This window comes from Ceratotherium simum, chromosome 3 (genome assembly GCF_057802395.1).
Source record: "Ceratotherium simum simum isolate JZ-2026a chromosome 3, ASM5780239v1, whole genome shotgun sequence".
Classification (NCBI taxonomy): Eukaryota; Metazoa; Chordata; class Mammalia; order Perissodactyla; family Rhinocerotidae; genus Ceratotherium; species Ceratotherium simum.
Window position 1 is genome coordinate 11,020,327 of NC_141902.1, and position 52,836 is coordinate 11,073,162.

At 38.8% G+C, this 52,836-nt stretch overlaps 2 protein-coding genes and 1 pseudogene across 2 annotated transcripts; 2 read left to right on the plus strand and 1 right to left on the minus strand.

The window, feature by feature from the left end:
• The first annotated feature begins 9,524 nt into the window (after positions 1 to 9,524).
• Positions 9,525 to 10,073, plus strand: LOC101397783 (transcription factor BTF3 pseudogene; annotated as a pseudogene).
• A 15,792-nt stretch (positions 10,074 to 25,865) lies between these two features.
• On the minus strand, positions 25,866 to 33,007 carry PNN (pinin, desmosome associated protein). The gene is made up of 9 exons (XM_004436375.3): positions 32,844 to 33,007; positions 32,132 to 32,203; positions 31,669 to 31,737; positions 31,094 to 31,166; positions 30,884 to 30,978; positions 30,648 to 30,723; positions 29,379 to 29,534; positions 29,163 to 29,301; positions 25,866 to 28,405 (listed from the first exon to the last, which is right to left on the minus strand). The coding sequence occupies exons 1-9, from the start codon at positions 32,954 to 32,956 to the stop codon at positions 26,955 to 26,957; spliced, it is 2,244 nt and encodes a 747-aa protein (XP_004436432.1). The 5' UTR covers positions 32,957 to 33,007; the 3' UTR covers positions 25,866 to 26,954.
• Positions 33,008 to 35,833: 2,826 nt separating this feature from the next.
• On the plus strand, positions 35,834 to 50,326 carry TRAPPC6B (trafficking protein particle complex subunit 6B). The gene is made up of 6 exons (XM_004436378.3): positions 35,834 to 36,292; positions 43,438 to 43,505; positions 44,264 to 44,381; positions 45,937 to 46,020; positions 48,324 to 48,417; positions 49,150 to 50,326. The coding sequence occupies exons 1-6, from the start codon at positions 35,966 to 35,968 to the stop codon at positions 49,179 to 49,181; spliced, it is 723 nt and encodes a 240-aa protein (XP_004436435.2). The 5' UTR covers positions 35,834 to 35,965; the 3' UTR covers positions 49,182 to 50,326.
• Positions 50,327 to 52,836: the final 2,510 nt, after the last annotated feature.

The window sequence follows — 52,836 nt, forward strand, 5'->3', positions numbered from 1 at the left end:
AGGGCTGGCTCTAGTTATAAATTTGTGTGTGTGTGTGTGAGAAAGATTAGCCCTGAGCTGACATCTGTCACCAATCCTCCTCTTTTTGCTGAGGAAGACTGGCCCTGGGCTAACATCCATGCCCATCTTCCTCTACTTTATATGGGACGCCGCCACAGCATAGCTTGACAAGCGGTGCATCAGTCTGCTCCCGGGATCTGAACCGGGGAACCCTGGGCCACCGAAGCGGAGTGCGCGAACTTAACCACTACACCACCAGGCCGGCCCCTAGTCATAAATTGTTTTTAAGCGTGTTAATTATGTCCTTGTTCACTTCAACATTGCAGATCTTGATACCTCTGAAGGAGATTCCAAAGTATCAACTTGACTCAGTAATTTTTTCATTCTACACAAGTCACCTCTCTGAACTAAGCAGTCTTTTCTAATTGAAGAAACATCTAATATCAACTCTCAGTTAGCTTCATTAATTATGAGAATAATTGAGTAATTGATATTTGGATTTGGAACATATTATGAGATCCTGAGAATAACTGCTGTTACTTTTCTAGTAACATTATTCTTAAACTTACATAAAAATGATTTTATATTTCTCTGCACAAATGTGAATTGATGGCAAAAAGAACCATCTGCAAGGGAATCTTGGCGGCAAGAAAAACTTGGTTGGGATTTTAAGTCTCCTGCAAATAACCAAAAGGGTAAAAATTCACATTACAACCATTAAGCACTATGACTAAGCTTCCTCTATTATAACTTCTAATATGCCTTTAAGATCTCACACCTGTGCCATCTTAAATGTCTCATCCCCAAAGTCCTCAGTGCAGAAATTTTGCACCTTTCAGCATTAAAGGCTCTTATGATTAGTTCTCTTGAACTTTTTAAGCATGTGCATTTTTAGAAACAACACTACAGGAGACCATGACATTGTCACTAGTATAGCAATGAAGTGTATGATTCTGTGACTCAGCTAGACAAGACGAAGTACAGAGATATCCCTCTTGGAAGAGTAATGAATCACTCTACCGATGTCTTCTGTTTGATTATCATTCTTTATGGCCTTTATTCCTCCTCTTTCCCTCAGCCCACTTCCCCCTTCAAAAAAGTACAACTTTGGCTTTGTGAAGTGCTGGTAGCCTTGACGTGAATCTAGGATTCTGGACCAAATGTCATTTCCCACTATAGTTGGGTGATAAAAATATAGAAAAGAGTTTTTATTTCTGTGTTTACAAAGGATTTTTAAAAGAATAACCTCATCAACTTGTTATAAGTACAAACACTATATAGACTTTAAAGTAATAAAGTTAGCTTTGATCTATAATTAAAATTTCTGTGGGTTACAAAATAAATGTGAAACTATGACAACATTAAATAAACGAAAAGTGCAGAGAAGCTTTGCCTTTATTCTTCAAGCTTTCAAAATATCTAGAAATCTACTTTAACTTAACAATGTGGCTACCCAGAAGAATCTGGGAGCACAGTTTGAGATAATAAAAATTTAGTTGAAGAAGTACTTTCTATTTGGGGAAATACTAAGATCCTGAAATGATGAATAGAAACAAGAGAAGTGCCTCCTGTCCTATTTTTGTTTGTTTGGAATTTTTAAGTATGCAGCTTTCAGTAGATCACTAAACTATGACTTCACAGAAGTATAATAAAATTGATCATGCCCCTCTGATACGAATTTATGAATCGTCGCATCAGCCTGCAAGGAACATGGAGTATTTCCATATTTTTGCATTAGATACGTTTCGAGAGGTGTTTACCTGCTGCATGATGGCATATGTACTTTACAAATTATGTGTAACTGGAAATAAACTTACCCATGTGGTTTCCAGAATTAAACAACTCCCAGAAAGTCATTATTAAATAGAACTATATTAGTCAGGGTAAGCTAAGATATGCCATGGTAACAAATAAACCACAAAGTCTCTGTGACTTAGAAGAGCAATGGCTTCTTTCTCACTCTCAAAGTCAGTCATGAGACTTTCCTTGGTGGCTTTCTTCCAGGTAGTGACTCAGGAATCCAGAATCCTTCCATTTTGTGATTTTGCCATCCTAAACGTGTCCTCCGAGGTTATCATAGCAGGGAAAGAGAACGTATGGATGATAATGCATGGGCTTTAATGGCCAGGCCAGGAAGTACATCCCCTCTGCCCACGACCACTGGACAGAACCCAATCACACAGCTACAAGCTAACTGCAAGGAAGACTAAGAAATGTGTGCCCAGGAAGAAGAAATATTTGGTGTTGGTCTACCTAGTTTCTACCACAAAAACCTCTATAGTATAGTTTGTGCAAATATCTATTGTTAGTCCTAAACTAGGCCTACAGAAAGATTTGTAACATTTATCTTTGCCTCTGGAATTTCAGCAATAATCGTGACTTCTTTAAATGAACATTAAATCGTGACTTTTTTCAAATTGGTAAGTACTGATCAACTGTGAGTTACAATATGTAGAATGTAACTGTTCTCTATTGCCTGTTAATGTTGAATCATATGCTTTAACTCAGCAGAGTAGAGGTGAGACTGATTGCCTTATGAAAGCTGAGGAGTTCAAGAGGTCAAATGACTAACTAGAAAGTCCCAGCCCCACCCTAGGGATAAGGGACAGTCCAGGAGTCTTCTAAAAAAAGTAATTTTGCATCTGCTCCAACACACAGAATGATCAAGCCATAAGATTTTAAATCAGCATTATCCAATAGGAATAGTGAGCCACATATGTAATATTCTAGTAGTCGCATTATAAAAGATTTTAAAAAAAGGTGAAATTAACTTCAAGTATAGTCTATTTAAGCTAATATATCCAAAGTATCATTATTTAATTATATAATTGTATTAATTTCCTATTTACTGCTATAACGAATTACCACAAACAATGGCTTAAAATGAACAAATTTATTCATTTATTTAGTAATTCATTAACTCACTCATTTTTCTGTAGGTCAGAAGTCCAACACAGGTCTCGCTGGGCGAAAACCAAGGTGTCAGCAGGACTCCATTCTGTTCCGGAGGCTCTAGGAGAGAATCTGTTTCCTTGTCTTTTCTGGCTTCTTAGAGTCCCCTTCTTCTGTCTTCAAAGCCAATAATGTTGCGTCCCTCTGTGTCTTTTATTTTTTTTGCAGTCACATCTTACTTTCCACTTTCAAGGACTCTTGTTCTCTTGGATTCTCAATTTAACTGTTAATTTAGGGGTTTCTTTTGTCATACTATGCATAAGCAAAATAAGCATAATCTTACTATTCCATGCTGTCTACATAATTGTAAAATATCAAAGAGCAGAAAAATTGTATCTGCAGTGATGACTGGGAAAAGTTGATACTTCTGTATTACCAGGGAACCCACTGGTGTTAGTGCTTCATTGTAATAAAAGTGAGGAGACTGCAGTGCAGTGGAGGGCACAGATGATGCTCATTGCTAATGCTGATCTGCTGTATAGATGAGCTGGAAGGCTCCACAGTTGTCCACACAGCGAGATTTCTGAAAAGGGAGTTTGCCACCTTATGAACCAGGATTTCTTTACTTTTGATCACAAGAGAAATCATTGTTTTCTACAAATCTGATAAACTATCAATAGTAAGCATGCTGTATCATATATTTTATTTACTAAATAGCTGATACTGAGAGAGAGTGATGTGAGCTATGGAAATCTACCAATAGTTACAGGATATAAAACTCTTTTAATGACAAAAAATATGGATACTTAGGGAGGTTACACAAAGCAGGAATTAATACAGCATTGTCCCCATAGTGTGTATTTATCAGGGTAATTCATTAGCTAGGGTTGCAAACAACCCACAAATCTCACTGGCTTAACACAATAAAAGTTTATTTCTTGTTCAAACAACTGTCTGATGTGAACTGTCCTTGATGCAGCTAACCCGTAGCTACATCATGTGGAATATGAGGCATGCAAGGTCACTGCAAAAGGAGAAGGGAGCTGGAGAAATGCATTCAATGTTAAAGACAGGCCTGGGAGGGGATTATGTTACTCCTGTTGACATTCTATTGGCCAGAACCAAGTACCTGGCTCCTCCTAACTGCAAGTGAGAGGAGAGGGGGAAGTTTCATCTTCCTGTCTGCCAGGAGTAATGATTACACAGCATGGCCTCTGATGCACAGCTAGAGCTTCTCACACACCAGAGTTCCCCAACAGGGAAGTGGACCTCTGGGTGACGTCCCTAAGAGTGTGAACTCTGCCAGGTGATGAAGCTTTCTTTACCATTCTCAGGGGAGCACTTTTTACCGTCCTGGCCTCCGCTCTCACTTGACTATTTTTCTAATGTGTACAACTTTTCATTTTTATTTTCAATTGAAAATATGAGTCAGAGGTTAGAAAATATTCAAACCTGTGGAAAGAAGGAAAATACTGAGGGAAACAACCTGAAATTATAAAGATTTGTAATGGATATGGTGGTGTTCCCTTAAGCTTCTCTGCCCAGCCAGTGAACCAATAGGAGGGATGGAGATATATATATACATATACAAAGAGATTATAAGGAATTGGACAAAAATTCCCAAGATCTGCCGTCAGCAAGCTGGAGATCCAAGAAAGCCGATGGTATAGTTCCAGTCTGAGTTTGTATGCCTGAGAACCAGGAGACCCAATAGTCTAAGTTTCAGTTCAAAAACCAGCAGACTTGGAACCCAACAGCCAATGATTCAGTTCAAGTCCAGAGGCCAGAAAAAAACCCTATGTCCCAGCTCATAGCAGTCAGGCAGGAGGGGTTCCCTCTTACTCGCAGGAGGGGCAGCCTTTTTGTTTTATTCAGGTATCAACTGATTAGATGAGGGCCACCCATGTTAGGGAGGGCAATCTGCTCTACTCAGTCTACCAATTCAAATGTTACTTTGGTCCAAAAACACTCTCACACATACACCCAGAATAATATTTGACCAAATATCTGGGCACTCGTGGCCCCGTCAAGTTGATACACAAAATTAACCATCATATAATCCAAAAAGCAGAGGATGACTTTGAGCGCTTATTTAATATCCAAATTTTTATTATCGTGCAAATGAAAATAAAAACATCTTAGGGTCTCTTGTGGTCCCAAAAAACTCACAAAAAACAAAAACCTTGAGAAATCTTAAGTAAAAAAAACATATAAAACCATCATTCTTACAGTGACATTTAAAAACAAATTTTTTTCAGAGAAAAAAAGGCATAAGTGAACTATTGAAAAGCCCTCTTCTTTCTTTATACACATCCAAATGAGTAAAGAGAGGAAAATGTCTCTATTTTGACGTTAAAAAAATAAATAAAGCCCCAATCTCATATTACAAATAATATTAAACCCATAAAAGATGGCTTACATCAAATTTTTAAAAGGATGTCAGGAGCTAACAATAAACTCTCTTTTATTAACACAGTTAAATATTTCAGATAACAGGTGAAAGAAACTCAGAAGGACCCTATTACTATCCCTCCAGCTGGAAGGGATGGGTGCCGAAGGCATAAGCAGACTATAGGAAGGGAAAGAAGTTCTCAGAACATGTTTGACGATGGCAGCTCCAGAAATTTTATATAGGAAATAGCACTCCGGTTGGAAGGAGGAGATAGGGGATTTGTCTTGAAATTATGTTTGTATAGGAAGCCACTGTTTTTATTTGGATCACATTTATTAGGGTGGCTAGAGAGTCTATGAGGAGGGTAAACTCTCCTGAGACACCTCATGGCACCCCTGCTGGCATCTATCCACCTTAAATGCACAGAAGAGGCAGCCCAGAAAGATGAAACATTTGTCTGAGCAAGGACTTCTTCTCTTTAAAATTTTTACCATAAAAATTTTCAGATATACACAAAAGTATATGAACGTCATGTATAGAATAGTATAATGAACCTCATGTATCTATCATTTAGCTTCAACAATGACTAGCTTTTTGCCATTCTTATTTCACCTATTTCCCCCATGCACACTGCTTTTTTGGGAGGGCCAGATCTTTTTTTTTTTTTTTTTTTTTTTTAAAGATTTTATTTATTTATTTTTCCCCCAAAGCCCCAGTACATAGTTGTCTGTCATAGCTGCACATCCTTCCAGTTGCTGTATGTGGGACGCGGCCTCAGCATGGCTGAAGGAGTGGTGCCTCGGTGCGCACCCGGGATCCGAACCCGGGCCGCCGGCAGCGGAGCGCACGCACCCAACCGCTAAGCCACGGGGCCGGCCCAAGGGAGGGCCAGATCTTAAAGTAAATTCCAAATGTCACGTAATCTCACCCGTAAATATTTAGACTGTAATTCTAACAGATAAGATGTTTTAAAAACATAAGTACAACAGCATTATCACATGTAACAAATTTAATAATTTCTTAACACTTTCTAATACCTGGACTCTATATAATTTTTCCCAGTTGTCTCAAAAAATCCTTTTACAGTAAGTTGGTTTGTTTGAACAAGATTCAAAAAAGATCCACATTTGACTGATATTTGTATATCTCTTAAGTCTCTTTGAGTCTATAATAGTTCCTTCTCCCCTCTCACCTCTTTTTTCAACGTCATTTATTTGTTGAAGAAACCAGCACGTTTGTCCTGTAGAATTTTCCACATTTGGGATTCGACTGACTGCATCCTGTGTCGTCATTTAACATGTTCCTCTATCTTCCACCCTTATTTCCTATAAACTGAGAGTTAGATCTAGTAGCTCAATTAGATTCAGATTCAATTTTGGGAAATACCTGATGCTGGCTACTTCATATTGCATCACATTAGAAAGCACATGTCTGGTTGTAAACTTTAATAGTGTTAAGAATGATCGGTGGGTTTAAGTGTTGTGAACCTAATCTATCCATTATAAAGTTCTCTACCAACCTATCTCCTGATGGTTTTGACAGCCACTGGATGATTGCTGCCTAAATTTATTAATGAGGAGTTCCAAAACAGTGTCTTCCTAATGCTATCATTCCTTCTGCATTTACTAGTTGCATTTCTTCCATCGTTAACAGTTTTTCCTCATCTACAATTTCATTACTCTGAAATAGAGTTTACACAGGAAAGGCAGGGTAAATAATTCTTTTACTTCATTCAATTTTCAGAATGAATTATTGTCCCAGAAACCTCTAAAAGTGCCTCTTTTTTTGAGAACACATGGATTTTTATTTATGCTTTAATACATTGTGTTATTATCCAAGGCTCAAATTGTCCCAAATCTAGCTAGTGTGAACTCCTTGAAGTTGGGCCCTGTGTCCACGCAATCCCAGCAGTGCTGATAGCATCCCTGCTATCATGACAAGAGGTCTCAAGTTCATCTTGTGCATTTCCCGCTCCAGATCTAGAATGAGCCACTTCTTCAAGGAGCCCGGCTTCCTCTTGTTGGAAGACGGCATTTAGAGACTGCTGTTGGCCCTGGGGATGCTCATGCTATTGGACCATCATTATTTCTACGCCATCTCAGCAGGCAAAGCTAGGAAATATGTGAATTTTAGAAAGAAAAATGAACCATGAATTCGTGTGGTTATTTCTAATTCAAATGAAATATTGTAGTGTTTTTTCTTAAATTCTTTGATTTTTATGTTTTGTATCTCTTTTACACTGAAAATTTTGGTTCTAATGGCATTAACATAATTACTTATTTGCTTATGCATATGTGTAATATATACACATATAGTGTATATTGTGTGTAAAATAGCGTCAAAGCAACAATCCTAATATTATTACTAACAATAGGACTACCAATTGCAACTGAATATTTCAGTGTGGTTCTTTTTGCTCCTTAGGCTGTAACCCACCAGGGAGGTACATCAAACGATTGAGTTTTAAAGTCATTTGAAGTAATGTTTTTCTGTATGGTTATACCATCAATTAGATATAGTCCAAGGTTCATTTGTATCCCTTTGTTTCAGATTTTTAGGGATAGTCTTTCCTTTTTTTTTTTTTTTAAAGTGTTTTTTTTTTTTTCTTCATGAGGAAGATCAGCCCTGAGCTAACATCCATGCCAATCCTCCTCTTTTTGCTGAGGAAGACCAGCCCTGAGCTAACATCTATTGCCAATCCTTGTTCATTTTTTCCCCTTTTTCTCCCCAAAGCCCCAGTAGATAGTTGTATGTCATAGATGCACATCCTTCTAGTTGCTGTATGTGGGACGCGGCCTCAGCATGGCCGGACAAGCGGTGCGTCAGTGCGTGCCTGGGATCCGAACCCAGGCTGCCAGTAGCGGAGCGCACACACTTAACCACTAAGCCACGGGGCCAGCCACTTTCTTTCCTTTTTGATTCAAGTTTTTCAATTATATGAAATGTTCATCTGGTTCCAAAGTCAAAATTTTAAAACAAGGTGCAGAGAAGTCTTTCCAACCCTCTCTGTCCCTCCATTTCACAATAAATGCTTTTTTTAAGGTTATAGAATTGAACTGAATTGTTAAGAGAGCCTGACAGCAGAGGAAGACTCAACAGAGCATTGTGGTAACAGTTATGGGAGAAAATTACATATTAATAAGTTAAGATTTATTATTCAAATCAGTTAAACACGTTATAAGTCCAACCACAAAAGAAATCTTCTTATCCTCCTGGTGAAGTGCCTTACTTGGTCTCTTTAACTATGATTCAATCCACCATTAGATGGGGAAAAACAAACAGAAGTCTCCACTGTAAACAAGAGGAAAACAAAGGAGCTTCCTGCAAACTGGAAAAACATCTCCAAATCTCCTCTATACAAAGAACAACTAAGTGGAAATACAATGAAAGGAGAAAAGATCCTATTCAAAATAGCAAATGATACATGCACATAAACCCTAGGGCTAAACGTAATAAAAATGTGCAGGGCCTGTATGAAGAAAACTATAAAATTTTACTAAGATAGATGATAGAATAAATGGAGAGACACATAGTTTCTGTTTGGACAGATTTAATATTCTAAAGATGCTGATAGGGCCGGCCCCATGGCTTAGCGGTTAAGTGCTGGCACTCCACTGCTGGCGGCCCGGGGTTCGATCCCGGGCGCGCACCAACACACCAATTCTCCGGCCATGTTGAGGCCGTGTCCCACATACAGCAACTAGAAGGATGTGCAGCTATGACATACAACTATCTACTGGGGCTTTGGGGGAAAAATAAATAAATAAAATTAAAAAAAAAAAAATAAAGATGCTGATAATTCCTAAACTATAAAGTTAATGCAATCATGATCAAAATTACAACATTTTGGGGAACTTAAAAAGTGATTCTAAAGTTTTCATTAAAAATAAATATGTGGGCTGGCCCAGTGGCGTAGTGCTTAAGTTTGCACACTCTGCTTCAGCAGCCCAGGGTTTGCAGGTTAGAATCCAAGGCACAGACCTACACATTGCTCATCAAGCCATGATGTGGTGGCATCCCACATACAAAATGGAGGAAGATGGGCACAGATGTTAGCTCAGGGCTAATCTTCCTCACCAAAAAAATATATATATATATTTTTTAAAAATTAAAAATAAATATATATGTAAGTATATTTTGGGAAATTTGGAAAAGAAGCATTATTGGGGTCATCCTCACATGTGTGACCCTAATCCCAACTGGTCTGCCTAAAACTCTCTGAGCGTCCCCCCTAGTCGCCAGCACGGCCCCATTTCTGCTCCAAGATGAAAGAAACTATCATGAACCAGGAGAAACTTGTTAAACTGCAGACAGAAGTGCACATTGGTGGGAAAGGAACTGCCCGCAGAAAGAAGGTGGTTCATAGAAGCTACAGCAAACGATAAAAAAAAACTTCAGTTCTCCTTAAAGAACTTAGAGAAAGTTCAGGGTAAACAATATCTGGTTCTGAAGAGGTGAACCCGTTTACAAACCAAGGGACGGTGTGCACTTTGACAACACTGAAGTTCAGGCGTCTCTGGCGGCCAACATTTCCAGTATTATAGGCCGTGCTGACCAAGCTGCTGACAGAAACCTACTCAGCATCTAAAACCAGCTGGGCGCAGACAGTCTGGCTAGTTTGAGGAGACAGGCTGCAGCTCTGCCCACATAATCTGTGGACGGAAAAGGCCCATTTGCCACTGGAGAGGAGGAGGAGGAGGAAGCTCCAGACCCCGTGGAGAATTTTGATGAGGCTTCCGAGAATGAAGCAAACGGAATTGAGTCAACTTCTGAAGAAGATAAAACTTGAAGAAGTTACTGAGAGCTATTTTACGTTATGGCTGCTTTTTAAAACTTTGTTCATGGATCTGATAAAATCTAGATCTTTAATATTTTTAAGTCCAAGCCCCTTGGACACCGCGGTTCCTTTCAGTTTTGCTTATAGGGAATTCATTCTGTGCAACTAATTAAGCCAAAGCAGCCTGGGAATCAAGTTTGAAACAAAGGTTAATAAAGTTCTTTGCCTAGTAAAAAAAAAAAAAACAACAAAACATAACTGGGAGAGGATTTAGCACACTAGATATTAAAACCTACTATAAAACAACTTTAAGTAACACAATACAGCACTCAGTTGAAGAGACTACAGTCCATAAATAGACCCAAGAACATACGGTAATTTGCCATATGATTGCATTTCAATATAGGGAGGAAGACAAAGGTTATTCAATAAACTATATTCCGAAAACTAATAGCAACTTGAAAAAAAAGAAGTTGATTTCTACCTCTTTTTTTTAACAACTAAATACATTTCAGGTAAATTCAAAATTAAATGTAAAACAAAATCCAAATTATAAACATACTCGAAAATGTTTGATTCTTTGTTAAAGAAATCGAAATCAAAACAAGATTTTTGTTTAAGCGATTGCAAAAATGAGAATATAGTTGACAAAACTCAGCACCAGTAAGGATGTGGGGAGAAGGCAATCTCATCTATGGTTGGTAGGAGTGTAAATTTGTATAATTTTCCAATATGCTTCAAATGTCTCATGGACCCATCAGTGTTGTGTATATAACTTACTCAAAGCCAGTTTCAAAACTGCCTGAGAATAAGGGGAAGCTCGCACAATAGTGGAGAAAATTTGGTTAAGCATTAAGATGAATTAATTTTGGGTCACAAAATAACAGGCAAGTTGAGAAAACTGCCCTTACTAAAAGACATTACAAAGAGATAGATCTTAATATGCTCAAAAGACTTGAGAGAACTTAACTAAAAACTTAAAACTTGACTCTGGGTGATCGGGCAAGAGGAAAGCAGAACACGTAGGGGGCTTTCACAATATTTGTCACATTTTATTTCCTAAGCTGGATGATAAATTCACAGGCATTTCCTATGATTTTGGCTGTTTTTTTAATGTCACCAAAGTCATTACATAGCAAAAAATATTTTAACTGCATGAGAGACAGGGATTAAGTGAATTCTTCTGTTTGGATACATTGACACACTGTACTCAATTCTTTATTCCTTGTTTGCCATATTTAAATTGATGATATCTGAGAAAACATGTTTATTTTCAAAGTGAAAAAATTTTTAACAAGATACATGAAATGTTTTGTGAACTTGGAGTCAACCAGAAGAAACGCATAGTTGTAGCCAAACCTACGACACGCACAAGCAAAACCTCAGGAGTAGCGGCTGCCAATGAGCCTACTGTGCGCGCGGTACACAAGCACGTCCAGCTTGGGTAACGTTCTCCAGGAACAGCTCTTATCATGAGCAAGAATACATATTCATACATCATTTAAGTATTTTTAATTGGATTTTTAAATGACATTGTATGTGTGTGTGCACATGTGTGCTCATATATATGTATATACAAACACAATAAAATAACAGTGGCTTGAATACTTGTCTTTATAAATTAAGTTGTTTCATCAAGGGGGGAAAACATGTGTGATTCCATGACAAGAATTAATGAACTAGAAGATTTATCTGAAGAAATTATCCAGAATTTAGGATGGAAAGACATAGAGATGTGAAAGATACGTGCAAAGATACTGAGGAAAGACTGAGGCCTAACATATGTTTAAGGTGAAAACAAGGAGAACAGAGAGAATGGGACAGAAGAAATATTTGAAGAGATATTTGTTAAGAACGTTAAGTCCCATGTGGCAGAGATTTTGTCTGTTTTTTCAGTGCTATATCCCTAAACCTAGAAGACAGCCTGATATATAGTAAGTGCTTAATAAATAGGTGTTGAATTATATCGAATTATATTTCCAGTAATATGAGAAGCTAGATATCTAGGCCAACTATCCCACTGAAAACATCCAAAATACCTGGGTAAAACGTAAAAAGAAAATCTTCTTAAAGGTATTTATGAGAAAACAAGGAACCTTTTCGTTAAATTAGAGGCAGGAGATGAGATGAAAGAGTTTTTGCAAGGAAAAATACCAAACAACTCACATATTAACCTGAGACAAGAACCAAAGGAAAAGAAATGAGATCCAGAAAAATATCGCTTAGGAGAAATAAGCATTTTATGCATGATAAAGTTGATGGTGTGAATTCTTGGACCAGAAGAGGAAGAAGTCAGGCACAGCGCTTTCCATTTTAGCTTAAAAATCAGGCGGTCTATAAACACCACAAGAAATGGGTACATACGTTCATCAAAAGACATGAACAAGTATGTTGATAGCAGTACTGTTTGTATTGGCCTCAAACTATGTGGAAACCACACAAATGCCCATCAACAAAGAGTGGATAGATAAATTGTGGGATATTCACACAATGGAGTAATACACAGCAATAAAAAAAAAAAACCTAGTTACAAGCGGCAAAATTAATGAATCTCACAAACTTAATGTTGAACAAATATAAAAGAATCCACTTATATAAAACATAAAATAGGCAATAACCTTTATCCTGATTTCTAACAATATGCCACATTCATGGATTAGAAGACTCAATATTTTATAGGGGTCAATTCTCAAATTGATCCATAGATTTAAAGAAATTCAAATAAAAATCTTAATTTTTTCATGGATATTCAAAGGCTGACTCTAAAATTTATATGAAAATGCAGATGGGCAAGATTAGCCAGGAGAGTCAAGTAAAGCAAGGTGGGAGAATCTGCTTTACTTGATATTAAGACTTAATATGAAGCTACAGTATTAAGACAGTGGCATTGGCTCAAGGATAGAATAATAGGCCAATGGAATAGACTAGAGAGGCTAGAAAGAGAACCATGCATATATGGATACTTGATATAGGAGAAAGTTGGTAGCGGAGCAGTGTGGAAGGCACAGTCTTTTCAATAATCGACATTGGGCAATTTGACATTCAGATGGGAAAAAGAAACAAGACAACCCCTGACTCACACCATACACAAAAAACAATTCCAGGAAATGATAGAGTTACATGTGAAAAGTAAGATAATAAAGCTTTCAGAAGATAAAATAGGAGACTATCTTCTTGACCTTGAAATAAGGAGAGACATTTTAAACAGGACACATAAGTATTAACCATAAAAAAATTGATAAACTGAACTACATTATAATCAAGAAATCCTCCTAATCAAAAAATACCACTTAAAAAGAGAAAAGCCAAGTGACAAAGTGGGAGAAGATATTTGCAATGCATATATTCAACAAAGGACTCATTTCCATAATATATACAGAACTCTCAAAATCAAAAAGACAGAGGGTCCCCAAAGAGGATAACTAAAGGGTTAAAAAAAAAATAGGAAAACATAGCTAACCATATTAATCATCTAGAAAATGCAAATTAAAACCACAATGAGGGGCTGGCCCCATGGCATAGCAGTTAAATGCGCGCACTCCGCTTCGACGGCCTGGGGTTTGTGGGTTCCAATCCTGGGCGTGGACCGAGGCACAGCTTCAAGTCAAGCTTCAGTCAAGGCATGGCTTCAGGCAAGCCATGCTGTGGTGGCATCCCGTATAAAACAGAAGAAGATGGGCATGGATGTTAGCCCAGGGCCAATGTTCCTTAGCAAAAAGAGGAGGATTGGCAACAGATGTTAGCTCAGGGCTAATCTTCCTCACACACACACACACACACACACACACAAAACAACACAAAGAGATATAATTATATCGCAACCACAATGGCTAAAATTAGAAAAACTGACAATACCAAGTGTTAGCAGGTATACGGAGCAATGGGGAATTTTACATACTGCTAGTGAAACGTAAAATGGTACAATGATCTTGAAGAACTGTTAGGTGTTATCTGCTAAAGTGCTCTCTCTCTCTCTCTCTCTCTCTATATATATATATATAAAACTTATATATACATATAAAACTTTTGATCTAGCAATTTCACTCTTAAGTATACTGTATATCTATGCACATTTACCTAAAGAATGTTCTATAGCAGAATTATCTGTAAAACCCCCAAATTTAAAACAATCTCAATATCCATATACTGCTGAGAGATATCTACAGTGACATACAAAAATATGAACGAGTCACAGAAACATAATGTTGGGCAAAAGAAGTCAAATACCAAAAAATACACACATTATGATTGCACTTGTGTAAAGATTAAAAAACAGGAGAAAAAATAAACCATAGTGTTTAAGATGCATGCATCATTTTTAAAACTATGAAGGAAATCAAGAAAGCGATTACCATAAAGTCAGGATAGTGGTGTTAAAAGATAAATTCAGGTACATTAAAGTTTGGAGAGTTTATTTGAGAAACTGATTCGAGTAGGGCAGTGCCAAACTGAAAATGGTTAGGAATGCTCCACTAGGAACTAGGAGAAAGGCTTTTATAGAGCAGCCAGGAAGCAAAGCAAGGAAATTACTTGATTGGCTATAGCTTAAGCAATTGCCTTATTTGGGAAAGCCTGGTTGGCTGTTTGTGATTGATTGTTTTAGGTTTCAATTTCTTAACCTTAAGGCATTTATAGGAATTTACTCTGGCTTAGGTTTTCATTTGTTTAGTAGGCTGCCAAGCATTAGAGCCACTCAGTCTAAGACTTCCTTGTTTGATTACTTTAACAGTGGTTACCTCTGAGGGAGGGAGGAGAAAGAAATCATTGGAAGGGGATATCAGAGGGGCTTCTTGGGTCCTGGCAATGTTCTAGTTCTTGACCTGGGTGATTACACAGGTGTTAGCATTGTGATAATTCACTGAGTTGTATATAGTCTGTTTTATATACTTGTCTGTGTGTTCTTCACAATAAAAGTGTCATCTAACTGTTTATCCACGTATGAGTCAGGTATCTAGGAATAAATCTAACAAAAGATGTATAAGATCTTTATGGGAAAGGCTTTAAAGGAAACCTGGATAAATGGAGATAAGCCATGTTCATAGTTTGGAATACTCCATATTGTAAAGGTGTTGATGCTTCCCAAACTGACCTATAGCAGTGCTGTCCTATAGAAATATAATGTGAACCACAGATGTGATTTAATTTTGTTAACTAGCCACATTAACAAAAAGAAACAGGTAAAATTAGTTTTAATAATGCATTTTATTTATCCGATATAGCCAAAATATTATCATTTCAAGATACAATCAATATAAAAAGATATTATTAAAGTATTTTATTCTTTTTGTCATACAATGTCTTTGGAATCTGGTGTGTATCATACATACAGCACATCTCAATTCAGACTAGCCACCATTTCTTTTTTTTTTTTTTTTAAAGATTTTTTATTTATTTATTTTTCCCCCAAAGCCCCAGCAGATAGTTGTCTGTCATAGCTGCACATCCTTCTAGTTGCCGTATGTGGGACGCGGCCCCAGCATGGCCAGAGGAGCGGTGCGTCAGTGCGCACCCGGGATCCGAACCCGGGCCGCCAGCAGCACAGTGCGTGCACTCAACTGCCAAGCCACGGGGCCGGCCCCTAGCCACCATTTCAAGTGCTCAACAGTCACATGGACAGCACAGATCTATCTAGGCAATGCAGTCTGAATCAGAGTCCCAAGTTATTTTTAACAAGCCGAGTTTAAAATTTACATAGTAGTGCAAAGGCCAAGAGTAGCCAAGAACCTACTTTAAAGGAATAAGAAGGAGAGGATTTCCCTACCAGATATCACTTATTGTGAAGATTAAGTAGTGAAATCAGGGTAGTACTGGTTTCAGGAATAGACAAATAGACCCTGGGAACTGAGTGGAGAACCCAGAAACATACTCAATTAGAAAGGCTTTTTCAATAATTGGTAATGGAAAAACTGGTAATCCATCTGTTTAAAAAAAGAAAAAAGGAAAGAAATTGGATTCCTTATACCATATGTAAAATTCAACCCTAAGTATTTAAAGACTTAAATATGAAATGCAAATATATAAAGCTCTGAGAATGAAATATAGGAGAATATGTACACAAATTCAGGGTAGGAAAAGATTTCTTAAGATGTAAATTATTTATAGCTTTGACTATGTGAAAATTAAGAAATTCCGGGAGAAAATATTTGTGATAAATATAACCAACAAAGGACTAGTATCTGGAATACATGTGGAACTCCTACTAATAAATAAAAAATACACAACCCAATAGAAAAATGGGCAAGAAACAGGCACTTCACAAAAAAATAAGTCCTAATTGCCAATAATAAGCATATGAAAATATGCTTGAACGCATTAGTAATCTTGGAAATTCAAATTCGAACTACAAGATACTAACAAAAACGTAAAAAGTAGAGTAACAGGAACATCCATGCACTGACGGTTGAAGTGTAAATGAACACTATCACTTTGGAAACCGTTTGGCAATACCTGGTAAAGTTGAACATTGCCAGTAACCTAACAATGTCACTCCTGGGATATTTATCCTAGAGAAACTCTTGCACATATGCAGCAGGAGATGTACAAGAATATTTATAAACAATATTTTTTGTAACAGCCACAAACTGGAAAGAACTCAAAGGATCATCAGCAAAAAGGAAGAGAATAAATTATTTTCATATATATGTGTATATACATATAATGGAACACTATACAGCAATGCAAAGGATTGATTACAACAGACGATTCTTACAAACACAGTTAAGCAACAGAAGCAAGTCACAAACACATGTAGTATATACGGTTTCATTTATATAAAATAAAAAATCAGACAAATTTAAGTGATATTTTTAAGATATATTTTTAGGGATGCATGCATAAATATTAAAATTATAAAGAAAAGCAATGATTACCACAAGTCCTTGGGAGAAGGATCTGACGGAGAAGGGACATACAAAATGCTGCTAAATTACCATCAATGTTCTATATCTTAACTCACGTGGTGGTGACACAGATGTTGACCATTTCACCTTTTTGTAGTTACATTTCACAATGCATTAATGTAAAAGAAATAAATATCATATTAAATTGTAAAAACTTGGATAAAGTAAAGATAGACTTTTTCCAAAATTGCCCAGCATACGATATTTCTCATTCTAAGTACTTATTTGTTTATTAAATGAACAGTTATCACCTCATAGGATATTGATCCATGATGCAACCATTAGAATCTTAGTTTTGGTAAATATTCTTGTTGTGGGAAAATTGTGAAAAATCTTTGGAAGCTAAAACCATGATGTATTATAAATGTCTGAATCTTGACTATATTCTCTAGGAAGCAGTGAGGTCTATGTGATCTATCTGAAGGTATGAAATTCAGGGGGGAAAAATCAGATCCTTTTTAGCTTAACATATTATAGGAAATAATTTTATCTTGGCTTTTTCCTTTGAAAATGTTGAAATTAATGGCTTCCTTTTTGTCACCACTCAATTCCCAACTCCTATTTGCACAACTGGCACATAGCAGATGCTCAATAAATATTTGTAGAATGAAAGACTATGATCAGAGTAAAAGAAATCAGCTTAAAGTTTATTCTCTCAGTAATAGAAGACAAGGACTACTATTCAATATCTAATGCCCAAAATGACTTTCTTTTCTTAGCAAATAGGCTTTCAATAAATGTTTTCTGAATAACTCAAAATATAAACTTGGATTGTTAACACTGATATATTGAGAGACTAACTTGTTTGGGCTGATTTAGAAGTAATAATAATCTATAAGCATGATTGAGATGGCCCTAAGTATAGCAAAGGTACAGAAATGTACACAAGTCCTAAGTATATAACTCAGTGGATTCCCACAAAGTGTAACCATTACCCAGGTGAAGAAACAGAACTTTGCCAGCAATATAGAAGTTTCCTTCATGCCCCCTTTCAATCATTAACCTCTCCATTTTCCCCAAAGACAACCACTGTCCCAATTTCTCACACCATAGATTAATTTCTAAAACCATAAATTAGTTTTTGAGATTTGTGTCAATGGAATCATATATGTATTCTTTTGTTCCTGGCTTCTTTTGCTGAATATTGTGGTTGTGGGAGGTATCCATGTTGATGCATGTAGATGTAGTTCATTTATTTTCCTTGGTGAACAGCATTCCATGGCATGAATATGCCACAATTTATCCATTCTACTGTTGAGGAATGTTTGGGTTATTTGAAGATTGAAGTGTCTATAAATAATGCTGCTAGAGACATTATGTACATCATTATGTACATATTGGTGAACAGTGCATACTTTTCTTTGGATAAATACCCAGGAATAAATTGCTTGGATATAGGATATGCAGAAATGCATTTCAGCAGATATTGCCAGTTTTCTAAAGTGGTTATACAAATTTACTCTCTCACCAGCAGTATAATGAGCAGAAGGAATTCTTCACAAAAGAGATTGAAACTCTAAAAAGAAAAAACAAACAGAAACTCTGGAGATGAAGAACACAATGTATGAGATAAATAACAATCTAGAATCCTTAAAAAAATAGAGCTGACATTATGGAGGACAGAAATGGTCATTTAGAGGACAGAAATATAGAAATTCTTCAGGTGGAGGAGGAGAGAGAACCAAGGCTTAAAAAAAAAAGAATAAATTCTTTGAGAAATATTCGACTCAATTAGGAAATGCAACCTAAGGATTATAGGTATTCCAGAGGGAGAAAGAAGCAGAGAGCTTATTTCAAAGAAATAATAGCTGAGAACTTTCCAAACCTGGGGAAGGAACTGGACTTACAAGTATATAAAGCCAATAGAACTCATAATTACATCAAAGCAAAAAGACCTTCTCCAAGGCATATAATAGTAAAACTGGCAAAAGTCCAGGACAAAGAAAAAATAGTAAAGGCAGCAAGGCACAAGAGAATAATCTACAAAGGAACTCCTATCAGGCTTTCAGAGGATTTCTCAGCAGAAACCGTACAGGCCAGGAGAAAATGGAATGATATATTAAAAATACTGAAAGATAAAAACTTCTAGCCAAGAATACTCTATCCAGCAAAACTATCCTTTAGATATGGTGGAGAAATAAAAGCTTTCCCAGATAAACAAAAGCTGAGGGAGTTCATTGCCACTAGACCTTCCTCACAAGAAATGATGAAGGATGCCCTCATACCTGAAACAAAAAGGCGAAGGTTTACAAAGACTTGAGCAAGGAGATAAATAGACAGATAAAACCAGAAAATCACAGCTCTCTATTAGAACAGGTTAGCAAACACTTAATTATAACATAAAAGATAAAGGGAAGGAAAGCATCCAAAATAACTATAAACACTTTATTTTAACCACATACTCACAAAACAGAATAATTTGTGATGACAATAATTTAGACAGGGAAGAGGAAAAGGATGGAACTGGCTTAGGCTAATGGAGATAAGAGGCTATCAGAAAATGGACTATCTCATCTACGAGATCTTTTATTCAAACCTCATGGTAACCACTAAACAAAAAACCAGAGCAGAGACACAAATCATAAACAAAGAGAAAACCATCACAGAATACAACCAAATTGAACTGGCAGTCAGAAATACAAGGGAAGAGAAACAAGGGAAATATAGAACAACCAGAAAACAAAAGATAAAATGGCAAAACTAAGCCCTCATATATCAATAATCACTCTAAATGTAAATGGATTGAACTCTCCAGTCAAAAGACAGAGTGGGGGATGGATTAAAAAACAAGACCCAACAATATGCTGCCTCCAGGAAACACATCTTAGCTCTAAAGACAAACACAGGCTCAGAGTGAAGGCATGGAAGACGATACTCCAAGCAAATGTCAAGCAAAAGAAAGCAGGTGTTGCCATACTTATATCAGAGATAGCAGACTTCAAGATGAAAAAGGCAGGGCCGGCCTGGTGGTGTAGCGGTTAACTTCGTATGTTTCGCTTCAGCGGCCCGGGGTTCACAGGTTCGGATCCTGGGCACGGACCTACTCACTGCTCATCAAGCCATGCTGAAGCGACATCCCATATAGAAGAGCTACAACTCTACAACTATGACATACAACTATGTACTGGGCTTTGGGGAGGGAAAAAGAAAAAGAGGAAGATTGGCAACAGATGTTAGTGCAGGGCCAATCTTCCTCAAAAAAAAAAAATAGATACAAAAGGCAGTGGAAGACAATGAGGGGCAGTATATAATGATAAAAGGGACATTCCACCAAGAGGACATAACACTTATGAATATATATGCAAATAAGGCAGGAGCACCAAACTATATAAAGCAACTATTAACAGACCCAAAGGGAGAAATTAACAGCAACACAATAATAGTAGGGGACCTCAATACCCCACTTACACCAATGGATAGATCATCCAGACAGACAGTCAAAAAGAAAATAGTGGACTTAAATGAAAAACTAGACCAGATGGACTTACTAGATATATACAGAAGATTCCATCCAAAACCAGCAGAATACACATTCTTCTCAAGTGCACATGGAACATTCTCAAAGACAGACCATATGCTGGGAAACAAGGCAAGCCTCAATAAATTTAAGAAGACTGAAATCATATCAAGCATCTTTTCTGACCACAATGCTATGAAACTAGAAATCAACTACAAGAAAAAAACTGGGAAAGTCACAAATATGTGGAGACTAAACATGCTACTGAACAACCATTGGATCAATGAAGCAATCAAAGGGGAAATCAAAAAATACCTGGAGACAAATGAAAATGAAAATACCACCACTTATCTGGATGTGGCAAAAGTGGTTCTAAGAGGGAAATTCATAGCAATACAGGCCCATCACAACAAACTAGAAAAATCTCAATAAGTGATCTGAAACTACACCCAACAGAACTAGAAAAAGAAGAACAAACAAAGCCCAAAATCAGCAGAAGGTGGGAAATAATAGAAATTAGAGCAGAAATAAATGAAACTGAAACAACAAAAAAAAAACAGTAGAAAGGATCAATGAAACTAAGAGCTGGTTTTTCGAGAAGATAAACAAAATTGGCAAACCCTTAGCCAGACTCACTAAGAAAAGAGAGAAGGCTCAAATAAATAAAATTAGAAATGAAAGAGGAGAAATTACACAGGATACCACAGAAATAAAAAGGATTATGAGAATACTATGAAAAACTATAAGCCAACAAATTGGATAACCCAGAAGAAATGGATAAATTCTTAGACTCATACAACCTCCTAAAACTGGATCAAGAAGAAATAGAAAATCTGAATACACCAATCACAAGTAAACAAATTGAAACAGTAATCAAAAACCTGCCAAAAAATAAAAGTCCAGGACCAGATGGCTTCTCTGGAGAATTCTACCAAACATTCAAAGAAGATTTAATACCTATCCTTCTCAAACTATTACAAAAAATTGAAGAAGATGGAATGCTTCCTAACTCATTCTATGAGGCCAACATCACCCTAATACCAAAACCAGACAAGGACAACACAAAGAAGGAAAATTACAGGCCAATATCACTGATGAACATGATGCAAAAATCCTCAACAAAGTACTGGCAAACTGAATACAGCAATACATTAAAAAGATCACACACCGTGATCAGGTGGGATTTATACCAGGGATGCAGGAATGGTTCAACATCTGCAAATCAATCAATGTGATACACCACATTAACAAAATATGGAATAAAAATCAAATGATCATCTCAATAGATGCAGAGAAAGCATATGACAAGATCCAACATCCATTTATGATAAAAACTCTCAACAAAATGGGTATAGAAGGAAAGTACTTCAACATAACAAAGGCCGTATATGACAAACTCATATATGGTGACAGATAAAAATTAGAATATTGGTGGTGAGCACGATGCAGTCTGTACAGAAACTGACAAATAATAATGTACACCTGAAATTACACAATATTATAAACCATTATGACCTCAATAAAATAAACTGAAAAAAGAAAAGAAAAGCAAGTCCAGGGCCGATAACATCATTATCAGGATCCCATGTGGCTCTGTTGTCTATTGTGTCTCTTGTCTTTTGATCACATGGTCTTATCTCCTTGTATTAGTTATGTTTGATTGATCATATATGAAAAATAGCATAGATAACTTGAGACTCTGGTGATGTCATCTTCTTACAAGATTTAACTTTGCCCCTGCGCAGGCAGTTAGGCCAGAAGCACCGGCAATCCCACACCATCATAATCCAATAGGGTTCAGTCCCTTTGAAGACTGGTCTATTCCTGGTTCATCCTCATTCCTAGAGCACTTTGGGGTTCCAACCCAAAGTCTGGGGTGTGGGAGGGTTAAAGGGCCTCCCTTTACAGTGAAAGTTAAACTCAAAATTTTGTCTTCTTGCCCCTTGATTCTGTAGAAAGATCTGTTTTCAGCTTCTTGACAGCCTCTTCCACGATAGGCTCTAGGGGAAAAACAGCTCCAAGTGCCAGGCACCTCTTTGAGGCTCCTCCTTTGTCAGACCTTGGCCCTACAATTCTTTAGTACCTTAACCGTTCTCTGAAGGCTTCAGATTTATATATATATACAGCTTTTCTAGTTCTTCTCAGTGGGAGGGTTGGTCCAATTTAACTACCATAACTGGAAGTGATGCTCACCTCCATCTCTCCAGTCCTCTCCTTCCAGGCTCTTGCCTCCACCACTCTCTTCAAACTGCTCTATTGAAAGGCGTTTATGACCTATTTATGACCTATGTTGCTAAATCCAATGGTTAATTCTTTTTTTTATTTTTATTTTATTTTTTTTGTGAGGAAGATCAGCCCTGAGCTAACATCCATGCCAATCCTCCTCTTTTTGCTGAGGAAGACTGGCCCTGAGCTAACATCCGTGCCCATCTTCCTTCACTTTATGTGGGACGGCGCCACAGCATGGCCTGACAAGTGGTGTGTCGGTGCGCACCTGGGATCCGAACCCGGGCCCCCAGCAGTGGAGCTCGTGGACTTAACCGCTATGCCACGGGGCCGGCCCCTCAATGGTTAATTCTTACTCTTCATTTTCATTAACCTATCAGCATCGCTTTGCACGATTACTACTTCCTCCTTGAAACACTTTCTTCTCTTACTGTCAGACACTACACTCCTGTTTTTCTGTTTCTCTGGCTGCTCCTTCTCTTTTGTTGTACGAGTATCTTCTGCTGGTTCCTCTTCACCTCCCCATCCTCTTACAGGCTGACATGCGCAGGGCTGTCATTAGACCTCTTCTCCATCTACCCTCACTCCTTGGTTATCTTACCATTGATATGCTCAAAACTCTCAAATTTATATTTCCAGTACAGAACTGTCTCCTGAACCCAAATGATATCTAACTTCCTTTACTTCACATCTTCACTTGGATGTCTATTAGGAATCTCAAACTAAGCTCCTGACCCACTCACCTCCACTATTCCCAAACCTGTTGACTCTAGTCTTTCCCATCTCAGCTAATGGCAATTCTAGTGCTCAGGTGAAATCTCAGTCATCCTTGACTTCTCATACCACATACAGTCCACCAGCAACTTCCTGGGGGACTATCTTCAAAATATATCCAGAATCTGATCACTTCCACTGGTACCACCTTGGCCTAAGTCACTCTATTTTGCCTAATTATCGCAATAGCCTTTTCCCTGTTTCTGTCTCAGCCCTTAGTCTCATTTAGTCTTAGCACAGCAGCCAGAGTAACTCTGTTAAAACAAATTGTATCACTTCACCTCTACTCAAACCCTCTAATTGCTTCCCATAGAGAAAAGCTAAAGGACTTAAAATGGCCTGTAAGGCCCTAGACAAGCTGGGTCCCCTATTACCTCTCTGAACTATACTACATTTCTTCCTGCTTACTCTGCTCCAGCCGCAACAGCTCCTTGCTGTCTTGGTTCAGTTTCAAATAAGCACATTTGGATGTGCTGGAAGAGAGGCAACTAAAGTTGGAAAGATAAGCCAGAGATCAAATCACACATGCCACATTAAGGACCTGTCATAATTTACTCATGATAGTATTGTTTACAATGCACAAGGACCTATCCTAGGGATTTGAAATGGAGCAATGGGATAAAAAAGAAAAAAGAAAGTCTTGCTCTCATGGAGCTTGCATTCTAGTGGGAAGTAGACAATAAACCAAAGCACAATACACCTATATGACATAATGCTAAATGTTATGGAAGAAAATAAAGCAAGGAAAGGGGACAGTGAAGGCAAGTAGTGTTGTTACAAATTTAAGTGGGGTACTACAACGGCAACTGGAAGCAGAATTGCAGGCATTTGACGTCATATTTTTTTGGGAAGAGATATGCTAGGTGAGACAAGTCTAAGAAATTTTCAGATGCCTCAGGTTTATTTTTACCAAGTTGCAATCTTCCCCATTGACTTATTAGAGTAGAAAAATCCAACCATGTAAATAGACATGTTTTCTGGGCTAAGCATTCTAATAGGATTATCTCAAGAAGTTAAACTGGTAAGACTTTCTTTCATTCAAGGACTTCAAAAAATATTTTTTAAAAAATTAATTGAACCCCAAAACATTTTAGTAACTTATTGAGACAGCATTGGCCCATATTACCATACCATATAATCCTTAATAGCTTTCTTTTAAAATTTATGTCAACTTATTAATTTATAAACTCAATTTATTGCTTTGGTGGGTTTTGCTTAGCCCAAATTACCAGAGTATACACGTTTAGTTACCAAAGAGTTCTAAAGGTAGTGCACAGATAAGCCCTGCATTGGAGACAGATATTGAAGATCAATTTATCTTCTAACTTCTGTGGCCGTATAAACCTTGGAATCTTAGAATAAACAAGGTGTTTCCTAAACAGCCCCTTAGATATCTTTGATAATTATTACCAGAGTTTCAAACTAATTTCAGTCCTTAGACACTATCCCTATCCCTCTTCACCTTCTAAATTTTCCATAGACACTAATCTGTAACCTCCACTACAAGGACCCCTATAGGTCTTTTCCCTAGGAAACTGTCATTGCTTTTACATTCTAACATTCCTGTCTTTGCAAGGAAACAATTATGTAGTTCTCTGAACATAAATTCCATAAAACTTCATTTCTAAGGATAAAGCATTAATTGGAAACATTTAAAAAAAACCCGAAAAACTCAATTTTAAAATTGAAACTTTCCAAATTCTAAATGCATACCACTAAAAAATAGTAAAATTAGAATTCTTTCTATACATCAGCAGAGCTTAAGATAATTGAAAATTGCTCATGTTCCAAAGATCTTTTTTTTTTTCTCCCCATGTGTTACAGCCCCATCACCACCACTCCCAACAACTCAGCTTTAAGCCAAAACTAACATCTTTTCTACCACCACAACTGTTCAAATTTTCCTCAGTAAAAATGAGTGAACAAAACTTAAATTTGTACAAAGGGTCTTAACGCATACAACTTAGATTCAGTGAATAAGATTTTTTTTAAGAACCAGGCTAAGTTTCTGGTCACCCCTTTTAAGTGTTTATGAACCTTTTCCTCATCATGACACACAGGAAAATAAAATTTGTACTACATGCTGAAAAGTATTAAAATCCTTGGATGAAGTGACTCTTGGTGGAAACAACTGGCCCAGGGATGCAGGCGTAGCTAGCTCTGCAGTTTGAGAAGTTCTGCTCATTTCCTGTTTAATAATTACTTCAAGAAAGGATTTTTTAAAGTTTTCCCTTTTAATATGTTCACTTCTTAACATGAGTGAACAGTAGAAATGCTGTTGACATTTTCACTGTCACCATTTACTTGTCAAGGGAAGGCATTATGAATACTCACAGCCAAGCCTAAAGCTATAGTCAATGTTAAATAATGAACTCAAAAAAGGAAATTTAAGTGCTCTCTTGTATAAAGCATTGAAAAGTTAATACAAGTACTAGTCTTAAGCAGTCACACAAGTCTAAGCCACATTTATTTGCACATGTATAGTAATGGGCAACAGATACTCCAAATTCATACAAATTTATAAAACAACAAAGTTAATCACTTGGTACACTTGCGTGTTATCTTGCTTACAGATTCAAGTGTAGATGAACTTCCTCCATTTTGTAAACTTTCATACAATACTTAAACAAAAATTCTTGAAAACACATATTGGTATGTTTCAGTTAGAGCCAACACAAAAGTTAAGACAAGACCACAAACTCAAAAACCAAATTTAGAATATACTTTTCTACTTCGCTCCCCTACAAAGAAGTGATTATTTTAACAGATGTATATGCTTTATCACACAAGTAACCATGGAGACAACAGAACGATGCTCCCATAATCATGAAGAAAATGCCAACCAAATCATACTGTTTTAAGTTGTCTACCAAATATGTGGTTTAAAGATGAGAAACAAGGGGAAATGCTTAGATTAAAATAACAAGGGAGATTAGAAAAAGTAGTAAATGACTTTAAGGAGAACTATTATGTTCCCCCTCAAAGCTGCAAAGATCTGACTTTGACAACTCAAAGTAATTGTCTAAGGCAAATAAAAGTGAGGAAACTTTCAGACATTCTAATACGTTCAGTATCTAGTGATAAAAGCTGAAAACGATATCAAGAGGATATTTATTATACAAGTGTCAACGAGGACATCTCAAAACTAATGAAAAAAACGCACATTTATTTCTACAAAAGCAACATATGATACAGAATCAGAAGGGAACAGACTTAAAGATTTACCTATTAAAATATACAGATTCTTACTGAAGAGTATAGGATATTTAAAAAAGATGACAAGGGATGTTAATCTTTTTTTATTATTATTATTTTACATATTTTGGAACCTCACATAATTTTGATAAATAACTCTTACAAAATTATGCAAAAAGTACAAGAATGTCTGGTAAACAAACAGTCTGTATTTTCCAAAAAAGATTTTTTACAACATGCAATTCTTAAGGCAGCATCCTCCTTACAAGGAAAGGTAATCCTTTTACTCATCAAGAAATCTTCTGCTGCAAAGAATAGGCTAAGAAAGCCTGGCTTCTTCCATTAACGCCTTTTGTCTTTCCTGTCTGATTTTCGGTCTCTTTCACTTCTTGAAGATCTTTTGCCTGATCGACTACTCTCTGATATAGACCTTTTTCTGTCGGACCGGGAATTCTTATCCTTTGATCCTTTTGTATCTCTACTACTACCACCTTTTGAAGATTTGTGACTTCTTTCTAGTCCTGAAGTATCCCTTCGCTTCCGATCCACACTCCTTCTGTGCTTTCTATCTCTATTATGTCCCCGGCCCCTACTCCGACTTCTACTCTCACTACTACTAGTAGTGCTGCTGCTGCTGTCTCTGCTGCTGCTGCCACTTGTACTGGAACTGCTACTGGAACTACTCCGACTACTACTGCTGCCACTGCTGGAGCTGCTGCCACTGCTGCTACTGGTTGAACTGCTACTAGAACTGCTACTGCTACTGCTTCGACTTCTGCTCTTGCTTGTTTTATTTCTAGCTCTACCTCTACTTCTGCTCCTGGTTTTGGTTTTGCTTTTGCTCTCTGGATGCACTGTCAAGACTGGCTCTACTGTCACCTCAGTGAGCTTTACAGATTCTACAGGAAACTCCTTCCTCTCGGGCAGTAAATGCCCTTGCTCCTGAATAACCTGAGGCGGCGGCTGTAAAACAGCTAATGGCAAAGCCTCAAGCTGAGAGAGAGGCTGGGGCTGGAGTACCAGTTGGAGCTGGGGCTGGGGCTGAGACTGAGCCTGGGGCTGGGGCTGGGGCTGGGACTGGGGTTGGGGCTGGGGCTGGGACTGGCACTGGGGTTGGGGCTGAGACTGGGGCTGAGGCAGGGAGAGGGGCAGGAGCTGGGGCTGAGCCACAGGCTCAGGTTGGGGCTCAGATTCTTTCTCTTCTTTTTCCTCAGGCTCATTTTCCATTTCGAGAGCACTAGCATTCTCTTTCACAGGAGAAAGACATTTACGTTCTTTATCTGGCTCAACTTCAAATTCCATCTCTGGCTCCAATTCTTTGCTACTTTCATTTTCTGAAGGTTCTACACTTTCAACTTGATTGGTTTCCATTACCTCCTGCTCAGCAATGACATTTTTGACACTCTCGACCATCTCTAGTACATCCATAACTTCTTCAGGCTGACTATCCTGCTGCTTCTCACTTTCCCTCACTTCAGTTTCCTCCTCCATCTTAACCTCCATTTCCTGTTTTTGTTCCTCCTCCTCCTGTTCTTTCTCTGCATCACTGTGAACTACAGCTATTTCCTTTTCCTCTTCCTCTCCTGCTTCCTCTATTTCTACATCATTGTGCTGATTACCTGTCTCCTCCAACTCTTCCTCTCGCTGAGCCACCTTACCCTCTTCTTGCTCCGCCTTCTGTTCTTCATTACGCACCACCTGATGCTCTTTTTCCTTCATTGATTGTCTTCTAGGCCTAGCCTCCATTTTATTTATTTGTTCTGCAAATTCGATGCGTCTACCTTCAAATAAAGCTAAAGAATAAAAATTTACATGTGTAAAATTTACTATCATTAAGAAAATTCAAAGTCACAATTTGACACCTGGTCACAAAATGTCATTGAGCTTTATCGCTATGTCTTTTTGTAAAGAGAGGATGACAAAAGACTGATTATGGCAAATAAGTAATTCCAAGTTGACATAAAATGACAAAAGCAAAGATCCACTGGAAAGCTATATACGAAGAAATTAGTAGCAGGCAAAACTAGATCCCATTATCTAACTGGTAGAAAAACAGTACGATCTTTTGCTATTTTACTTCATGCTAGATAAAAATAAAATTTATTTTAAACAGAATCAGTTTTATGGTATATCATGCATCAATTTTTCTGATCTCAAGGAGAGATAAATCATCTAACCACCATCTTAGCAATGTCCACCCTTCCACGTATGCGCCCTCTATGGACTACATCAGTGTTCACTCTTTTTCTTTACTTCATTAGCATTTATATCCTGCTACTCAGAGTATCAAGCGAAAAGAAGCCACCTCATTCAAATGCTTAAGAAATTCACATACATTAAGCACTGCCTACAGTCTAAGTTTCAGGTTAAAATCCATCATGAAACACATGCTCCTGCACTCCAAACACATTAGCACCTAAGAATAACTTTTTTTTTTAAAAATCAACTATTGAATCACAACTAATTACAGGAAGCAAACAAATGTGTACGTGTGAGTGCGTTATCTTACCCATTAAGAAAATTTCAATGAACTGCTTCATGTACACTTACCATTCATTTTTCTCTGTGACTCTTCTATTAATTTTTGGGTAGCTGGACACATTCTTCCAGGAATATAGAACAAATGGGGCTTTGTCTTAGTTCTTATATATTTAATTATCTTTGCATTATGCTCATTCCATTCTTCTTGCTAAAGAAAAGGTAAAAGGTCAGGGCTTTTGTAAACATGAAAGATTACTCATCTTAGAATTCCAAAATACTACTCACCAGCTGCGCAAGCTCAACCTTCTGTTCTAAAAGCCGCAGTTCTGTCTGTTTAGCACGCCTCTCTTCAAAGAGTTCTCTCCTCTCATTTTCAACCTGCTTTCTTTCTTCTTCTGCCTGCACTTCAAGTTTTTGTTCAATTTCCTGGCGCCTCTTTTGCTAAAGATAAATAATATTCTTTAAAAGCTTACTACACATCGGGATTATGTGAAACATTACGATTTTACTAATTTATCTGCACATCTGTTTCAAATTTGCAATTCAGGATACCAGCCAATTCAAACTTAGCACTTAGCATTTGAGGCTGACTGCAATTTCTCTTTCAGGAAATGAGGACCAAAGCTTTTCCATGTCAAAATCTAAATTTTAAGGCCATTAGCAATATCAATAACTGTTCCATTTCAACATAACTTTTAGTGAAGGTTCTTTCATAAATTAACCGAAAAAAAAAAAGAAGAGCACTGTCTTTATAGATCAAATCTTGAGTTATTTCTCATACCAAATCAAAGAATTTGACAGTAGTGACGTCCTAATGAAGTAATTAACAAACTAGTCAACTCTCTCTTTTTTAAAAAACCTACTAACTTATTCTTCAAACACTAAAATGCTTTTAAGCCTTTTCAATTCTCTAGTAAAGTTAACACACAAAAGCTGAAATAAAATTTTATTAATCCCCTATAACTAAATTGTTATCTTCCTTTCTACTGTAGTTCTCCCCTGAGAAGCAATAATTTGGTGTTCAACTCCGAGGACACAATCTTGTAGCTTCAGTAAAATAAAAACTTCTGGAAAGATGACACGGTTAAATAAACTGTAAAGGTCGGGGAATGTTTATGCTTTTGCTTCTAGAGTGCTAAGTACTGCCTCTGAGTGTGTAAATAAGTCTTAAAAATTAGAATTACTGAACTAGTTACAATGATTGAGGTCAACTCTCCTATTTGAGAGAAAGCACTCTCAGGCCTAAAGAAACAAAGCGACTTGTCCAAGACCAGGAAATGAGATCGTAACAGAGCTGAGAACAGAATCCAGGTTCTCCTGACTCAGAGGCCAGGGCTCTTTGCACTACAAAGAGAAGTTCACTCAGTAACTTCACAGCAACTCAAAAAAAGACCAGTTAACAACACAACAACTCCAGGAAGTTTTATAAGTTTTTCCTTGGCTTCATTTTGGGCAACGAAGTCTTATAAGAGCTCTTCAGCTCTTTTTAAAAACATGTAATCAACTACTTTGGTAACTTAAATAAAAGAAGAAAAGGAAAAGCTGCATAAATACCCTTTCAGTAGCAACAGTGGATTCCTGTTTAAATTTCTGAAGTGTGCCCATCAACAAGCCAAATATTCGTCGGTTCCTAAACAACAGAAAAAAGAAAATTCAATTTCAATGTTCCACTGCATGTAAGCCTGCCATTTCCTAAAAGAAACATACTACAGGCACTTAAACAATTCCTCGAATTTTCTTAAAATTGCACTATTTGACAGTTCTTTCCCCCAGAAGGATACTGAAGATACCTTTGCTTTCCCTTTTCGTCCATATTTTGATCCTGGATAAGGTCTCTACGTGTGCGCTCTTTGGAGGTAGCTACAACTGAAGACTGCAAAGCCGGCTGCAGGAGAAAAGAAATCTCAGTAATTTTACTAGCGCACGGGTGACACTCTTTTAAACGTAGTAAAGTGAAAAACTATATTCATCCTCAAAGAAGTTCTTTTAATCTCAACTACCTTCTTAACATCATCGTCCTCTGGGTCGCTTTCTTGGCGTGATTCTCTCCGAGTCCGACGCTCCCCGCCCAGCCTGATGTAGGAAAAAGAATTTAAACCACCATTGTAGAATTTGACTTAAGTGCATGCCAAGGACAAATGACTACTCTTTCTAGGACTCACTTCTAGAAGCCTCATTCTATCCATCTCCAATCCCATTTTACTCCTTCCTCTGGTAGTGAAAGGATAAAATGTTATCATCAATGCTAAATCCGAACTGATCTCCTATAATATATTTCTCAAGCTGGTTAAATTTTTATAGTACCAGACAGAAAAGTGGCACAGATTGACTATTTTCTCAATCTTTATTCTTCTCATGACCTTTATTTTGGTAAAATTCTGTTACCGTTTAGTGAAAAATTGAGTTCTGAGGAATACTGGCTTTCTCAGTCCAGTCAAATACCAAGGGAACAGACTCAGGAAATGGTATACTACTCAATTCTAACACAGCTCAATTCAACAATATTTATATTTGTATGCTACCTCAGAACACAGAGCACACAAGTATACCTTCAGAATCTTTTCCTCCAACATACCTACTGACTGCCCCTTCAAGGTCTCTCTGTTTGGCTGGGGGTCCTCCTCCACTATCTGAGAATCCACGCCTGCAGTTAAAGAAGTCCAACATAAAGCAGTTGAAATTTAAGATAAATGATATTTCCATTCAGCAGGAGAATTCAGTTAAACTTTTAAAAACGCTTCTAATTAAAACAACTTTAAATGGGCATTCGCTCCAAGATACTTTTATAGCATTTTTTTAAAAGCTACAAAATTAAATTAAGTTTACAGAAAACTAGCACCATTAAGATATTCTTCAATCTCTAGTTTTGCATGTAAATGAAGTTCCAGGATAACTATACAGAAAGCTACACCTGATCACAGCTTTAAACAAAACAAACACAAACGTTTCTAACACGAGTTTTGTTTAAACCAATAGGTTAGCTTAGTATAGTAAGCACCAAGTCTTAGTATACGAATTAAGTCCTAAGGAAACCTTACCTCAGCAATAAACTACCACGTCCTCTACCTCCACCAGGACCAGAAAGGGCCAGCAATCTGGCTTGGATGGGCCTACAAGAGATTCACAAATCAGTACAAAAACCACATGTGCACACATCTAACGGCACCAAACACTTCCACGGGTGCGGTTCATCATAAAGAGAAAATAACCAGAAAAGTTCTAAAAAGACGGTTTCGAATCCACGTGTTTGAAAGAGGGCAGGAAGTACCATCTTATTTAACTTCCTTGTTTTTCCCAGATCACTATCAGAAATTATATTCACCTCGATGCTACCGCATATTAACGAGGTCCTAATGTCGCCAACCCCAAGGAAGGTGCACGTGGGGCAGGAGGCCGCGGCGAGACGGCGGGCCGCGTCCCGGGAGGGCTCGGGGCGGCCCAGGCCAGGGCGGGGGCAGGGGCTTTGTGCTGCAGTTCCGGGCCTGCAGGCCGAGGGCGGGAACCGGCGGTCCGGGCTCCACACAGGCCGGGAAGCCATCCCGGCGCGACCCGGCCCCGCGCTCCTTCCTCACACAGCTGAGCCGGGGGACCCACGGCGGGGGCCTTAGGACGCCCCCTCCCCGAGGCCGGGTTCCACCGCCGCCCCGGCCCAGGCCTCGACGCTCCAGCCGTCTCAGGCCGGCCGCCCTCCCGGTTCACCCCGGCCTGTTGGCTGCCCCTCGGAGCCGGCATTGTCCGTCCGCCCCTTACCTCACATCATTCGGATCCCGCCCGGTGAGCTTGCGAATATTCTCGTCCACGTTCTTTAGGCTCTCTTTGGCCTTTTCCAGCTGCTCCTGCAAAGTTCTCACTGCGACCGCCATCTTCTCCCCGCAGCAGGCTTCGAGACTGCTCCACAGGCCGCGCCTGGCCGGGTCGCGCCGCGAGGCGCGAGCGGATTGACAGCTGGCCTCAGCCAATGACAACAAGCGTTGTTTTTCGGCCTCAACCACTCAGCGACCGGAAGAGGGAGAACCTGCCGGCCTTCGTGACTCTGGGCCAATGAAAAGTCCGCCAGGTGGTCACCTCCCTCCCCAGCGAGCTGCGGGTGGCTGCGCTCCGCGTCCAGCGCAGGGCTGGGGCGGGCCTGAGAGTCCCTGGGTTGTGGGAGACGTGGGCTCCAGGGCTTGCTCTTCTGGCGGGGCGCTCGGAGTTTTCCGGCCCTTGTAGCCTGTGATATGACGTGCCTTAAATCCTTTTTAACCTTCTGATTACATCAGGGTGGGATGGAGCCTGTTTACCACTCTTCCCCGGTAAATGATTTCATTAGGACAGGGTGCGGCCATTCTGTTGGTGCGCATGCCCAGAGAGGGGTTGCGGGGCGCAGGCTTCCCTCGATTAGGTGAAACCAGGATGAGCAGAGGGAAGCAGAGAATGGAGGTACAGGAAAAGTCATTAATCGTAATAGCTGACAGTTATTTTGTTTTTTGTGTGAAACGCTTTACATGCCTTATCCCTCACAAACCAAAAGCTTGAATCACATGCCTGTTATTACCGATAAGGACATTGAGTCTGGAGACACTGTAACTGTAGCGAGGTCGCGCCAGCCGATAATCACCGTCCAATCAGACCCTGTGCAAGGATGTGCTAGAAGAAAAAAGCGGTGGTGAGACAGACGAGACAGGCCTTAGTCCCTACACCTCTACCCTTGGCCTAGAGCTGGTTGGTTTAAGATGGGGCCTGGGGGAGAGGCACTGTTGTTAGATGTGTGTGTGTGAGAGTGTCAGCCAGCTTCTGGTTCCGCTGTAGCTGCGCTGCCAACGTGAGAACCGGTTTTGTTCCAGAAATATATTTGCAAATTATAGCCCAGAAAGCATTTCCGCGCAGAAACGATATTATGTATAATCTTCGGGTTCTCATCCTCCATCTGTCAGCTAAGCATCCTCCTTGCACCAAGCATTAGCGAGCCAACTGTATTTAACTGGAGTTACAGTTACGCTTTTAATTCATCCACCCATCTTTAGAAACTCCTACTGTGTAGAGGCAGTAAGCTAGGCTCTAAGGATAAAAGCCTAGAACAAGATAGCTGTGGTCCTGCTTCCGTGGGGTTTGTAGGCCCCTCAGGGAGCAAAGATCATTCATATACTCATTCATTCATTCAACAAATATTTATTGAGCGTCTGCTATGTGCCAGGCATTGTCCTAGGCACTTGGATACATCAATGTACAATAAAGATCTCTGCCCTCAAGGAGCTTGGTGGCAGAAGAGTGTGGAGACGGACGATAAACTTAAGTAAATTACATTGCATGTTAGAAATCAAGTGCTATAGAAAAAAGAAAAAGTAAAGCTGGGTAAGAGGGATGAGGGTTGACAATTATCTAATTCTGGTTGTGAGCATACATAGTCTCATTGATCCTTATTACAACCCCGTGTAGTAAGCAGTACACAAAGCACGAGAATGTGGTGTTGGTGGATCCTAACCACCGAGTGTATCCATGTTTCCAAGGGAAAATTCTTTTAGAGTTAACCAAAAACATGGGATCTATTCCTACTTCCATAGGATCTGTTAGTAGGATCCTGGGCAATTTAACACAGTCTGCTTTATAGGGGAGAATCAGTGGGATGCTGTATTCAACATTTAGTAGGTGCTGAATAAATATTAGTTTCCCCTCTATTCTCCAAAATATTATAAGAACCCCATGTTACTGTACTTTGAGAAATCAACCTTAGTAACTTGGTCAATTCCTTATTCTTTGACCTTGCTGGTGGGCTTGGACTTCTGTTCCTTGACGGTGGTGATGAACGGAGAATGCAATCAGGACATAAAAGACCTGATTTCGCATATGGGAAATTTTAGTGCTGGAAAAATTAAGATTATGGTTGCAAAATACTTTTCAAAGCTATACTATTCAGCGTTTTCAAAGGCTTAAGTGGAACTTTTATGCTTGATTTATGTGATGATCAAATAAACTGATCCAAACATTAGAACGTTACATCCAAACGTAAGAAAAAAAAAAAAAAGCTGCCATAATTCCAATTATGGAATATGATCTTAAATTCCTGTGAAAGGGTATGAAGAGTTGAGAGGTTACTGTTAACAATTTGAGGAAACTCAATATGTTAATTTGGGGGAAGCAATGAATTAATTGGAAAAAAATCTGCCTTGTGGAATACTAAGAAAAGAACTCATCACAGGCTAAGCAACACATTTAAGCCAGAGATTGCCAAATTGAAGAGGTGCATATGAGCTAACATATGTGTTTGCTCCTCTGTAGGAGTTAGTACCATATCCGGCATAGATTCTTATGAACTCCGTCCCACAGTGACGTCGCTTTTCTGAAGTGTTTAGCACTTTTCTGTTCACCTAATCCTCTGATAATTTCTAATTTCTGGTTCAAATATATCTTGTTCTTTGCTTATTCCATCCTCCTTGTTCCTTACACCCCGCTTCCAGTAAACTTTCTGGCGGCCAACATGGCTCTAAATCTTGTTGCATAGGCAGGCTTAATCCACAGTGGATTGGGCTAATTTCTCAATATATATAAAATGTATAGCCTGAAAAATGATGATTTATTCACTTTTTACAACTTTTCTTATTGAGGAACATATGGCAGAAGTGGAAGTTTTTGGTGAAGCTAATAGAAATTCACGTCAGTTCCAACTCAGAGCTAATTAACAGAGACGGAAGTGGGAGTTCCTTTTGTCTTACTCTACCCACCCGACTTCCGACATCCTACGCGGGAGGACCCTTCCGGCTGTCTGGGCGCCGGCATTCACCCCGGGGAGAAACTCTGTGACCATAGAGCTGGCGGAATGCCGGGGTAGAGGGGACCGGAAGTTGTTCCTTCGTCCCCGCCCCGCGGCCGGGTCGGGTCTCCGCGGGCCGGGTTGGATGCCTGCCGCTGTCAGTCTCTCTTGTTGGGCCCGAGGGCTCAGTGGCCCGGGGGTGGGCCGCCCCGGTACCGGGTTCCCGCCGGTACCAGCCGTCCGGAAGCCGAGTGAGTTCCTGTGTCTCCTAGCAACGAGGGACGGGCTGCGGACTGAGGGAGCGGCCCGGTCCAGCTCGCTCGGGCGCCAGCCGGAACCCCGAGCCGGCCCAACGGGAGCCGGAACCGGAGCTCGGAAGAATAAGCAGGCGATGGCGGACGAGGCGTTGTTTTTGCTCCTGCATAGCGAGATGGTGTCTGGAGTGTACAAGTCTGCGGAGCAGGGGGAGGTGGTGAGTGCTGCCACACGCGCTTGCGGTCCTTCTGAGTGACACTCCTCGTTTCCCCAGTTCTTTCCCTCAACCCCTGTCCCGTCGCCACCCAGCCCCTCCCGAGGTGTAGACAGACCGGTCCGCCTCCGGGTATCCTAAGCCCGAGAGCCCGTCAGCTGTCTTCAGTCTTGCATCCTCTTCCCTTTCGCGTCTTCTCCTGTTTGATGCTTTTTTGTCCATTCCCAGTCTGTGTCCTGCAGGCCACAGATTGTCTTACTTTTAGTGTTTGTTGCCCCTGCCGTGATTTACGGCAGGGTTAACTGCACAGCTGATTTTGGCTGTCACTGATTTTGCTTCTGCTGTCACTTCCCGCACTTCCGGGCCGTGCGCTGGACAGACAGGTCCCAGCCTGAGAATCCTGTCGCTCCCTCCTCATCCATAACCGTGATATCCCTCCACGCAGCTCGAAGACAGAAGGCTAGTGAGATTTGAGGTCATAGCAAAGGAAAGTTTGCAGGCGTTACTGTAATTAAGAAACACAAATTTAATTAATTCAAAAAAAACTTTTATTTAGTGCCCATTATATGTCAGAGCTAGTTCTGGGTGTTGGGGATATATTAAAGAACGAAACAATGGCCCCATCCTCGTGGAGGTTACTTCTAAAATGTGGGAGTCCTCGTTCACTCTTTGATTTATTCAGAAAATATTTATTAAGTGTGTATTGTGGCCCTGACACTGTGCTAGATGAATAAGGTAAAACCTCTGCCTCACAGTTGTTGGGGAATAGGGGTTCAATGAATAATTAACATATTGGGTATAATTAGCTATAGAATCATGGAGTTTTAACAGATTTTATAAATGAGATATTCCAAAGTCACGCTCAAATCAGAAGCCCTTTCTATAATGCTATTGATAAAGAGGAGTGGAAAGTGAGAGTAGGAAAAGCATCGTAGGCAAAGGTAAAGGCACAGAGGTATGAAAGAGTGGTGTATTTAAATACACTTTTGCCTCACTTTCCTGAGGGGATACGTTCTAAGACCCCCAGTGGAGGTCTGAAACCAGGGATAGTACAGAACCCTATATGTATTATGTTTTTTCCTATTCATACATACCTGTGATAAAGTTTAATTTATAAATTAGGCACAGTAAGAGATTAACAACAATAAGTAATAAAATAGAAAAATTATAAAAATATACTGTATTAAAAATTACCATAGATCTTAGCAACCTCAGCATATGATTTTTTTCTTTCCTTATTAAGTCCAGAACTTGTACCTTTTCATTTAAGGAAACACTTTTTGGCTTCTCTTGGGCATAACTGAATTGCCAGCATCACTACTCTTGCACTTTGGGGCCTTTATTAGGTAAAATAGGGGTTACTTGAACAGAAGCACTGACATACTCGCCTGCCGATCTGATAACCTAGATGGCTACTAAGTGGCTTATGGGCAGGTAGCGAATACAGCGTGGATCTGCTGGAGAAAGGGATGATTCACGTCTGGGCTGGACAGAGCTAAACAGCGTGAGATTTCGTCACACTACACGGAACGGCACAATTTAAAACTTGTGAATTGTTTATGTCTGGAATTTTCCATTTAATATTTTCGGACCAAAGTTTACCACAGGTACCTGAAAGCACAGAAAGCAAAACTGTGGATAAAGGGGGACTACTGTATGCTTAGGCATACTTAAGCCTACATAGGACTGTGACTATATTGAGTGGGCAGAGAGTGAGAAGTATTGAGAGCTGAAGCTAGAAAGACCCTTGTATGATTAAAGAATTTCGACCTTCTCAGTGGAGGATTTTTAAGGAGGGCCATTTGCATTTTAGAAAGAAAGATACTCCTCGTTTGGGCTGCAGAAGGAAGATCCTTGTAGTGAGAAGATCCATTATTGCAGGAGTCCAGGCAGGAGATAATGAAGATCTGAATTAAGACAAGGATAGAGAGAAGAGGAGAGAAGGGTTTGAGAGATAGGAGGTAGAATCTCCAGGACTTGTTTAGGTTTAGGAGTGAGAGTTGAAAATTATCCCCAGGTTTTTAGCTTGAGCAGCTGGGTTGGAAGGAGAGGGCATAAGGGAGAAGAAAGAGGTGAAGGTAAAGAGTTATTTTGAACTGGTTGAATTTTTGAGGTGCCTGTAGGACATCCAGGAAAAGGTACTGCCAATTTGTCAAGTATAAGAAAGATGGTGTCATAGTCCATTTGGGCTGAAACAAAATACCATAGACTGGGTGGCTTACAAACAACAAATTATTTCTCACAGTTCTGAAGGCTAGGAAGTCCAAGATCAAGATGCCAGCAAATCTGGTGTCTGAGGAAGGCCTGCTCCTGGTTCATAGATGGATGTCTTTTGGCTGTGTCCTCACATGGTGGAAGGGTGCTAGCTAGCTCTCTGGGGCCTCTTTTACAAGGGCACTAATCCTATTCTTGAGGGCTCCATCCTCATGACAGAATCACCTCCCAAGGGCCCTACCTTCTAATAACCATCACATTAGGGGTTAAGATTGCAACATATGAATTTTGGGGGGCACACATTCGGTCTGTGGCAGATAGGCATAATGCATTTGGAGGTATCGTTAGGAAGACATCAGGAAGAGTTGGAAATGAAGCAAATTCTGTTCTTATTCAGACCCATCTGCAATAGAGATTTTTTCCAAGCTACAAACTTTTGACTTTATCATCATCAACAACCAATAGTTATTAATGTTTAGCATCTGGGCTAAGTGCTGAGTAGCAGACATCTGCTGTTTGTGCAGACTTGGTCTTCCTTTTCCCCTTTTCCCCAAGGAATCACTAGAAACACACCTCTTTTACTCTTTTATCATAAAACCCCTGCCCCCGCCCACTGTACACAAGTGCAATCAGTTCTCTTCATTCTCCTTTCTCTACTTTCTTCCCCTCTTCCAACTCTTGCCCAGGAAAGTCTTTTTTAAAATCTCTCTTTCTTCCAATGGATCAACCAAAATTAAACAAAACAGAGCTGTTAAAAGTTTTGAATCATTTAAACTAAAAATAACTTTCTGTTCCTATTGCAGTTGTTTATGATGGGGAGAAAAATTGAAAGTGCATGTAAGCAAAAAGCATTTTTGAAAAGTTATGTGGCAGTCTTTTTTTTTTTTAACTTTTGTTTATTGGTAACATTGGGTTATAACATGGTATAAATTTCAGGTGTACATCATTATACTTCTATTTCTGCATGGATTACATCATATTCTCATGTTCACCACCCAAATACTAATTACAATCCATCACCACACACCTGTGCCTAATTATCCCTTTTGCCCTCCCCCCTTCCCCTCTGGTAATATGTGGTCTTGATGATTAAAATCCATATTGGAATCTAGTGATGAGGGTTTGCTGTATTACTGTCTCTACTTTGAGTGTGCTTCAAATTTTTCATAATAAAAAAATGTAAAAGAAAGACACATAATCCTGTCATCCCAAAAGGGTTTTTATATATCTTTTTCAGACATAAAGTCATAAGTTTTGAAATGAAATAAAGGAAAGAACCAATGTTTTCAAGAATCAATGTTTTTGCCCTGCAAATCAATGATTTTCAAACTATGCTTGAAGAAGAATTAACTCTCTAAAAAACTGAATAATTGGGCACTTACTAATTTATAGAGAATAGATTTTTTAAAAAAGCTAATGGATAAAATATTCCCATGTTCAATTTTTCTTAAAAATTTGGTATCTACTAGTCGGTACTCCCAGATCCAAAGTAAATGAACAAGTAGCAACATGGGAAGGCACTTAGTAGAGCTTAATTCAGAAGCTCATGTGATCATAGTTAGGATTGAGGATGTCTACATACAAGCATATTTCCTGCTAATCAGTATATTCCTGGGTGATTCTACAAAGAGCAGATTGTTCCACAAAGACCATTATAACTTACAGTACTATAATTGTACTACAAAGTACAATAATAGATGTATGTGGAGAGTGTTAGGAGAGCATAGGGCCCAAAGGAGTATTGGAAGGCTTCTGGGAGGATGTGATACTTGAACTGAATTTAAAAGATGCACAGTCTAGGGAACAGCATGTGCAAACTCATAGAGGCGGAAGAAAGCATGGCACTCTGGAGTTGCTGCAGAAATTTCAGAGTGGTAGAGGGAAGGATTTTGTGGATATGTGGTTGTTAGCGAGTCTGGTTAACTAGCCAGGGATCATTTAAGGAAAGGCACATAATGCCATGCTAAGGAGTTTGGACTTGAGTTTGAGGAACGGGGATGGAGTGCAGAAAGGTCCAGTAGAGAAATAACATGATTTGTTTTTTAGAAAGTCTATATTAGAAATACAGAAGATAAATCAAAGGAAGGAAAAACAAGATCAGTTGGAAGGCTCTAACTGAAAACCAGGAGAGAAATGATAAGGGCTAACTTAAGCAGTAAGGATGGGGAGAGAAGATGGATTTTGAAAAGCATGTAGCCAATAGACTCCACAGGACTGCAGTGTGTGTAAAGAGTGGGGAACAAAGAGGTAGAGAGCATGGAAGTTTTCTGGTTGGGGTAACTAGGTGGATGGTGATGAATGAAGTCCAAGAATTTTGGAGGCAGAGCAGGCTGAGGACATTAAGATAATGAATATCATTTTTTTTTTTTAAGGGAGAGTGGCCCTGTGCTAACATGTGTTGCCAATCTTCCTCTTTTTCTTTTTTTTCTTCCCCAAAGCCCCAGTACATAGTTGTATGTCATAGTTGTAGAATTGTAGCTCTTCTATACGGGACACCACCTCAGCGTGGCTTGATGAGTGACAAGTAGGTCTACACCCAGGATCTGAACTGGGAAACCCTGGGACACCAAAGCGGAACGCACGAACTTAACCGCTACACCACTGGGCCGGCCCTATGAATATCATTTTGAATATGCCTAATTTGAGGGGCCTATGGGACGTGTAGGTGGCTATGTCCAATGAAGTCTGTATTAGAAATACAGATTTAGTAGTCACAGCCCCATTAGTGTTCCTTAGAAGAAAGTTCAGCAAATACTGAGACCTCTGGTGTACTTAGTGGGAGACAAAGAGGCTTCAGAACATATGAAAATCCTTGCCCTCTTGGAGCTGTATTCTAGCGGGGCAGGGGGGGATGGAGGGACATGAGCAATATAAAATTAGTAAAATGTCTGTTAAATGGTGAAAGAAGTTCTTTGGAGACGAATTAAGCAGGGAAATGGAATAGGGCATCAGAATCACCTTTAGAGGGCTTTTTAAAACACAGGTTATGGGCCGGCTCTGTGGCTTAGCGGTTAAGTGCGCGCGCTCTGATGCTGGCGGCCTGGGTTCGGATCCCGGGCGCGCCCCAAGGCACCACTTCTCCGTCCAGCGCGAGGCCGAGTCCCACGTACAGCAACTAGAAGGATGTGAACCTATGACATACAACTATCTGCTGGGGCTTTGGGGGGAAAAAAATGAATAAATAAAATCTTTAAAAAAAAAAAAATAAAAAAAATAAAACACAGGTTACTGACCCCACATCTGCAGTTTCTGATTCAGTAAATTGGGGGTGGGATTACAGAATTTGCAGTTTTTACAAGCTCCCATATGGTGCTGATGTTGCTGGTCTTGGGACACACTTTGAGAATCACTAAAATAGAGAGGTTCCAAAGGGAAATGATGCCACAATTTTAAAGATGGTTATGGGCCGGCCCCATGGCTTAGCGGTTAAGCGCGTGCGCTCCGCTGCTGGCGGCCAGGGTTCGGATCCTGGGCGCGCACTGACGCACCGGTTCTCCGGCCATGCTGAGGCCGTGTCCCACATACAGCAACTAGAAGGATGTGCAGCTATGACAGACAACTATCTACTGGGGCTTTGGGGGAAAAAATAAATAAATAAAATTAAAGATGGTTAAAATGGGCCTTATTGAGATGGTGACCTGTGAGTGAAGACTGGAAGGGAGGGAGTTGGTCATGTGAATATCTGGAGGAACAGCTCCCTGTGTAAGAGCCCTGAGATTGGAGTGTGCCTCCTGCGTTTAAGGGCAACGAGGAGACCAGTGCAGCTGGAGCTGAGTGAGTGAAGAAGAATAGAAGGTTGAGGCCAAGGAGGTACAGGAGTCTGGCTGGTATAGGGCTTTGTAGGGCATCCAGAGGATTTGGGAGTCTTCAGCATAGGGGTAGTATTTAAAGCCTTAAGACTGGATGAGATTGGCGAAGGAAAAGCAAAGCGATTGCATGATTCCAGGCATAGGACGGTGGGGCCATCAACTAAGACACACTGGGAACTGGAAAGCTTGGATGACTCTAAGAGACATTTTGAAGCAAGGAACAATAGAATGTAGTGACAGCACAAGGGGGATGACTGACGGAAAAAAGTCAAAGGTGATAACTTGACTTCACTTTTATAACTGAAGAGAGAAGAGAGATATGGAAAAGAAAGGTCAGAGGGAGAGTATTAGAAAGAGGCTTCGGCATTTCTGAAAAATAATAATAAGTAACAATTCCCTGTTTATCTTATTACCTTATGAAAATGATTAGTACTAAGAAAATTCAAGGGGCCGGCCCAGTGGTGCAAGTGGTTAAGTGAGCGCGCTCCACTGCGGTGGCCCGGGGTTCACCAGGTCAGATCCCGGGCGCGCACCGACACACTGCTTGTTAAGCCATGCTGTGGTGGCATCCCATAGAAAGTAGAGGAAGATGGGCATGGTTGTTAGCCCAGGGCCAGTCTTCCTCAGCAAAAAAAAAAAAGGGGAAGGATTGGCATCGGATGTTAGCTCAGGGCTGGTCTTCCACACAAAAAAAAAAAGAAAAAAGAAAATTCAAGTATGACTTGTAATTCACTTTTTATTACAATGTTTCAGTGAAAAAACTGTAAATATTTACATTAATATTTTTAGATAACATCTTTTTTTTTGTTTTTTGAGGAAGATTAGCCCTGAGCTAACATCCGATGCCAATCCTCCTCTTTTTGCTGAGGAAGATTGGCCCTGGGCTAACATCCGTGCCCATCTTCCTCTGCTTTATGTGGGACGCCACCACAGCATGGCTTGACAAGCGGTGTGTCACTGTGCACCCGGGATCCAAACCTGTGAACCCCGGGCCGCCGCAGCAGAGCTCGTGCACTTAACCACTACACCACCGGGCCAGACCCCTAAACAACATCTTAAAACAATTTTTGGGTACTAACGTTCTGGCATCCTAAAAATATTCAAAACTATTATTTTTTAAAATAGGAAAATGGACGCTGTATTACTAAGCTGGAAAACATGGGGTTTCGAGTGGGACAAGGATTGCTAGAAAGGTGAGCAGTATGGATTTGAAAATTTTCTTCCAGGTAGGTGATGAACAAAGGTGATCCATTTCAAAGATAGCGTAAATCTTGAGATCCCTTAATTTTAATTCCCAAATTTTATTTACTGTCTGTTTTAATTCACAGATTGAAATTTCTTTTTAGGTCTGATGCTATTTTAACTCAGTTATCCAACTTTTATGTTTTAGTATTTGAAGAAAATATATATATTATATGTTTCAGACTTTTTTTCCCTGAAAACTTTGATGTACTGAAACAACTATCTAAAATCTTGTTGCATTTCCTACCTAAGGTCTAGTGGGTTCTTTAACCTAAATGGAATTTTGTTTAAACACATAGGGATGGAAATGCCTTAGAGGCTATGGTCATGCATGTAATAATCTTCCAATTTATAGGTCAATTCTTTTTAGTATTCCTTTCCCACTATCTGAATAGTTGAACTCTGATTATATTCTATGGAACAGGATTGTGAGCTTGCTCAGTTTTTTTTTTTTTTAATGTGCTGGAGTGAATTGTACCTAAAATTGCGGCTTACTGTTGAAATATACTGTTAGACTAATTCTAGCCTCATAATTATATAACAGAATGTGAATCCATTGAGATGGGATCTACTTTGCTTTGTGCTTATCACTTTATGACTGTCAGTAAATGTTCAGTGCTGTTCTGGCATTTGGAAACTAGTGAATGATTTGCCCCTCTTGCTTTCTTTGGAGGAAAAATACTGTATTACTTCTAGTTGATCTTTTTAGGTTTACAAAAGATACTGCAAGGTTCAAAGATGAGTTAGATATCATGAAGTTCATTTGTAAAGATTTTTGGACTACGGTATTCAAGAAACAAATCGACAATCTAAGGACAAATCATCAGGTATTTAGATAAATTAAGGCCTATTTTTTTAAGTCCTTTAACTTAATATAAATGTCCTATTTTAGTGATTTACTTGTTATATAAAACTTTAAATAATTTCTAGTCAACTTTGGAATATTTCTGTTATATGTTATTAATATGTCATTACTTTTTTTCTCTGATAGGGAATCGTGAATAAAGACAGGGACAATTATTAGTAATGACAGCTCTTCCTTTCCTCCAGTTAAATAAGTTATTTTAAGTTATCAGAAGTAGCAAATGTCAGAATGATAAAGGCTTTAGGATTTGGTTCCTTAGTTATTATTACTTAGTGGTGATAATAGATAGAACCACGAATATATCACATTTATGTCTTTAGAATAATTTCTCGAGTCTAATTTATGGAGCATATTTGACTCTAAATAACTATTCCATTCTTTAGTTGCTGTCATATTTTCTATTCTTAAAATATTTTAATGTAAAAATTAATAGATTGCATGGAAAATTATATATTTAAATAGATTTATTTTATTTTATAAAACTCAAGAGGGCTGGCCTGGTGGCTTAGCGGTTAAGTGCATGCGCTCCGCTACTGGCGGCCCAGGTTCGGATCCCGGGCGCGCACCAACGCACCGCTTGTCCAGTCATGCTGAGGCCGTGTCCCACATATAGCAACTAGAAGGATGTGCAACTATGACATAAAACTATCTACTGGGGCTTTGGGGAGGAAAAAAAGGAGGAGGATTGGCACTAGATGTTAGCTCAGAGCCGGTCTTCCTCAGCAGAAAGAGGAGGGTTGGCATGGATGTTAGCTCAGGACTGATCTTCCTCACAAAAAAATAAAAAATAAAAAAAATAAAACTCAAGAAAATATTTAGAGTGGATTTGGCATTTTGATTACATATAGAAAATGAAAATAATGTATCTAGTACCTATCAATAGAATTCATTTTTTTATATAACAGCGTCAACCTTAGCTTGGAAGTACTTGATAATTTTATTTATTTATTTATTTTTTCCCCCAAAGCCCCAGTAGATAGTTGTATGTCATAGCTGCACATCCTTCTAGTTGCTGTATGTGGGACGCGGCCTCAGCATGGCCAGAGAAGCGGTGTGTCGGTGCACACCCAGGATCCGAACCTGGGCTGCCAGCAGCGGAGCGCACGCACTCAACTGCTAAGCCATGGGGCCGGCCAGCTTGGAAGTACTTGAAATGCTATTGGGAAGAAGTGACTCTGATTATTGGCTTTCTAGATATGAGTTAATAATTTATAACTGCTAATTTCACCTGGACATGTATTTCTGATTCCTTTGCACTCGACTGTGAGTTCTTTAAGGATAGGAACTGTGTCATACGCATCTTTGTATCTTCAGTATCTAAAAACATTCAATAAATATTAGTGTTACAAAATGCTGAACAACCCTTCAGCTTGAACATTGCAAAATTCTTTCATTTAAAGAAAATATGACCAATGGAAAGTTTTTAATAACTTTAAAAAGCTCTTAAATTGTTTTGAAGGGAAGACGTCATTTTTAAGGACTATTGACTTTGGATATTTTTTTTCTTTTTGGAACAGGGCATCTATGTACTTCAGGACAACAAATTTCGTTTGCTTACTCAGATGTCTGCAGGAAAACAGTATTTAGAACATGCATCTAAGGTATTTAATGGAATAGAAGATTGAGGTTTTCTATTATGAAACAAGTAGAACTGTAAGGAAAAGGACAATGCCAATCGCAACAGACTTTTGAATTTAAAATGAGTTTAGAGTATTTTTTGTTTGTTTGTTCAAACACTTCTCTGTTAAATAGGAGAAAGATGTTCATCATATTAAAATAACTTATATTAACCTGTAGCTAAATTGGCTTATGATGGTCAATTAAACTATAACTAAATGGCATTGAAATGTAGATTCTTGGTAGATTCTAAATGGTAGATTCTTAGATATAGCCTAGATACATCAGAAAAGATACTCTAGCTTATAAAACTGGTATTCGCTGTGGAAAATTGTTCACCTCAGAGTTTATAATCTCCTTTAGTAAATTAAAAAAAAATTTTTAATATAGTTAACATTTCTTTCTTTCTTTTTTTTTTTTAATGAAGTGTTTTATTTATTTACTTTTTTGTGAGGAGGATCAGCCCTGAGCTAACATCCATGCTAATCCTCCTCTTTTTGCTGTGGAAGTCTGGCTCTGAGCTAACATCTGTTGCCAATCCTCCTCCTTTTTTTTCCCCAAAGCCCCAGTAGATAGTTGTATGTCATAGTTGCACATCCTTCTAGTTGCTGTATGTGGGACGCGGCCTCAGCATGGCCGGAGAAGCGGTGCGTCAGTGCATGCCTGGGATCCGAACCCGGGCCGCCAGTAGCAGAGCGCACGTACTTAACCGCTAAGCCACGGGGCCAGCCCAACGTTTATTTCTTAGAATACATGTTTTGTGTTAAGTGTATCTTTGTTTCTGGGTTCTGCGTAGTTTTTGTTTTTCAATCTCAGGTGGGAATCAATAAGTGGATCAGATGTATGAGAGAAAGCTGACAAGTTTTAATGTAAAGGTTCCTTCAAAGTTACTAATATCTGGGGCAGTATAAGCTGCTATTTATCTGTAAAAATTTGTCCATACCAAAATTATATAACACAAAGGCAGGATAGGTGTAATGGAGAGAGCATGGACTTGAGATCAAATAAATCTAGATTTTAAGCTAACTTCACAACTTATAGGTTGGTGACATAGGGTAAGTTACATAACCCCTCTGGACCTTAGTTTCCTCTTTAATAAAATTGGTTATAATAATACCTATATTATAAATAATCCATAAGATAGCTTCTAGCGCAAAATTTCATGACTCCAGGTCTAATTACTTATCAGTACCCATTTACATATATTAATTATAAAATAATAATATTATATATTATTCATAGATATATAGTATTGTTGAATATCATGCAGTACAAAAATGTAGATAATCACGCGTTCCTTGGATTATTCATTTTTAGTTCCCGCTCTTCTCCTGGCTTTCTCTGCTGTAGCTCAGTTCCATTCCCTCTCCTTGTTTCAATATGACGGGGTGTCTCAGTTCGGGCACTATTGATATTTTGAACTGGATAATTTTTTGTTGTGCGGGCTATAAGTTTGAACAAGTCAAGATTCTTGGTTGTAGCAAGCAGAAACCAATGCTGATTGAATGGAATAATATTAGTTGGCTTACAGAATTGATGGGAAGGCTCAGAAAACAGACAAGCATTGTGGGAGATTAGAGCAGCTCGAAAGACAGCCCAAATCACTCCACAGGGAGGTCGGATTAGAATCCTTTGGGTAGGACCAGCCCCGTGGTTTAGCGGTTAAGTGTGCGCGCTCTGCTACTGGCGGCCTGGGGTTCAGATCCTGGGCACGCACCGATGCACCGCTTCTCCGGCCATGCTGAGGCCACGTCCCACATACAGCAACTAGAAGGATGTGCAACTATAACATACAACTATCTACTGGGGCTTTGGGGAAAAAAAAAAAAGAGGAGGATTGACAATAGATGTTAGCTCAGAGCCGGCCTTCCTCAGCAAAAAAGAGGAGGATTAGCATGGATGTTAGCTCAGGGCTGATCTTCCTCACAAAAAAAAAAAAAAATCCTTTGGGCAGCACTGACATTAGGCACATGCCACCTTTGCTGCTTCTAGAACCAGTTCTAACCTGTTTCCAGCTTGTTTTCGTCACTCACTCTAGAGTCGAGAGTCCTGTACTGGAGAACCCAGTTGGCCAAGCTCAAATCCCTTGTCCATGTTTTATTTGTCAAGGAGCTGGGAAATCTTTTAACAATCGGAATTTTCAGTAATTTGAAAAATTCTTCTGCAACCCTTTTTGTAAACAGCAATTACTTATTAATAGCAAGGCTTAACTAAATGTCATATTTATCAATAGCTTTACTGTCTTAGTAAATCTTTAATATTTTTTACATTTTTTTGTTCCTTTTAGTATTTAGCATTTACATGTGGCTTAATTAGAGGTGGCTTATCAAACTTGGGGATAAAGAGCATTGTAACAGCTGAAGTGTCTTCAATGCCTGCCTGTAAGTTGAATTCACATTTCTTAGAAATGTTTTTAGTGAGTTTTTTTTTCGGGTCTAGTGTTTTTTTGTTTATTTGTTTTTGTTAACTTAGAGGAAACTTAAAATGCTAAAACCATTTTGCTTTTATCAATTTTAACATTTAATGTAGTAATATGTAGTATACTTATATTCAGTGATTTTTGAATTCATAATGGACAGTGATTTAAGAAATGTGCTAAAGAAATTCAGATTTATAAGGATTTAAAGGATGATTCTTAACTTTTAAAGGGAAAATTTCTGCAGTATTCTTTTAAGATAGCAAATTTTCCTATAGCATTGAAAGTGTTTTTTTAACATTTTTCTGGAATATATATATAATATAAAGCTAGATAAAACCAAGTAGACTTTTATCGCTAAACTCCTTTCCAAAGATCTTTTCACCAGAGCTACCAACCAAGAATAAATTTGACTTGAATATCACTGTGATATCACTTTTCACAATGATAATTAGCAACAAAATACCCAAAAGGTAGGAATCACAAAAAGAAACAAAGGCGCCTATTCATAAATCAGATAATCATCTCATAAAAATGGAATTGACTTTGTTGAATATTGTGAAGAGTGTGAGTTGTTGTTTGATATTGCAGATTTCTTGATTGAAACAACTTCCTAAATAGAGCATAAAATTGATGTTTAGGTTTGTTATCCTTGTACCTAAAATCAAAGAATGATTTTTCATGTTTTCTTTTTTAGGTAAATTTCAGGTGATGATACAGAAGCTGTAGAACGTACTGAAGTGCAAGACTTCAACAGTGTAAAGAGATAAATTGTTCATGTATAAAGTATTTCAAGTAGCAATGATTTAATTACATTGTTGGACATTTGTATTGATATAAACTATTTGCTGTCTCATATAATGGAAGATACACTGTTAAGCAGGAGTAAAGTTGTATTTTATCAGTTTAACACAGATCAAGTTAAAGCAGATAATGAGACATTCTATCATAACATACACTTTACTGAAACTCTTCAGAATGAAGCCTGATTTCAAGTAACTAAACACCAAGATGTAGGACTCTTATTTTCAACATTCTGATTTGCTTAGAATGATGTGTATTTAACCACACATGGAGAAGCAAAACTCAGGGTTTGATAAATTAGCATAAAAAAAAGTATGCACAGAATCATTTTTTTAAGAATGAACAAATTTTGGTTTTGTTTTAGTTATTTAAGAAAGCAAACAGTACACTAAATTAAACTTAGTTTTTATTTTATTGCGTATAATTTATTTCTATTAAAAATTTTTATGGCTGTACAAGGATTTCATTATGTACATTGTGTGTGTTTGTGTGTGTGAGATATATATATATATATATATATATCATATCTGACTGCCTAAATTGCTTAAAAACTTGATTTCACTTTAATAGAATTCAGTCCTTGAGAGCTCCATTAATGTAGTAAAAGTGAAATATAGATTAGTTTAAATGTGAATTCAGTGACTCCATGGCCAAAGAATATTAGGTATTTTAAGAAGGAATTTTTATACTTACTCCTGTTACAGTCTTGACTTACAGCTTTTCTCCCCATGTGTGGAAGTGCTGGTGAAGGTTCTAACATCTTTGTCTTTATTCCCTTACTACTTTGCCTCAAGGGCAGAGGGGTGGATAATTGGATTAGTCACACCAATGTTCATTGGACCATATCTTCTCACTGGGTTGGGGTCAGTGCTCATCTAGTATATCTCTCACCTCCTCTTCCATCTGATGACATGAAAGGCCAAGCATGAAGATGAAAGCCATCACACTGAGGAGACCAGGCTGCACAGATAGAAAGCACCTGAATTGTGCTTCTGAATTAACCAATCCTGGAACTGCTTTACCTTTGGACTTTTTGTTATGTAAGATAATAAATTCCTTGTATTGCTCAATCCACTTTTGATTGTGTATTTTGTTACTTGTAGCCAAAAAGAAGTCTCTCTGAGTAGAGACAAGGGGAGAGTTAGGTTATATAAGAAATAGTATGGGAAAATTGAATTTCCTTTTTTCTGTGTGTGTGTAGGTGGGGGAGACACAAAGGTTTACATGTAAAACAATAGAACCATAAAGTACTAAAGAAAATATGAAATGAGTTTTATAATCTTGTAGTAGAGAAGGCATTTTCAAAACGTAGAAAATCATAAAAGAAAACAGTAAAAAAAATTAGTAACATATCTTCAACAAATGGTTGGGAAAACCGGATATCCACATGCAAAAGGATCAAATTCGACTCTTACACCGTACACAAAAATCAACTCAAAGTTGTTTAAAGACTTAGACTTAAAACCTGAAACTATAAAACTCCTAGAAGAAAACACAGGGGAAGGGGTCATAACGATCATGGCAATGATTTATTGGATTTGACACCAAAAGTGCAGGCAACAAAAGCAAAAATAAACAAGTGGACTACATCAAACTAAAAAGTTTCTGCACAGCAAAGGAAACAATCAACAGGGTGAAAAGGTAGCCTACAGAATGGGGAAACTATTTGCAAATCATATATCTGATTAAAGGGTTAATACCCAAAATATATAAGGAACTCCTACAACTAAATAGCAAAAAAGAAATAAACCAATTAAAAAATTGACAGAGGAATGGGGTGATGTCAGCATCATGGCAGTGAACTCTTCCGTTACTCTGTTGCTCCTAAGATACAATGAAAAGGATGTTCATAAACCAACAGAGGGCATGCACACAACACAATAGATGTTTGAGAGATCCACACAGCCATGTAAATGAAGTTGAGGGTGCCAGACTCCCCAGGAGGGAGTGGAAGGATGTAAGGGGATCTCCTTTCCCTCCCGTGCAGCAGCAATCTAGGAATGGAACTTTGTGTGGCATCTGGTGCGTGATGCTGAGGAGAAGGGGAAGAAGGCAGCTCTCCGCTGGACACTTGCACTCTCGAAGTTGCTGCCTAGCCTGTGGGAACGCTCCACACCGAGTTGGCTAAGTAGTCGTGGGAGTGTCTGCACCAAGCCAGGCAGACAGTGAGTGCAGAGCTGGAGTGCTCAGGATTGCACACACGAAAGAAAGCACTCCTCCCCTCTGCCGCCTGGTGCACCATCTTGGCCCAGCAGCCTGAGCAGGGGATCCCTGCCAGAGCACCTGCCCACACATGTGTAAAGCAGCAGCGGCCCTGGGCAAATGCAGATGATTCCTGTTGGCACAGCCTCCAATGGACAGGCACATCTGCTGGGGGTCTCAGAGGGCTCAGAAAACACAGGTCCTGCCCCCCAACCCCCAGTGATGGCAGGTGGAATCCACAATCAGATATGACCACTATGTGACAGCAAAAATCCACCCCATCAAATAGCGTGAAGAAGTATATTAACATTCAAAACCAGAAGGAAAATGACAAGCACCCAGAAATCAATCTTGAACTCACAGATATTTGCAATCTAAATGACAGGGAATTCAAAACAGTTATCATAAAGAAACTCAATGAGTCACAAGAAAACTCAGAAAGACAGTTTAATGAGCTAAGGAATAAAATTAATGAACAGAGGGAATTCCTCACAAAAGAGATTGAAACTATTAAAAAAAAATCAGAAATGTTGGAGATGAAAAACACAATGAATGAGACAAAGAAAAATCTGGAGTCCTTAAAAAACAGAGCTGATATTTTGGAGGACAGAGTCAGCAATTTAGAGAACTGAAATATAGAAATGCTTCAGATGGAGGAGGAGAGAGAACTAAGACTAAAAATAAATGAAGAAATTCTCTGAGAGGGGCCAGCCTGGTGGCATAGTGGTTATGTTTGCATGCTCCACTTTGGCAGCCTGGGGTTCGTGGGTTCAGATCCCGGGCATGGACCTACACACCACTCATCAAGGCATGCTGTGGCAGCTTCCCACATACAAAATAGAGTAAGATTGGCACAGATGTTAGCTCAGGGACAATTTTCCTCAAGCAAAAAGAGGAAGATTGGCAACAGATGTTAGCTCTGGGCTGATCTTCCTCACAAAAAAAAAGAAAAAAAAATTCTCTGAGAAATATCCAACTCAATTAGGAAATGCAACATACAGATTATAGATATTCCACAAGGAGAAGAGAGGGAGAAAGGAGCAGAGAGCTTCTTCAAAGAAATAGCTGAGAACTTCCCAAACCTGGAGAAGGAGCTGGAATTACATGTAAATGAAGCCAATAGAACCCCTAATTACATCAATGTAAAAAGACCTTCTCCAAGGCATATATTTGTAAAACTGACAAGAGTCAATGACAAAGAAAAAATATTAAGGGCAGCAAGGCAGAAGAAAATAACCTACAAAGGAAACCCTATCAGGCTTTCAATGGATTTCTCAGTAGAAACCCTACAGGCTAGGAGTGAGTGGGATGATATATTCAAAATTATGAAAGACAAAAACTTTCAGCCAAGAATACTCTATCCAGTGAAATTATCCTT

What these genes read in the sequence shown, in the direction of transcription:
- PNN (XM_004436375.3), bottom strand. Translation starts at nt 32,956, where the DNA reads ATGGCGGTCGCAGTGAGAACTTTGCAGGAGCAGCTGGAAAAGGCCAAA. An exon ending in AGGACGATGATGTTAAGAAG is followed by an intron (nt 30,979 to 31,093) that starts GTAGTTGAGATT and finishes TTTCTCCTGCAG; the next exon opens with CCGGCTTTGCAGTCTTCAGT. An exon ending in CCACTGTTGCTACTGAAAGG is followed by an intron (nt 29,535 to 30,647) that starts GTATTTATGCAG and finishes ATTTATCTTTAG; the next exon opens with CAAAAGAGGCGCCAGGAAAT.
- TRAPPC6B (XM_004436378.3), top strand. Translation starts at nt 35,966, where the DNA reads ATGCCTGCCGCTGTCAGTCTCTCTTGTTGGGCCCGAGGGCTCAGTGGC. An exon ending in ATCTAAGGACAAATCATCAG is followed by an intron (nt 44,382 to 45,936) that starts GTATTTAGATAA and finishes TTTTTGGAACAG; the next exon opens with GGCATCTATGTACTTCAGGA. An exon ending in ATTTAGAACATGCATCTAAG is followed by an intron (nt 46,021 to 48,323) that starts GTATTTAATGGA and finishes TGTTCCTTTTAG; the next exon opens with TATTTAGCATTTACATGTGG.